Below are 67,170 nucleotides of genomic sequence, written 5' to 3'. Positions count from 1 at the left end.
AATTTTGAGCTATTGAATTAGATTATAACATGAAGGTTAAATGTGAACCACACATTAGTACTGAATTTGACCAAATTTTAAATGATCGATAAAATGAAAAGAGAAAGAACTTTTCTTTTCATCTCTCCTTCTCAAATTTGATAGCAACTATTGTGCAGGTTCTAAGTGAAACCCTACACAAAAATTCAAGTTTTTTTCATTATTTCTTCATAGAAAACATCTTTTTTTTCTCCTTGTTTTCACCACCATCATCTTCATTCAAGACTTAGGATTTTCATGATTAGAGAGAATCTTAAGTAAAGAGAGAGATTCAAATTAAGGTAAGAAAGTATATTTTTTTCTTCTTCACCATGTTTATTTAAGGTGATTAGTATGTGAAAGTTTTGAAGAGTGTATATTAATACTTCTGTTTATATTTGTGTGATGATAAATATTGTTTGGATGAAGAAAAGATTAGGATTAGTTTTTTTTTTAACAATCTCATTATAGGTTCTAATTATATCAATTCTTTTTAACACAATGTTTAGAATTATCCATAGCCCCTCCCCAACCCATAAATAAAAAGGTAATGCAGTTTAGCGTACTCGAACATATGTCCTCCTGCATTAGCAACAATACCCATACTAATTAAATTAAACAAAACTAAAAGTAATTGAATGAATGAATTCAACTATTGAAAACAAATAGAAACTTGTATTTAATTTTTGTCATCCAAAAAAGTGCAAGTATCCTTAGATTTTTCACACTTTTTCTTAAATAAAAATGTGGATTAATAAATAGTTAAAGTGAAGAATGTATGTGTAAATATTGATACACATACTAAAAGTGCTAAATAGTTGGAAAACATTCATAGAGATAATATTAATAAATTTTGCTTTTTTTAAATAATGAGTTATAACTTAATTTAAGTGAAAATATATTAAAAGAGTAATATGAAAATCATGGTAAAATGTGAAAGTATAATTTGATATTGATCATGAAGTATAATATTTAAATTAGTAAAAAGTGAATAAAGTGATAACAAAGGGCTTCTAAAAGCAATATTAAGAAACTTTTTTTTTAATAATTTCATTATAAGTTTTGATCATATCTGCTCTTTTTGATACAATGCTAGAACTACTCATAGTTCATCCCCAACCCATAAATAAGAGGATAATACGCTTCAGCTTACTCGAACCCATGTCCTCCTGCATTGCCAATAATACCCATGTCAATTAAGCTTAGACTTAATTTACAATATTAAAAAAGTTTGTTAAATGAAGGAATTATAAGAATAACATGTGTTTTAAATATATGTGCGTGAAAAATGAATTAGAGATTAAATTCACTTGCAAGGTGAAATTGTGAAATGGCAATGAATTATTCATTTAACATTTAAATGTGGTTTTAATTATATATGTGAAACTTGATACTTATATAAAGTGTCTAATTAATCAATTATGAAATTGAAAGTGTTAATAAAGTGAAATGCTTCCATATACTTAGTAAAATAGTTAGGATAGGTTGAGGCAATGTGTGCAACAAGGACCTGAGTGACACTCAACCCTGCTGATTATATATGGGGTAAACTACACAGATAGTCACTCAACCTTCAAAAGTTTTCATTTTAGGCACCAAAAATAAAAAAAATTGCAATTTAAGCACCACTGTTATATAGTTTAGTCATTTTGGCCACTCCCATTAAAATCACAAACGACAACTAATATTTTTTTGTTCTAAATATTGGAATGAATATTCTGGGTTGGGTCGTTCATTGGAGCTGCTATTGCTGCCATTTATCATCAGTATTGTTGAGTAATTTTCGTTGTGTCTCATTAAAGGGGACAATCAAATATTTATATACATGGTTACTGTACATGAAATTGACGTTCTTAGTAGACTCTATGCATACAGGACATGTGTGTTGTTATGGGTTGCCTGCTCTTCAGAGCTACTCGTTAATTTCTCTTTGGAGCTACCCATTGCTCTTTGTGAGCTTCCTGTTATATTGCCCGGATAAGCTTCCCGTCATAGTGCTTGAGAGAGAGCTTTCTGTTTAAGTGCTCATAAAAGCACACCCGGATATGAATTGACGGATTTATAGTATTGTACACTTCAGGTGTACTACCCAAGTATCCATCGAGATTTCAAATGATTCAACGGGTGAAATTCTGACAAGAGAACATGTGAAATCAAAATAAAACTATTATCTGTATATGCATGAAATACTTGGAAACTCGATATCTGATGAGCTTATCCTTATTCATGTTATTCATATGAAATACATGACTAACATGTTTGTTGAGGTTATATGTGTTAGGCTAATTGCCAAATTGCTTTGGATGTATTATGCATGTTTATTATATAAGTAAATGAATGGTAAGCTAATTTCCCGTTATACGAACTTACTAAGGATTAAGTGCTAACTCTATTTTATTTCCTCTGTTTTATAATACTCGGAGGCTTGTAAAGGTTGGAAGCTGGTCGGAGCTACATCACACTATCCCTCAGATTTTTCGGTATATATATAAATAGTAAACTAATTTTGGTAATAATGACATGTATAGGTTAAATGTTACCATTGATGGCAATGTAATGTTGGTTGAAATTAACCATTAGAATGGTTATTAAATGATATGTTTTAATATGTAAATAGTCTTAATATGCTTGATGAGTATGTTTATAGGGTTGAATGAGGAAAAATATATAAGTATATTGGATATTAGTTTATGATGGTGTATTTGGTAAAACATGTTTGTATGTCTTGAATTGGCTCTTGAATGTGTTTAAGTGTTTATGTAGGTGGAAGGTGAAATTGGGTGAGGAATAAGGCTTGGAAATGACCTTATTTTGTCCACACGGGCAAAGACATGGGCGTGTGTCTCAATCGTATGTGATACACGGCCTAGCACATGGGCGTGTGTTCTGGCCGTGTGTCCCTTGCATCTTAAAATTTCAAAACAGAATACTCAGAATTGATCACACGACCTAGCACACGGGCGTGTGGCTTGGCCGTGTGACCCCTGCACTTAAATGTATTGCAAGTCAAAGAGTTATACGGGCTAGGGACAAGGCTGTGTGCCCTACTTCAAATACCACACGGCCTAAGACACGGGTGTGTCACTTGGCCGTGTGAGCCACACGGCCTGTCCACACGGGCGTGTGTCCCTTGCACATTGGAGAATTTTGAAATTTCGCAAAAAAATTGTCTGAGTTTCTGATTTAGTCCTTATAACAGCCCGGTTTAGACCCTAGTCGGATAGTGGTTTTGGGACCACAAATCTAAGTCAAAAAAACATTTTAATATTATTTTCTGTGCTTATAATATGTGAATTGATATGTGTGAAATTTTCGTGATTTAATTTATCCGTTTGTGTGCTTAATTTGTGAAAAGGGCTAAATCGCATAAAAAGTAAAAGTGGCATTCTCATTGTTAATATGCTAATTTGTTATGATTTGATTTATGGGAAGTCCTTAAAAGGTTATTATGCCATTATAAGGTTAGTGGACATTTATGTCCATGATTCAAATGACATAAATTATGATTTTAATTAAGGATAAAATAGTAAAAAGTAAAATAACATATAATTAAATTAAATAAAACAAAAAAGGGCCATGCATTTGTGCATCCTTGGTCGAAACTTCAAAATAAAAAAGAAAGAAAAGAAAAGCTAGGTTCGGCACTTTGGAAGCTTAAATTAGGTATGTGTTTTGCTCGGTTTTGATAATTTTTACATTTTTAAGATCGTTGCTTTGTATATTACCTAGCCCATGTTTTAATTTTTGGAGTTGATGATGAATTTGAGAATTTCCAATGTTGATAATGTGATGAAATTGTTGTTTGATGATGGAAAATAAATCTTTGATGTTTGATTTTCATGTTTAATTATGTGATTTTTGATAAAAATTCAAATTAGGGATTTATTTGTAAAATTAGAAAATTTAGGGACTTAAATGTGAAATAAATGAAATACATGGGTTGCTAGGGATCATAGAAAGATTTGGATAAGGCATGGTTTTGATGAATTTTGTGATTTTATGAAGTAGAGACTAAATTGTAAAAAATGTAAAATTTAGGGGATAAAGTGCAAATTGCCCAAATTATGTGTTTGTGGTTTAAATTGAATGAAATGTGTTATTAAATAGCTAAATTTGAATTTATTTAGATCAAGAACAAAAGAAAACAGAATTAGAACGGGGGAAGTCGAAAGTAGTCGAGTAATCGATTCCACCAACTTGTCTTAGTCCGAGGTAAGTTCCTAAGTGAATAATTGATGCTAAATTGAATGTATTTATTTTATACGTAACCAAATTGAAATTTTTGTATGTATATCTTCGATGTCGAATTAAATTTAGCTTAATATGATTAATTACGAGCTTAATTCAATTGATTTACGACATTTGAAAACAGTACGAATTACGTGAATTCTAATATGTGATATTGTGTAAGACCACGTCTGGGACGTTGGCATCGAATTGAGATTTATGTGTAAGACCATGTCTGGGACATAGGCATCGTATATGATTTCGTGTAAAACCTTGTCCGGGACAGTGGCATCGTTATTTGAATACATGTAAGACCACGTCTGGGACGTTGGCATTATACGAGCTATTTAAAGCAGTCTGAATACCCTTTTTGATTCCGAATGGTATAACGGGAAATTATATGGCAAAATCGAAGGCGAGTTTGAATTAAACAATTCAGGAATGTTTAAGTTATACGAAGTTTGGAAGTAAAGGTAAGTACTTTGTATAACATGAAAACATGAATTAATCACTTAAATATGAGTATGTATCTATATATATGTGTTCAAGATTAATAGAATTCGGCCTACTTGTATAACTTATATGTATTCTTTGAAAACTATTTGCTTACGACTTATAAGCTATTTAAGCTTATTGTGTGTTTGTTCATTCATTGTTTTATAGATTTTGGAAGTTAGTAACGAGCTCGAGGATTGTCAAGGAAGTCCGTCACACTATCGATCTCTATTTCGGTACTTTGAAAACTTAAAATTTTAAACATATGGCATGTATAGGCTATTATTTGTCTTGTTTAGTCATGAAGTGTATATATATATATTTAGCCATGCGAAAATGGCTTAATCTTGATATAAATACTTATGTGTTTGGTTATGGTAATAGTTTTTTAGGAAAATATATTTCATGGTGTATATATGTGTGGCATTTGATTACATAGTTTGGTTTTAATGTTAAAGTTATGCATATATGGCTAGAACTTGATACTATTATGAAAGTAGGTTATTGATATATATATGATTGGGATGTTGGTTATAAATCGGTAATGAGAAATGATAGGTAGGTTAAATAGTTGGTTTGATAGTTAGCTAATTTTGGAAATACGAGATGTGGAACAATTTTTGAATGGTGGATAGTTGTATAATTTAGCTTAGTAATGAAGTAATGATATATATATATATATTTGTTGAAATTTTGACTATATAAGTTCGGTTGCCAAATGCAAGAATGGACATGTTCTATGATTGTTCGATTGATGGTTTTGTTTTGGATCTATTTGATAAAAGAGGGTAACTATTTATATATGTAATGATTAAGCATGCATATATTTTATAGGTTTGAATGAAAGAGTTTTAAGTTTAGTTCATGATGAAAATGACATGATTTGTTTTTTGGGGTTGAATGTGATGACCGAATATGTGGTTAAGGGATTGGCTATGTCTATGAAATTTTTCATCATGTGATTTAGGTGTACTTTAAGTATTATTTATGTTCGAAATGGTTCAGATTAATATGGTCTCATACGCACAAATTTAGAATGAGAAATAGGTATGTTTTGGTGTTATAGTTTGAGGTACTTTTATATTGGAAATAATTTGAGGGTTAGTATATGATGTGCATGTAAATTCAGATATTTATTAGTGAAAGTAAATGTATATACTAGTAATGAAATCACTTAAGGTTGAATTATTATGATTAGGTTCGTGATGGTATGATATGTTTCAATATGGATGAATGAAATTTACTCAAAATAAAGTGGTCATATGCGCATAATTTCATGATGAATGAAGTGGTATATTTGGTCTTTTTGTAATGACGGTTTTTGTGTAAAAAAATATGTTATTAGGTCGTGTGAATGGTTAAATTTAGATTGATATGCTAGCTGAATAGTTCATGAGGTGAATAAATAGATAAATATGGTTTGGCTTGATCATGAAATTTGTAATTTGAGTGCATGACTATGAAGTTTAAAATTTCATACATGACCATTTGTTGTGGTTGTTTAGGTCGAATATGTTGGAGTCTATATTCTGTGTGATACTGCATAGTAAATATAATATACATGATATACGTTATATAATAATATAAGCTTAGATAATATTTTTAAAATGCAAACATGATGAATATGGGTGATTTAAGCTCTGAAATTTGAATGGGCTAAATGTATAGATAGGGTTAATTTACAAAGCATGAATTGTAATGAATGCCTATTTTGAGCTATGATCTATTCGATAATGCCTCGTAATCCTAATCCAGTGACGGATACGGGTTAGGGGTATTACAGTCCCGATTTGTTTCTAAAGTGAAATTTGAGCCTCGAGGGCTCTCATAAGGGACTTTATGAATAATATCCGACATGAATGTTAAATAATAATATGAAATGTCTGTATTTAATCTGTTTACTCTAGTAATACTCTATGACCCTGTTCTGGCAACGAATACGAGTTAGGGGTGTTACAAACCCTAAAAAATTCTTAGATAACACACAACCGTATTGTCAGGCCGTGTGCCTCACACGGCCGTGTGACAGCCCATGTCCTAGTCTGTGTGAACCTAAATTTTACCTAAAATCAAGCCATTTCACAATCAATTCACACCTAACTAATATAACCATTTAAGCATATATCCAAAGGACTTAAACATCATTCACAATCACATAAACATGTCATTTTGGACACCCTAAAACAACTAACCAGTGTGCCATTCAAAGACACCACAATTATGTCAACATATCAACTATCAAAACATGTCAATCTTGTTTCATTTTATGCATGATAACCTAGTTCAAATATATACCATAGCATACCACAAATAATCATCTTCTAACCACTCAATTAACCAAAAAGAACCTTATTTATAAGTATATTAAAATAACCAAGTGACATAATTTGGTAAAGTATCAATATGTACCAAACTAACACATTTATCTATATATACATGTCATTACCCTAAGAGATACAAAAACTACCAACTTAGATGGATAGTGTGAGGCGGTTGAATGATCCTTCCAAACTGTTAGCAACATTTATCTACAAAACAATCCATAAGAACCGCTAAGGTTACAAAGCTTAGTAAGGACATAGTATAATATTTAATCTAAATTGAAATAAATACAGTTCATAACTATTTGATTCAGAGTTACCAGAGAATAAACAGGGGCACGTATGTGCACTCAGGGGTACTGAAGTACAAACAGGGGCACATGTGTGCAATCAGGGGTACTGAAGTACAAACAGGGGCACGTATGTGCAATTAGGGGTACCGAAGTATAAACAAGGGCATGTATGTGCATTCGGGGTATCGAAGTACAAACAGGGGCACGTATGTGCATTCAGGGATACTGAAGTACAAACAGGGGCACGTATGTGCAATCAAACAATAATTTTCTTTAAACATATTAAATAAAAATCATAATATAAGAACACAAATAGAAATTCATTTATGTATTGAAATACCATAAACTTACCTACTATTCGATTCCAACCAACACGCAGGGACAAATCCATTATTTTCTATTTTCCTCGGTTATTGTTTTTTTATCCAAGTTTTGATCTATATAATAAATAAATAAAATATATTAATCTCATACATATTTCAAATTCCATTCATTGTATATGACCCTTAAATTTTCATTAATTACACATTTTCCTTAAACTTTTACAACTTTTGCAAGTTAGTCCTCTAACCCGATATTCATCAAATTGACCAATTTCTAAGAACGAAATTACAAATGAATATTCTAGGCTCTTTAACAGTCCTTATTATACCTCAAATTCTCTATCAAACCTTGAAATTTTGACATTTTAACAATTTGATCCTTAAACCAAAATCTAACAAAAATTACTTCACAAAACAACCAAATACCACAATCAAAGCTTCAAACACATAGTTATCATAAAAAAAAATTCAAGATTCATCAATGGAAACTTCTAAAAATTTTAACAGATTCAAAAACAGAGGTACGAGCTAGCTAGACCTAGTTGCAACGATCACAAAAACATAAAAATTAGAAGAAATTACCGAGAGTTAGGATAACTCACCCAAATGAGAATTTCCCCTATTGGGTTTAAGGAATGCTATAAGCATGGATAGACTTCTAACCGACATATTTCTTTCAAGTTTGAAAAAAATTATCGAGAGTTAGGATGACTCACCCAAATGAGAATTTCCCCTTAAATCTTTCGTCCGAACAATTTGGAGCCTTGGGTTCTAGCAGTTAACCCAATGAAGCAGACTTGTTTGTCGGCTAGTTTGTCGATCGATCGGAGAACTTCGACAATGCAGCTTATTAGGGAGTTTCTGGTCCATTGGACTTGAACATATCCTTTAGGCATAGGCTACCACTTCCTTCAAATCAAGAAGCATCGCCATAAAAATTTCTTGCTCTCTAGGAGAAGATGAAGTTTATGAGTGAACAATGGTTGTGCAGGAGGCACGGTTCGAGTAGCAGCAGACTCTTCAGCAAGAGTTACTAAATCAAAATGAAGAGTTAAGAAGGAAAGTACACTCTGACAATTCTGATTTTCATGATAATGTAAATACACAGGACAAAGGTCTGGGTATACATGCAAGAGAATGGCAGAATGAGATGGACGAGTTACGACGATACGTGAGAGCGTTGCACCCTGAGTCCTAGGATATAGATTGACTTTTTTGTTCTAACAATCCATTGGCTCTTGAAATAGTAGTAATGAACTTACCACGTAATTTTAAAGTCCCAAAAGACATGTTTGAAGGTAGAAGAGACCCGCAAGCCCACTTGATGCAGTACAAGGATTATATGAACGTGTTAGGAGCATCAAATTTAATAAAATGCAAAGCTTTTTTCCACGACACTTAAAGAAAGTGTGAAGGATTAGTACTTGTCCCTTCCTAAGGGCTCAATTCGAAGTTTGTCCCAGCTGGGTCAAATGTTCTTGGGAAGATTCAGGGCCTACAAAACGATCATGAGTACATCTATGGGATTGATGTCTGTGAAATAGAGAGAATGTGAGTCTCTCCAAGATTATGTGAAGCGGTTTCATGTACCGACTTTGAACATGAATAATTTAGAGTATTAGTGGGCTATAGATGCTTTCATAATTGGGGTGCAAAATGACCATGTACAGTACTCCTTTACTAATAATAGGCCGCAGAGTTTGATAGATATGCATGCGCGAGCCCACAAGTCCGTAGAGGCAAATGAGATTAAAAGGGCATTGCGTGGCACTTTTTAAAGGAAAAACATGCATTTTAGGAACCGAGAGGGAGCACGCAGCAGACAGGGCCCTCCTTCTAGTGCTAAGATTGTTATGTGCTTATGATTACCAACCCGAGAACCAGATAAGGTCTGGGTCACCCACCCGCGACCCGAAAGTTCGCAATGAAGCTCGTAATCTCGGTTCGCACATGCCTCAGGGTGCTCCCAAGGGGAGGTCGCATATACCTAAGGAGTTCGCATATGAGGGCCACGAAGTCCAACTTGCAACCCAGAACAACACATGTGTCTTGTATGCTTGGAGTCTACTAAGAACGTCAATTCCATGAATAGTAACCATGTATATATATTCGATTATTCCCTTCAATGAGACACAACATAAAATTACTCAACAAGTATATAACAACCTAATTTTAGTGGTGTCGGAAATAATGGTTTCGGGCCCACAATTCCAGTGAGAGAATGCATATTTTATTATTTATTTAGAGTCTATGAGATTATATTAGGGTTGTATTAAAGTTCCATTAAGAAATTTTGAGGTTTATATAGTTAATTAATTAAAAAAGACTACATCGTAAAAGTTGAAAAAGTGGATTTCTATTAATCAAAAAGGTTAAATGGCTATGGAAAGGTAAATTAATGGATCTAGTAGGTAATTATGCCATTCATATTTATGGTGAACAATGATGGACATGATTGAGTTGTTTTATAAGTTATATCATAAGGGTAAATAAGTAATTTAATAAATAAATGCTTAAACATGAGAGAATTAGCTATCATCTTTCTCATTTCACATTGCTTGTAACACCCCCAACCCGTATCCCTCACTGAAACCGGGTTACGGAGCATTATCAGAGTTTACAGATCAAACAGACAGAAATTTCAAACATTTCATATCATCAAAATAAGTCACCAAAGCATCATTTTAATCCAAATTATAAACATATCAAATCCAAATCAATTTTGCCTAGTTCATGAGCACTTAAACATATAATTAAATTCACATGCACCTATCTAGATTTAGTTCAATTTATCATGCCATAATATGGCTTAAAAAACAAACACATATTTATATGTATAAAACCAACCAAAATTAAACTTATAACCTCATTTACAATCAAACCACAAAATAACTATTATTTAAACACCCTAGGTACATGCCGACACAAAGGATAAACATCATCACATTTGAGTTCTGGATTGTTGTTGGATGTTGAATCGACGATCAAAAGTTAAGTACCTAACCTGCGCACGGGAAACAAAACCGTACGCTGAGTAAAACTCAGTGGTATTTCTATAATCTGAATATTTAAAGATAATAAATTACAAATATACAATTGAAATATAAACACATATTAATATTTAATTATTACAACAATCATATCATATTTCATTTGTTTCATAAATATCTCAATTCTCATACCTGCTATATAAATAAATTTTCACAATTTATTTCATATTTCATTATACAATTGCAATATTCATTCCATAGTCATTTCATGAGTATATTCCATATATTTGCTACATATTTCACATTCTATTTTCAATTCACTATTTTACTTCCATTTCTCATACCATACCATTTCAATATCAATTATAAAACTTTATTATTCATTTACCCCTATTAACATGACTCGGACTAGGACGGATACACGAATCCAACCAAAACACACCAGTTTGGCACCCAGTGCCTATCAGATAATTCGAAGTAATAATTTGACACCCAGTGTCTCATCGGTTAAACCGAAGTAAATTGGCACCAGTGCCTCATCGAATTAATCCGAAGTAGTAAATTGACACCCAATGTCTCATAAACTCGAATTCGAAGAAATCCCTGAACTCTTCCAGTCCTATGGCATGTCATCTATATTTGACTCAGCCCAATACAATTAATAGGGTTTCAATTCGCTTTTCAAATACAACCAATATTCATTTCAATTCAAATAATCAGTATATTCAATATATATACCAATTCAATCAATATAAATTCAATAAATTCATCACATACTAAATCAATCCATTTCAATTGCAAAACACAATAATTCTCACCCCAACACTTACCATATACATTAAATTGAATTATAACAATTAACAACTAAATTCAGATTATAGAAATACAAACCAGAAATTTTGAGCTATTCTTCGTCGACTTTATCTTTCCCCTTTTTAGTCGAAGATTCCGGTACGATGTTAGCTGCGGAATTAAAACAATTAAAATTCATCAATGCAATAAAATTCAATTTCATATTGCATATTTCAATTTTTACTCAACATTTGTCTAAATTCCAATTTAGTCCTTAAACCGAGACTAATTTTATTTCTTCACAATCAATTATATATTTTTATTCAATTTCCACTTTAAACTAGATTTAACTCTCTAATTTCACTTAAATCCATAAATTTCAAAATTTTCACAATTTAGTCCCTATTGCTCAAAATTTACAATTTGTTCTACAATTTAATCCTTTTTCATTTATAGCTTAAAATCTATCAATTTAATCCCTAATACTAAAATTATTCAACATTAACAACATTTAAAAACTCAATAATTTCTAAAATTTTGACATGGGTCGGGTAGTATTTAATACCGAGATTCCAAGAACATAAAAATTACAAGAAAAAGAGATTAAATTGACTAACCAATTGAATTTGAAACTTTTAAAACCCTAAGGCCCTTCGTCTGTTTCTTTATCCTTTTTCTTTGTTTTTTTCGTTTTGCTTCTCTGTTTCGTTTCTACCTTTCTATTTATTTTTCTTTCTTTCTTTCTTTTGTTTGTTTTATTATTACTATAATATATAATATATATACTTATATATTAAGTAAACTTCCTTTAATATAATATATATTAAATTCACATATATTTAACTTATGCGGCCTCACCTAAAGAACAATGTCATAATTGTTTATTTAGTCCCTTTAATTTTTCTTTAATCTATAATTTAATTTTCACCCTATATGCAATTTAGTCCTTATACCTAATAACTTTTAATTTATGCAAATTCACCTAACCAAAACCTAATAAAAATATTTACGAGTCTAATTTATGGGAACGGAGTCCCGAAAATGCACTTCTTTTTAATTTGATCCTTTTAATTAATTAACCATCAAAACATTAAAATTTCTTAACTAAACTTTAATATCACCTTAATGACACTCCGTAATTATTTATAAAAATATTTACGGCTCAGTTTATAAAAATAAGGTCCCAATACTTCATTTTCTAAAACCACTTGAACTTAATAAATCACTTATATAACATAAATTATCAAATCAAAAATCTTTTCTTAAAAATCATATTTGACTCGTAAATATTAAATAATAATATTTACGAACTTACTCGTTGGATTTGGTGACCTCAAAATTATTGTTTTTGACACCACTAAAAAATGGACTGTTACATTGCTACTGCCGAAACTCCATTGTTAAGTTAAAGAAATATTCGGCCAAGCTCCCTAAATTAAAAAAAGAGAGAGCCTAAAAGCCCAATTAAAAAAAATCAACATATAAGTCTAATTTAGCCTAAAAAACATGAAATTTTTTGTTATTCTCCTTTTGCACTTACTTCAAAACTCAAGTACTAAATAATTAATTTTACTTATAACATATCATCAACGAAACTCAAGGTTTTCGAAAGTAGGCGAATTGGTTAGATCACTGGGTTCTAATTCATCTGATTTGACCAATTCAACCAGTTCGATTGAATAAATTATTAGAAATAAAAAAATATTTTAAAATAGATAAATCGATTCAATCGGTTCGATCGTCGATTTGGCCGGTTTGATCGGTTCAACCAATTCACGGATCAACCAATCTGACCCTTATTTCAGACTGGTACCCGATTGATTCCCAATCCAATCGGTTTGACTGACCAATTTGGTTCTATAAACAATGATAAAGTTTCATGCATTTAATTTAATACAATATAAATATTCAAAATTTTCATTTATATTGTAATTCAATGTTTTTAATTTATAAACCATCGACTTTTAATTTATAATTTCCATATTTAGGCAATCGACTTGCTAGTCCAACCGGTTTGATCAATTCGATCAATTTGATTGGTATGATTGGTTCGACCAATTCTATTAAATGAATCATTAGAAATTCATAAAAAAAAAATTGTTTTAATTGTCCAATCAATTGGTCCGTACCAGTTCCCGAGTCAACCGATCTAATGCCTTTCTCTAGACCGGTATCCTAGTCAATTATCGATTCGACCAACTGGTCCAATCTGATTCAAACAATAATGTTCAAAATCCTCCTAAATAATTAAATTAAAAAAGTTTTGAATGAATTGAAATCCAAATATAAATTTAAATTATCTAAACAATGAATTTAAAATTAAATCAAAATCTTAAATTTTAAATATTTTAATTCCCAAAAAAATTTAAAAACAAAAATTCATAAATTTGAAAGTTAATTTTAAAATCTAAATTCCAATTCTAGTTGTAAAATTTCCATATTAGAACAATTATCATCTCTTATTTCATTCGGTATTTGCATGGTAATCTGGAACAAAGACCCACTAGCTAGCTAACAAACCATTACTACTTCTTATAGTTTTTTTTTCCCTTTTTTCTCTTGGTATAATGTAATTATCGAACAAATTTTACAAATTCTTATACATCATTCAAGAAATCCACCTTTCTCTACCAATGTTTTTCTTCAAAGGGGACTGAATCAAATAATAATGAATTTGGAAACCACAATTTCCATCCATTCAACAACGTCTAACATCCTCAAAATACAATAACCAAAACAGAAAATTACTAAAGTAAGCAGCTTTAACTAACAATGGTTGAGCAGTGGAAAAGATTTTGCTTCGTCTACCAGCTGGATGGCAGAGGAGCGGTGGCGTACAGGTTGCGAAAGGGCAGACAGACTACTTCAGCTTCTTGGGTGTCTTCCTTGTTAGGTTAGAACTTGAAGTTTTGAACCAAAGCATTCACGCTTGGGTAATAGCTGGTCAAAGCTCAATTTTGATCATATACAATTAAGTTTTTAAATCGTTTTTAAGTAAATTTTGAATAGGCAATACGTTTATCTACAATTAATATAAAAATGACGATTATGATAATATTATATAAAAAAAAATTAAACGCACCACATCTAAATCTCATTTTAATATGGTTCGGTACATCTACATTTTGCCAGAACATGCAAAAAGCACCGGTACAAACCGAAATCGTTAGAATAGGGCGATATTTGGAGCGGAACAGAATTCTCCCATGTGTTTCCATTGAGCATTGTAACGGAGTGTTTCGGTCGGTGCAAAGGTATTAGCAAGGAACCGACTCTTGTTAAAAAAAGTAGAGAATGGATAATTTTTTTAACTTTTTTTGTTTTTTAAAAAAATTGGATATGGAATATTTTAATACTCTCTCACTTAATTTATTTTAAATTTGTTATTTATTTTATTTTAATAATATATTTTATAATTTTTAAAATCTTTAAAATAATTCTAGGTTTTTGTATTTTTATATATAATAAAAATTAAAATCAAAATTAAAAGTTTTTATATATATAAAACTAAAAAACTAAAATTAATATTATAATTTAATATTCTGACGTGGCACGGATAAGGTAGCTGGGAGACGTAAAATTTAGGGTTGAAAAGGTAAGAGAAACGAAATATCCCTAGCAAAGACCAAAGAGAGAAAATATCAGCTAAAGGATCTGACACTGGAAGAAAGTATATTTAGCTATAACGGGGAAAAGCGAAAAGGCTGCTTTCTAACCTTCTATTTTGAAAAGAGAGAGGGAGGATGGAAGGAGACGATGTAGTCATGGCAGCGCCGGAATCCACTGAAGCTGTATTTTTTCTATTTTATTTTTATATATTTTTTCTCACTTTTATTATTGTTAGGGCTTTTCCTATTTTTAGTAAACCCTAATTTTGGAGAAATTTGCAGGACCTCGATGACATGAAAAGAAGGTTGAAAGAGATGGAGGATGAAGCCGCTGCTCTTCGTGACATGCAAGCTAAGGTCGAGAAGGAGATGGGTTCCGTACAAGGTTATCTGTTTTTCTTTCTATTTTCCTGGTTCAATGTGCCTCTTTTTTTTCTTTGTTTTAAGATTTTGGGTTTTATTTTTATTTTTTTTGAAAAAATAATTTTTGTAGTTAATAGGTTCAATTAAAAGCGTTTGATTGGCGCTCTTTGTTTTTCTCCCCTTGTTTTCTCTTGTTGGTTTTTAGAAATGGGCTTCTGGTATTTAATATGTGATATCTTGCTAAATGATTGCGAAACTATCTGATAAATGCTTTCATTTGGCTTATTTTTGTTTTTCTTGTTATTGACAAAGCTTTCAAATCCAAAGCAAATCCCGTATAGGTTTTCAAAATTTTTAGGCTAAACTTCCGATGGTATCTGTTATGGAACACTTTGCTGGAATGTTGAATCCTGTGGATATGTGTGCATCATATAAGATGATTACCTTCTATCTTCTGTACTTTAAATTTTAGTTGCATTCTCATCTTTGTTGTTGGATTTGCTTCTTTGCAATAGATCCTGCTGCTGCTGCTACATCTCAGGCTAATCGAGAGGAAGTAGATTCCCGATCAATCTTTGTTGGCAATGTGAGGCTACTTTCCCTAGCTTATTTTTCTGCTTGCCTTCGCACATGTCTATAATGCTATTCCACGCGTATATTCACCTCCATTATCAAATATATAGAAATATCTATGAAGTTTGAGTCATAATGAGTAGGTAAATGACATGCTATCTTCTGAATCTACAACCGCAACAACGAAGTAAGCCTTTGCCAACTGCATGAGAATAGTTAATTTTTGCATCAGGTTGAACTTATCCTATCAGCTCTAGAAATATCTGTACATTCTTGCAAGTTCTTATTCCAAGTAATTGAGGCTGGACACAGTAATACCAGTATTCGGATCAATCATACCTGAACTTAAAATGTAATTGTAATTCAAATTGTTTCAACTAGTTGTCCAGCTTTACCAGTAGATATGCTGGATTAAGAGCCACTACCCAGCAGCATCTTATTGGACAGCTTTGGGCTCTTCTTTGTGTGAGACTAGTGCCAGAGGTTCTCTACATGCATGAAGAAACCAAGCATGGAAGGCTGCATCTTCCTGAATCCTGACATGTTTGTGTGGACGTGAAGAAGGATGAAATTATAATTATAACTTGAAAGCCGTTTAGAAAGTTACAATAACTATTGAATAATGAGTTTGTTAGTTGTTTAAAAAGTGACTGAAATGAAACATATCGTGATCAACTCTGAATCTGGTTTTTAGTTCTGATTATGGTGTTTCTATTGTGAAAGAAATTAAGTAAAGGTTGATGCAGTATTATTACACATTGATGAAAGCAAATATTGTGTTTCTTTTTCCACAACATATAACTCAAGTTGTCAAAATATTTTCTCATGAAACATTTGCATATGTGCTCTTGTTTTCTTCTCTGTATTTTTGAAGAATGTAATGGATTTTTCTTCTTTACCTGTGCTTGTTAAAATGAACTTTACCCTAGTTTGGTCATGTAAGGATGATGTGGCTGTAATATGGCACTGGCCTGGTTCGTGACTTAGCGAACTCGGAAATATCCTTTTATGTGCTGTCCTCCGTACATTTATCAAGTTTATATAATCTGTCTATATTTACTTGGGTTATTTAGATCATTGACCAATGTGTTGGCCCTATCTATCAACAGTATCTTTCCTATGTGAATGCTAATTGCTTGAGAAGATTTTTAACCATTTGCTTATTTAGTTTGACTCCTTTGTTAGAAACACCCGGGACATGTTTAATCTTGTAAACTAAGACCTGTTCTTTATTCAGGCCGCCTGGCCTTTCTTAACAAGGTGATTAGTAAGTAGATACTTGCTGCACAAGTGACCTTGTTTGCTGCTTTCTTATAACAAATTAATATTTGCAGCCCCTTGTTCTATATTGTTAATATTTTAGAATATCCTGTTCTGCACAATTTACTGGCTACATATAAAACATTCTGTGAATACAGGTGGATTATTCATGTACACCCGAGGAAGTTCAACAGCATTTTCAGTCTTGTGGGACTGTAAATAGGGTTACTATCCGTACTGATAAATATGGCCAGCCAAAGGGTTATGCTTACGTGGAGTTCCTTGAAGCTGAGGCTGTTCAAGAGGCTCTTCTTTTAAATGAATCTGAACTGCATGGCAGGCAGTTGAAGGTAAAATTTAGGTTTTTCCCCCTTTAAAACTTTCATCTGTTGAACTGTTCAAACATCATGTGCTTTCTTTCTCTATGTCTTTGCAGGTTACTGCTAAGCGGACCAATATACCTGGGATGAAACAATATCGGCCACGCCGGTCCAACCCTTTTATGCAACCCAGGGACCCATTTATGGCTCCATATTTCTTTTCTCCTTATGGATATGGGTATGTTTGCAGCGTTTGTTATCCATCTTAATTTGGATTACCTTCATATATGTACACACACATGTATACTATTGTGCTTTCGTTTTCAGTTTTAGCAACCTGAATGTAGTTAAACTTTATCCTCTATGCGTTGCAGGAAGGTTCCAAGGTTGAGAATGGCAACACGATATAGCCCCTATTATTAGACATCAAGGGCCATACTATTAGCTCCAAATACTTTTGATCGATGGGGAAAGTTTGTGAGGGAATTTTTTTATTGTAATCAATTTGGTTGATGTGCCAGAACTATGCAAGAATTTTGGTCTAGTTTTATTGGTGGTGAATTATGCAACTATCTTTCTTGCACTGCCCATGTTGCCTCTCCTAACATTAATGCATTTCCATTTATGTTGAGCTGGCCAGTGCCTGTATTGTTTTCTAAGTTCCTTAGGTCATTTGAAGTTTTTAATCGGTACCTGTTAAGAATTAAGTGTTAGTTATGAACCCTAAGCTTAGCTCAGTTGATTCTTGTAATCATTTTTTTTAAAGAAAAGGAACGATATTTAAAGTGTGTTTGGTTGGTTGTAGTAACCACTCGGTTCTAGATCCATTCTGAGTGCTACAGTATTCTGTTAATTTGGTTGGCCGAATGTTATTAAGCAGAATAGTTTATTACAGGATTATTCCTCATAGTTCTTGAATAGCAACTCAGAATAGATTCTTCTCTTTTATTTCCATTTTAACCCGACCAAAAATAATAAAGGAAAAGAAAAAATGGTAAGAACAAAAAATAATTTAAATAATTTAATATAAAATATTGTTTCTAAATTTCAAAAAATATAAAAATAAAATATTATTCTTTTGATAGAAAATATTGTTCTTTAATATTAAATTGATGTGTGTCGAAACTATTTTTTTGAGAACAAAAATAAGTTATCGACTTTAAAAACAAAAATTGGAGTCGCCACAGATCCTTGATTGAGGTGTGATCGGCTCACCTTAAAAACTATTTTGGTCTGCGAAATTTGAGAAACCAAGTTCGGGAGTCAGTTACGCACGAGGAAGGGTTAGCACCCTCGTAATGCCCAAAAATCGGTACCAAATTTGATTATTTTATGTCTTGATGTCGAAAATTTGAAAAGAGTTAAAATAAAAAATTTTAAACTCGTGAATGAATTAAAATGATAAACATTCTTATTTCAAAGAAATAAAACATCAAACCCAGTGAGTTAGGGCACAATATTTTTAAATCTTCAAAATTAAGTTCGTCTTTTGATTTTTAAAACTCATGTATTTAAAACTTAAGAGGATATTCGGTTATTTGGGTTAAAGGAGAAAAATCGAAACCCAGTAAGTTAGGGCACAATCACTCGAATTTCCCAAATGCGGAACATTGCCTTTTGTTTTAGAAATTCTTATTTCGAGATCACGAAATGTCACGACCAGTAAGTTAGGACCCGACATTTTTGGATTCCCGAGAATAAGTTTTTATTCGAAATCTTTGTGAATTTATTACAAAATAAATACTTAGTTTTCCAAATTCATCGAAAAATAATAACAATCCAGTAAGTTAGGACACGATCTTTCTTGAGAATCAAGAATGCCAAATACTTAAAATTTAAAAACGATTTTAATGATTTGACGAAACCAAAAGATATTTTCTTTAAAATATGCTAAAATGTTAATGCATAACATGAAACCATTACCTTAATTTAAATTATATGTACACGTATTCACAAAATAAAATATGATATATAAGTAAATTTTAAAGATATGTATATGCATGTATGAAAACATGTATGAAAGTTATGAAAATAAATTATAAAATATGGATAGGTATATAAACATATAAGTAAAATATATTAATAAATTATGAAAACGTGTGTATATATATATATAAGAAAATGCAAAAAATATATTTATAACAACTTTGAATAGTGTGTACTTACATATTATAAAAATGTATATATATTTGCATTATAAAATACGAAAAAACTATATGAATATTATAAAGTATAAATATAGATACGTAATAAAACTAAGAAGAATAAAGTAATAATAAAATATATAAGTTATGCATATGTATTTAAAACCATTTAAAATATATTCATATATATATATTTATATAATAAGATACATATATGCATATATATTGGTATGGAAATAATCGTGATAATAATAAATGCTAACAATAATACAGTAATAATAATACAATTTAACAGTATTTAAAAAATATATATATATAAAATGATAAATTAAGGATTAATTTGAAAATAAACAGAGTTTAAAGGTTAAATTCAAAAATAGAAAACGAGAAAGGGAGCAATTCAAAACACGCACAATAGGAAGAGGACCGAAAGGGAAATTTACCCAAACTGCCCAAAACGCTGCACATCATTTGGATCAATTTGAAACAGAAATAAAACATATTACGAAATTTAAAAGAAATAAAAAATGATTTAAAAAAACTGTAAAAAAGGGGACCAATTGCGTAAATGGCCCATTTTGAACCCTATAAAATCCCATTTTTGTAATGACCCAAAATTCACAAGCACCGAAAAAGTACATTATCGGGCCTCCGTCTTAGTAAATTGAGTTCGAAAATAATTATTAGAAATATTTATTAGATTAGTTGTGTGTTTAATTAGGTATTAATTGGGTGAATTTAGTTTAATTAAGAGAAATTAAGAAAAAAGGACTAAATTGATCTAGGGGTAAAAGTTGAATTATAGATTAATAAAAAATAAAAAGGATTAAAATGGAAATTAAGCCATTAATAAGAAATGGGACAGTAAAAGTGATAAAAATCATAGATTTTATGTTTTATATATATTATTTTATTATATAATATAATATAATATATTATATTATATTGTATTATATTATATAAGTAAAAAAAAAAGATGACAAATGTATGGTAAATATTGAAGACATGTGTAATAGTAATAATTACATGGGTACACTTGTAATAAAAATAAATATGTGCTTAATTAATAAGTAAAAGATTTTTTTAATATATTATTATTAATATTATTAGTTAAAACAAAAGATATAAAGTAAAAGAAAGAAAGAAACAAAGAAGAAAAGAAATAGAATAGCTAGAAAAGAAGCAGGGAAAGAGACGAAAACAGGGGAAGATAAGGGGAAAGAAAAATAAAAGGGCAAACTGAGGATTTAAAGCTTCAAGTTAATTGGTAAGCTAAATTTAGCCGTTTCCTCTTCATTTTGATATTTTAAAAGCTTTAAAACAAAATTTTGTTGAAGTTAAGTGGAGGTTATGGAAGTTCATAGGTTTTTGAACATGATTCATTTTGAACAAGTTGTTAAATTGAGGGTTTATTTGATAGAGTTTCTAGTTAGAGTTGATAAAAGGATTAAATTGTGAACTAGACTATAAGTTTTGAATTTTAGGGATTAAATTGAGGAAAATTCGAAATTAGTGAAAAATGCTGAAAAATTAGTAGATAAATTTGAGTTTAGAAGAAATTTGAATAGAAATAGAGTGTGAATTAAGTTAGAAAAATAAGTAAGCTTAGTTAGAATTAAATTGGGAATAAGTAGGAATTGAATAAGAATTTTTTTATTATTATTATTGTTAATATAATAATAATAATTATTATTTTTAATGATTGTAATTAATAGTGAAAATAATTATTACTTTCGTAGCTTACAAGGAAAACGAGGCATCGGCATCTAAAGGAAAAGAAAAGATCGTTGAGGAGTAAACGCGTATTCCGGGTTTGTATTACTATAACTTAATCTATTTAATAAATGCTATATTGAAATTGTATTCATGAGACATTTAAAGGAAGGTAAGTATTAACATTTGAAATTAAGTAAGAATATGTGTGAATATTGAATTATATGTGAATTGAAATAATAGATGTTTTGTATTGATTGAATATTTGAAATTGTTGTGGAAATGAATTCGAAATTGGAAAAGTAAAATAATACCCTATTAACTTATCGGACTAGATTGGATACAAATGGCATGCCGTAGGATTTGTGATGTGATGAGGAGATTTGTAGTTCGGCCGAGAAGATGACTATGTTATTATATGCTTCGGTTTATCCGAAGAGGCATTAAATGCCTTATTGGTGTGTTTGGGAGGATATGATATATTGGTGTGTTATGGAGGATTTAAATTATTCCGGGTGTGTTTAGGTTGGATATTTTGGTGTGTTTGGGTGGAATCCGCGTATCTGTCAGAGTCCGAGCCTTGTTAATAGGGTAAATAATTGAGATGGAAATTTGAAAATGAGATTAGTTGATTTGACATTATTGAAAAATATGAGAAAGAATGTATGATATAAATTATGAATTGATTTAGTATGTAAATATTTAAATATATAAATTTAAGATTTATGGAATGATATATGAATATTTATATTTAGTTTAAAGTGATTTTTAAAGACTATGGTCAATATTTGAAATATTATTATTATTAAATAGTTTAATTTATAGTAATACCATCGAGTATAAAATACTCAAATGCGGTTGTTTCGTCTTGCAGTTGAAAAGGGTTAGAGTCTCGGTTCAAGATCCGTGACAATCCCGACTCGACATAAAGATTTTGGTGATGTTTTCTTCCTTTAAGAGAAAGTGGCATGTACATAGGATTTATAATAGTTATTTTGACATGTTATATAGTTTTGTTATAAAGTAAGATATTATGTGTTTTGATGATTATATTAGAAAATGGTATAAGTTATTTTTATAGCATTGGTATCAAGTTGAAATGGCTTAGTTAGTTTTATGTGTTAATTAGAAATGATAATAGGATTTTATTTACTTAAGTTGTTATGTCTATATGTCAAGTAGGATTAAGTATATAAATGCATTGGTTGAAATACTGAAATTGGGTTGGTTATGTTTGAAATTTTGCAGGGGGTTTAATGTAAAAATAAGTCGAAATGCTGCCGAAATTTTTATAAAAAAAAAATGAATGAAATCAATTAGTACAAATTTATAACAATTTATGAATTATTTTAATATGTTGGTTATTTATTTCGATTTATTTGTAAATTGTTTGATATGTCCGGTAATGCCTCGTAATCCTATTCCGGCGACGATTTGGGGTTAGGGGGTGTTACAATTTTAAAACCCGAAAATCATTTCCCTTTTCTGCAACAGCAGCCACCACAAGGACTGCTCCACCTTCTCCTCTGTTTTCAAGCCAAACTCCCCCCTTCCAACTTCGATTTGGACGAAGAGAAGCAAAGATGTCGACAGCGCGCCTCTTTTGGTAAGGATTTCTCCTCCTCCTTTTATTTTTGTTTGGTGTGCAAAGGAAAAGAAAAAAAAACAAACAAAGAAATCAGTGAGTAAGAAAAAAAATAGACCCAGAAAATCACCTTCAAAATCCTTGCTTTTCTGTTTTTTTCTGTTTTATTTTCTTTAATTTCAATACAAAATTTGCTAACCCCTATTACAAAAATTCATTGGCTTTTTATAGCCAAATCCTTTTTTACAATTTGTTCCCTTCTCAGTTACACCTACTGTCTGTGGTTTATTGCAGGTGAAGGAGAACGTGAAGGAGGTGTGTCGTGCAAGCACAACGTGGGCAGTAGAACGGTTGCTACACAGAGAGGTTGCTTCTTGGCGTAATCTGCTGTTAGCCACTGCTTAGGGTTAGGCTGGGATTTGGGTTAGTGACTTGGGCTTGTAATGGGTTTGGGCTTTAGGCTTAGTAAAATTGGGTATTACAATGTGAAAAATACATTTACATGTATTGTTTTATTAATTATGTATTTAAAATATTATTTTTATTATAATTATAGATATTATTTCTTATTATATTCATAGATATTAAAGTTTTAATATTTTATTCTGAATTTTAATACATATAATTGATTTATTTTTGTAATGTATATAAAAATAAAATATTATTAACTTCACTTGAGAGTAAATATTTTATATTACATAATTTAATTTATTAAAAGCATTTTGTCATTTGAGTTTTATTATTATTATTATATATCTATTCTTCTTCGTCAAATCGTGAATACTATTATAATATTCATTTTATTTCATCCAACCAAATTATTTTTATGCCTATTCAATTTTATTACGGTTCTATTCTATTATCATAGAATGATTATTTTATTACAATTCTATTCTTATTCTATTTTAGCGAACCAAATGTGTGGTTGGTGTTTTGAATGGATTGAAGTGAGTATTACTATTTCTTACATTTATTGTAGTTAGATTAGTGTTTTGAATTATTTTTAAAGAAAAAACACCCGTAGTAGATGTAGAAATTTTGGATGCTATATATGCATGTATGCATTAGCAGCACGCGAATAGCCATTAGGGACACTATTATTTAAAAAGGGATACAGACTTTTTAGTGGGTGCTTAAAAGCAGATGTGAGTTCGGTTGGAACTATTTATGATAATTAGGTTGGGTTTTCATACTACTTTTGGTTTGTTAAGGGCTGTTTCACAAGGTGGAAAATCTACTTTTGTGTAAGTAATCCTATAGGCATTTCCAAAGAGTCTTATGTAATGAACTTGGTCACAAGTCAGAACCCTTCTTTTATAAGAAGCATATATGGTTTGAAAGGGATGGTAGAAAGACAAGTGGGCAATGGTAGATCCATTGATATTTCAATGACAGATGGGTGCCTGGAGGAAACCTAGTTGGTGCTAATTCAAATGGGAGACGCAATACAAAAGTTGAATAAACACAGTTGACGACCTCATAGACCAAGGAACCAAAACATGGAGCTACTACAGAGTAATTTTAGTACATAAGAAGAAATCATGGTGATCACAATAATACCAATTAGCACATGTTATGCAACAGACATGCTGGTGTACAGGACGGTCTATAGTTAAAAGTGACTATCACGAGGCATTGGAGTTAAATAACAACGAAAATTTTCATCTGTGCGGACCAATACATAGTGAAGTGAACCTCACCAAAAGGAAGGGCGGCTAAAAAGATTGCTCACCAATTGGCTGCTTTTACTGGGAAAGGATAAAACATTAATGTAACGTCACCGTCTTTTGCCTCCATTATCTATTAACGAAGGGATTAATAATAAACAAACTAGTGATGCGGCGTGGCGTGGTGTAGGCAGCATCTTTGGGTAAAAAATAAAGAGTAGATGAAAGGGTCCTGTGTCCTTCAGACGTCGCTGCTTACGTTTCTCACTTGCACTGCTTGACTCCAAACACCAAATCTCCTATTTATATAATGAAAAAGGCCCAACCCATAGCGCTATCCGCTGTTTGGTTCCTTAGAAAACTAAAATTAATGTGGGAAACCAACAAAATTACTGGTTGACCAGTCTGGTATCAAAAAACAATTTCGACACTCCTGATTGACCAGTCTGCAGTGCACTCAAGCTCTGGCCTATTTAAAGTATTCATATGAACTTAAAACAAATCAAAAACGGTTGAAGAGATATGGGGTGGAAAGGAATTCTGGGTTTTGAGTATGGAATTGTTCAAGGACCTTTGGGACCGGATATTGCTGGTCCGGAGCTAGTTGCTGCTGTTGCAAACGCTGGTGGACTTGGCCTTCTTAGAACTCCTGATTGGGTATTTAATTCTAGTATTTCCTTTTCTATATGTTCATAGTTTGATCTTCCTTTGGTAAATACTAGCGCTTTAGAGCTCCTGATTGGATATTGAATTCTAGTATTTCCTCTTTTATATGTAGATAGTTTGATCTTCCTCTTCTGTTGTTTAAGTTTCACTAGAATGTTTGCTTTGAATCTCATTTGACCACCTCTGATTAGTTACAATTATACTCAAATACCATGTTTGGTTTCTGAGACTTTCTGATTTGTATAGCATGAGAAACCTTATTAAATGTAGGCAGCCGATGAATATATAAAGAAGGTTTTTACTGTTTTCTTGGTTAAGCCAATATAGTCTTCAAGTTACAGGTTCAAGATTGGGAATTCCTAACCAATGAGTTGTATATGACTATTTACTAATAATGTACTTACTCTTCTCAATCTTGAACAGCTTTCAAGGTACTGGTAAGTTATCCAAATTATGCAACTTAACACAAGTAGATAAAATAAGGTCTGGTTTGAGTTTATTTTAGATTCCCAAGTAGATTTAAGGTATTACAATTGCGGATTTTATTTTGAAATTCAGAAATGGGTTACTTGTTACTAGCCTTAGTTCTAGCTCTGCTTAAACTATCAATCAACTGTTGGTTTCCCCGTACTTTGTTGTACCAGGAATCACCAGATTATGTGAAGGAGTTGATAAGGAAGACTCGGAAGTTAACCGACAAACCCTTTGGGGTTGGTGTTGTTCTGGCATTTCCTCACAAAGAAAATGTAAAGGCTATACTAGAAGAGAAGGTAGCAGTGTTGCAACTGTATTGGGGAGAATGCTCAAAGGAGCTTGTCATAGAAGCTCATAATGCTGGGGTCAAGGTTGTTCCCCAAGTGAGTATCCTTTTTTCCCTCTCATTTCATAGTTAAACATGCCTTATGTCTTTTTCTGGATCGTGGAATCCTAATTCAACCAAAAACAAGCAAAAAGATACAACTTTGTATCGCCTATATGATATGATCGTTTTGTTAAGTGTATTAATCTCAAAATGATATATACATTTAATATTGAGAAGTTTGTGGGAAGGCGCTGGGGGCAGAGAAAACCCCTACTCGTTCCCAGTACTCTATGCCATACCATGATAGTTCGACATTACCATGTAATGGAGTGACTTTGCCTACTTAATGTGATTTTTTGAACGCTTTCAGAAACTTCATTTTCATATTGCATTTTTAGTTCATCAATAACGTTTTCTTATGATATATATAGTTCTGCACATATGATGAAGTAATTCCATTAGTTTTTGCCTTTTTGGATCCAAGCGAGATGTGCAAGGTAGGGATAAGGTTTTACTTTGTGCCAGTAGTTAACTAGTACTTATCATGTAATGGCATGCAAGAATAACATGAGGAAATTCTGTATGGGGACAATAATATGCATTCATTTGTGGGGGAAGAAGTTAAGAACACTCATTTTGAAGGCTCATGTTGTCATCAAATTCTTTGCCAATTTTTGAAATGGAGGTGAAGGGTGGTATGATGGTATATTTCATCTGTATTGTGCTTTCTCTTAGACTATATCATGAGCTAAATGTAACTCCACTGAAGGTTGGGAGTTTGGAGGAAGCAAAAAAAGCAATTAATGTGGGCGTAGATGCAATCATTGTCCAAGGCCGTGAAGCAGGAGGGCATGTAATCGGACAGGTATGAGCATTTCTTGAGTTTATTTATTATATTTCAACTATAGTAGTAATAATTATCTTGGAGCTACTGCTTGCCAAAATTAACAATTGCGTCCCATGCATTCAATGTCATTATACTTTGAGGATTAGTAAGATGTGTTTCTCAATCATATAAAACTTGTAAAAATGTCATGTTTTATTATTTCCAGGAAGGTCTAATTTCCTTGTTGCCACGAGTAGTCGATCTTGTTGGTGATCACGGTATTCCTGTTATTGCTGCTGGAGGCATTGTAGATGCTCGTGGTTATGTTGCTGCTTTGGCTCTTGGTGCTAAAGGCATTTGCATGGGCACAAGGTTAGGACCATGTCAGTGTAAAATAAAAAGTATCCACTTACAATAATCTGGACATTTGGTTTCATCCAAGACTGGTGGTGCTTAAATATGTTCAACTCGAGCATGATGCATGTGAAATATTCTCATCTTTGTTTCGTTGAATTTTTATGGTGTTTTGCCTCTTTTGTGTGTGTCAAAATCATTTTAGCTCCAGCTAGTCTTGTGCAATAACTGAAAGGTAAGAAGTTAAGTTATGGAATCATGCTTAAGCCAAAATCATTGAGGTTTTTGTTGAACCATGCAGAAATTCTGGAGCATTTATAGTCTCTTAAGTTTGTCCTAAAGTATTGAGTTTCTGCAGGTTTCTGGCAACTCATGAAAGCTATGCGCACCCTACGTACAAGCGGAAACTGATTGAATACGATAAAACCGAGTATACAGATGTCTTTGGCAGAGCAAGGTGGCCTGGTGCACCACACCGTGTCCTTCAAACACCCTTCTTCTGTGATTGGAAATGCCTTAATGCTCAAGAAAATGAAACTAATCAGCCTATCATTGGTCGAACAATAATACACGGCGTGGTGAGAATGTTAGACAACGCATTATTAAAATAATGTTGCATAATGACATTTTCAACAATAGAACTATTTCCTAATCGGTTCATTCCACAAGAGTGGGGCTAGAGAGATATCACTGAAATGATATTATGGTGAATGAAGTATCTAACCTTGTGTTAACTCGATGATTGTTTGATAGGAAAGAGAAATTCGGCGTTTTGCCGGTACAGTTCCGAACCCAACAACAACAGGTGACATTGAAAGCATGGTGATGTACGCAGGCCAAAGTGTAGGCCTCATCAAGGAAATTCTACCTGCCGGACAAGTTGTAAAGAAGCTGGTTGAAGCGGCTCAATTTCTTATCCGCCAAACATTTAATCCGGACTCGATCTAAAATTGATTATGTGAATTTTATACCTTATTTGCTGAAGTTACACAGTTTTAAAAGCTATTTCATTAGTATTCTAGTTTTACACATATGTAATGTGAACTTTTATCCGATTTAATAACACAAAAAAGCAAATCTCCATAGCAGAAACTTGGAAGTTGATACAGTTCAAGCATTTGGCATCCCTTGTTTCAACTGTATAACCATCTTATTAAAATTAATGTAAGAAGAGCCATCAGGGCTTGTAGCTATTTCAGCTCTCTTCTTCCAATCTATGGCGTTTTGCCTTAAACCTTGCCCCTTCATCCCTTCCATCAACTCCCTCACAAGACTTTCAACTTTCTCCCTTTTGATATCACTGTCAATCTCCATCCCAATGCCCCACTTGGTGCACGAGTAGAAACAATTCATCTGTTGCTCTGCAAAAAATGGCCAACAAATCAATGGCACCCCTTCACTAACACTTTCCATGGTGGAATTCCACCCGCAATGCGTTAAAAACACTCCCACTGAAGGGTGGCTCAATACCCTCTCTTGTGGGCACCACCCCACAAGCAGACCCCTGCCGCTTATCGCCGCCGTGAATTCCTTGGATAATATTCTTTCTCCACCGCCATCGACAATGTCCGGCCTAATAACCCACAAGAACCGGTAGTTGGTGTCCGCAAGTCCCCATGCAAACTCACGCAAATGTTGAGGCGTCACTGTTATCAAGCTCCCATAATTTACATACACAACTGACTTGGGTTTCCATCTGTCCAACCAACCCAAGCATTGGGTGTCTTCTTTCCACAAATTCGATCCAATGGAGTCCAAATTTGTGGGACAAAGCCGGCGTTGAAGCATTGATAAAGGACCAACAGTGTAGAGCTTGGGTAACTTGGTTTTAATGGCGTCCAAAACATGATGTTCAAAATCATCAAAGGTGTTGAGGATCACAGCAGCAGCTTTCCTGGCATTGTTGACGGATTGCAAGTTGTAATTGAACATGATATCATCAGGGTTGGTGGTTCGAATGAAAGTGGGGATATCTTTTAACCTAACCCCTTTCATTGCTGGTACCCAATCAATCTCCGTCTCAAGATATCCATTATTCAACTCACTCTCATCTGCAAATAATATTATTTAAACGAAGGGTCATCATATAAATCAGAACAAACTTATGTATGTAAATTGTAAGTACCTTTCAATGGGAAGTACCCACGTTCCTTAAGGTCTTCAAAGTGAAGGTAACCCAACATGCCACAAGCACTAGGAGTGAAAAGAACCATCTCAGGGATGCCAAATGCCTCAGCAACTTCCAAGGTGAAGCTCATCACCCCATCCGATATTATTCTAGTAACCGGAGGGACATCTGACCTAGCATTAAGTTTCATTATGAGCTCTCGAAACGAACGTAACCCATGAACCGTCAACGCCAAGCACAAGTCGGGTAAATCTTGTATCCCCCGCATGTTGGTCGATGGCAAACCATCGGTTATCGTTTCGAACCGGAAATGGGGTGAGCCCCTGAGCGAGTCGAGTCCTCTCGACTGAATCAAGCGATGGTAGTTGAACTCGGTATGGATGAAAGTGATATGGAAGCCATGGAAGTGGAGGAGTTTGGCAAGTAATAACATAGGGTTAATGTGGCCTTGAGCTGGTAGAGGAATACAGACAGCATGGGGCTTCCCAGCTTCCATTTGGCCCTTTGAAAACGTGTAGCACTCACACTCTCCAATGGAACAAGAAAGGCATGTTTAAATTAATAAAGAGGTTGACATCAAAACAACCATAAGAGGATAAGAAGAGAGTCCCCCACTTTGTTTAGTCCAAATCTTATCCCACATTAAGGTTGATCGCAACGTGTCATGTCACTGTAGTTAAAGACTGTTTTGTTGGCCCACCTACGAGATCATTGGAGCATTTGTATGTAAATAGAGGACGGTATCTTAAAATACATCAAATGAATAGCCGATGGGAAGACTGTCATTGCACCAGGGCGAACTGAGATTTTTTTTTTTTCAGAAGCTCGGACCCTGCTAATCCTCTAGATCCGCCGCTACCCACGGTAACAAAGAAGAGACAAAAAGGGTATATAGACTTTTTGTAAAGTCGTAAACGGATCATTAACCACACAATAAATTTTGATTTGTTCCAACCCTATAGATTTTTATTTTAGTTACTATTTTTTTTAATTTATAATTTTTTTTACCATATCCTTTTTTTAAGGTAAATTACCGTAGTTGGTCACCCAATTTTTAGGTTATTTTTATTTTGATCATTGCAATTTCATCACTCAATTTTAGAACACTTTCATTTTAGTCCCTTAACTGTTAAATCTCTAATGATGGTTAACAGTATATGCCTCATCATGTTCACACTTTTGTTTTGATCACCCAACTTCTAGGTTGCTTTCAATTTGGTCACCCCAAAAGTACCAAATTTTAAAGTATTGATTGAGATTAAAAAAACTAAGGATTAAAGTGAAAAATGGTAGAAACTAAAACAATGCATTAAAAAATTGTCAAATTGTACTTGTTTATCACATTGCCGAAATTCTAGAATTTTTTTAAAATATTGAGTTTTTAAATTTCAAAACATAAAAATCAATTAAATAATTTGTTGAAAATTTTGTGGCTATTTTACCAAAATAATCAAAAAAAAAAATATATTTACAAAAATAACTCAGGTTTTAAAACATTCACCAAAATAACCCGAAATGAACAGTAAAATGGAGTTGTGGCCTGTCAATGGCCGGCACCACCTGGTATTTTGGACTCATGATTGCCTGATAATTGTGTCAGACTTAAAACAAAATGAATTTTTTGGTTCTGGCCTATCAATGGCCGGAACCCGTGTATTTTTTAAATCGTATATTACTGGTATACTGAAAATCGAAAAAAAAGGAAAAAAAAGAAATTTTGGGTGCTGGCCTGTCAATGGCCGGAACCCCTTTATATGAAAAAAAAAATTCGGGTGTTAGTCTATCAATGGCCGGCACCAGAATACGAAAAAAGTAAAAAAAAAAATTTTTGGGTGGCCTGGCAATGGCCGGCACCCCCTTTCTACAATAAATTTTTTTTTTACTTTTAGTGTGTCAATGGCCGGCACCAGAATACGAAAAAAGTAAAAAAAAAAATTTGGGGGTGGCTTGGCAATGGCTGGCACCCCTTTTCTACAATAATTTTTTTTTACTTTTGGGTGTGTCAATGACCGACAACCCGGCACCAATATACGAAAAAAGTAAAAAAAAAAATTTGGGTGGCCTGGCAATGGCCGGCATCCCCTTTGTACAATTAATTTTTTTTTGTATACTTCCTTTGTACAATTATTTTTTTTTTACTTTTTTCGTATACTGGTGCCAACCATTGACAGACTAAAAGTAAAAAAAAAAAAAATTGTACAAAGGGGGTGCCGGCCATTGGCAGGCCACCCAAAATTTTTTTTTACTTTTTTCGTATACTGGTGCCGGCCATTGACACACCAAAAGTAAAAAAAAAAATTGTAGAAAGGGGGTGCCGGCCATTGCCAGGCCACCCAATTTTTTTTTACTTTTTTCTTATACTGGTGCCGGCCATTGACACACCAAAAGTAAAAAAAAAAAATATTGTAGAAAAAGGGTGCCGACCATTGTCAGGCCACCCCAATATTTTTTTTTGCTTTTTTCGTATTCTGGTGCCGGCCATTGACAGACCAACACCCAAATTTTTTTTTTGTATAAAGGGGTGCTAGCCATTGACAGGCCAGCACCCAAAATTTTTTTCCCTTTTTTTTCGGTTTTCTGTATACCAGTAATATACGATTTAAAAAAAATACACGGGTTCCGGCCATTGACAGGCCAGAACCAAAAAATTCATTTTTTTAAAGTCTGACACAATTATTAGGCAATCATGGGTCCAAAATACCAGGTGGTGCTGGCTATTAACAGGCCACAACCCCATTTTACTATTATTTTCGGGTTATTTTGGTGAATACTTGAGTTATTTTTGTAAATATAAAATTTTTTTGGATTATTTTGGTAAAATAGCCAAATTTTGTTATCCCTTGATAATGTTAACTAATTGTTACTGTAATATTAAAATTAATTAAATTAATCTCCTTCTAAATTTTCAAATTTTATTTTATGTTTTTATATTATTTTTAATGAAATCATCTCGATAACTCATATATAATAATTGTTTATGAAACTTAAATTTCTTTTGATTATATAATCTTGAATCTTCTATACTAAACTAAAAGTAAAAAAAAATCATTGCAATTAATTAAATTAATTGTTTGTTCTTCATTTGAGTAAAGAAGTGATAATTTTTTGGATTTTGTTTGGCATGGAATATAAAATTAGTTAATTAAAAATTAATTATAATGATTTTTCTTTGCTTTTAGCTTTGTATGAAAGCTTGATATAATATAATCAATAGAAATTTGGGTTTCACGTACACTTATTAAAGATTATTTATTTAAGTTGATTTTAATTTAGAAACATAAAATAAAATTTTAAGATTTAAATGAGACTAAATTAATTAATTTAATTAATTTCAATATTATAGTAACAAATCGGTTGACACTATCAAATGATAAAAAATTGAATAACTTATTTAATTAATTTTTGATGTTTTAAAATTTAAAATTTTAATATTGAAAAAATAGAACTTTTGGCAATGAGATAAATAAGTACAATTTGAGAATTTTAAAGCATTATTTTAGTTTCTACCACTTTTTACTTTAATCCTTAATATTTTTACCCAATCAATATTATAAAAATATTTTTTTGGTGACCAAAATAAAAGTGTGAACATGATATGACTATTACGTGTACAAGTTAACCGCCATTTGAGATTTAACGGTTGGTGATTAAAATGAAAACACTCTAAAAATTGAGTGACGAAATTGTAAAGATTTCATATTAGGTGACCAAAATGAAAGTACCTTAAAAGTTAGGTTATCAAAATAAAAATATGAACATGATGTGGCGTGTACAAGTTAACTACCATTTGAGATTTAACAATTGGGTGACTAAAATAAAAGTGCTTTAAAAATTGGGTAACGAAATTGTAAAGATTTTGTTTTCGGTGACCAAAATGAAAATGCCCTAAAAGTTAGGTGACCAACTAGGTAATCTATCCTTTTTTTTTTTTTTTAATACAATGCTTACAACTAGGCAAAATTCATTCTCACACTTAAATAGAAGGATAAACACGCCTCAACGTGCTTAAATCCAAATTCTCCTCCTCCGACAACAATATCAATATCAAATTAAGACTCAGTCAACCATCTTTTTTGTAATTAAGGATTAAGATAAATATTTTAGAATTTAAATGTACATCATTTTAAAATACAAATCTGTAACCATGACTAAAGTATTACAAAATAATTTTAAAAATTGATTTTGATAATAAAAAACCATCTCCCTATTCTTAGTATTAAGTATATGATTGTATTAATAATTTTAAAATTTTAGAGTATGTTTGGGTTAAGATTTGGATAAAATTTTTATTTTATCAAGGTTTTGAAAATTTTAAAAATTTCAATTTTTTAATAACTTAAATTCACAATTCCAACTCCACCTAAAGATTTTTTTAAAATTCTTTTCATTTAGGCTCCGTTTTGTTTCAACGTAAATTTTTTTATATAAAATATTTTCAGCCTTTTTCGATATTTGTTTCAAGTAAAATAGGATGGTTAATGTAAAAGGTTTTCCAACTAACATAAAATTATCCCATTATTCTCGTAAATGTCTTACCACATTTTTTTCCGCAAGACATTTTCTAAACTGATTATGCTCTGTTCACTGTAATATCCCCGTACCCGACCCAAACATCGGGTCAAAGCACCAGGATATTACATTCTCTACTACATTTTTTACTTATCAAATATTTTCTTATAAACTTTCATAATTTTTCAATTTAGTCCCTTTTTGTCATAAAAGTTTAATATTTACTAGTTAATCATATTAAATCAATTTTCTTTCTTGTTACATTTTAATCACATAATTTATCTCAATATCTTGTTTCACATATCAAATTTCTATGTATTTCACTTTGTATATTATTTAGTCCACATATTTCTCAAGTTTAACAATTTAGTCCTTGTTATCATAAAATTTCATATTTTTCACAATTTCACTTTTACAACACATTATTCATATTTCATCATCTCATAACACATTCATTAAACTTTTACCATAATTCTCTTATTCACATATTAAATTGTTTCACACTTAAACTTTTGTACATTTTTCAATTTAGTCTCTATTGCCATGTAATTTAATTTTCACCATATAAGCATTTTAATCAAATAATTTATTATAATATCTTATGTCATATGACAAATTTTCAAGCATATCACTTCTCTTGTTTCAATTATAGATTTCACATTTTACAATTTAATCCTTAACCTCAAGAAGATTTATTATTTATTATAATTTCACCCTAACATCACTTTGTAATCAATTCACTACTTATCATAATCTCAAATGTATGTTTGTTTCATTGAAAACAACTTTTATAAAATATTTTCAAAAATTTGTCAAACAACAAAATATTTTACAAAGATTCATCAAAACACACGAAAATATTAGCTTTTCCGGAAAAGTAAGTCATTTTCCGAAACTATTTTCGATGAAACAAAAGGATATGATCCCACAATAAAATAAAATAAAAATTAACTTTAAAATGTGACTTTTGTCCATATTATTAAAATTGTTATACATTTTACAGATCAAACTATACTCATATTTTGTATTATTTATTTTAATATCATTATTTTTATAATTATTTTAAATTTTCATTTAATGCTAATATTTTAAAATGCATCACTTCAAACTCAAACTACTAGTATTTGTGATTATCTTACTTAGATAAATAATAATTTAAAAAAATTAAGCTATTGAAATCATTAATTAACAAATAATTATAAAAGTTAATAATGATACTAAAAATAACTAAATAAAAAAATGCAATATAAATATCATTAAATTTTTAAAAATTAAAAATGTTTTTAAAAACATAAAATTAAAATTAAATAAAGATAATATTCCAAAGTTTTATAGTGAAAATGTAAAAAATTAAGAGTCGGAAGAATGGCACTTGGCCTGTCAGGTACGCCATTTAATCTCTTCCAAGCTTCTTTTTATAGCTCACCATCTGAATAGATCTTTCTAATCGTAAATTTGTCAGAAACTTGTAATATAAGAAATACATGAATTCCAGGAAAAATGCTTATGCTAATATACCCTATTATCTCCTGCTACCATTCAAAGTCTTGGTTTTCTTCAGGTTGGCTAGTTCTTCAACAAGCCTCCTTTCTTCATCACTTAGCTGCCTTGGGATTTCCACCTGCACTCTCACTAATTGGTCCCCCCTCATTTTGCCTTTGTTCAGCAACGGCACTCCTTTCTTTGACATCACCAAGGTTGTTCCAGGCTGGACACCGGCAGGGATTTTAAGATCGGCCGATCCATCAACTGTTGGTACCGTCACTGTTGTCCCCAAGATTGCATCAATGTATGAAATCTTGCATGTATAGAGAATGTTCGTGTCATCCCGTTTCAGTACAGGGTCTGGGATCACTTCAATGACGACAAAAAGATCACCAGGAGCACCCCCTCTCTTTCCAGCATTGCCCTCTGATCTGACCCTCAACCGACTACCGGAATCAACCCCAGCAGGCACCTTCAGGCTAATCTTCTTTGATTTCCTTTCTCTTCCATCGCCGCCACATTTGTTACAAGGAGTGAATGTTTCCCCAGTCCCACTACAGGCAGAACATGTCATTACCTGCTGGAAGACACCCAGTGGAGTCCTTGATGATGAGACAACTTGCCCTTGCCCACCACATGTGGTGCAAGTATATGCCTTGGTCCCTGGCTTTGCACCTGAACCATCACAGGTTGTACAGTTGTCAAGCCTGGACACATCGATCTCTTTTTCTACCCCAAAGACAGCTTCCTTGAAAGTCAATACTAGATTGCAAATTAGATCTTCGCCATCTGCGGCCATATTTCTAGCACCTCTATTTCTGATGTCCATGTCGAATAATGAGCTAAATAGATCAAATGGATTGCTAAAGTCCTACAAGAATAAACGGAAAAGATTTGACTTATTAGGAAGAGAGATGTGCCAAAAATAGAGATATTGGTAAAGTTTCACAGATTCATTCTTTTGATCGAAGTAACTTACCCCCATGTCCATAGTAGAACCTTTAAAACCATCTTTACCATATCTGTCGTATATAGAACGCTTCTCATCATCTGACAAGACCTGCACCGCATATTTTTCATCTTTATTATACAAATATCCTGAACAAAAGAAGTTGCACATCAAATCCCAAGTTCAATCCGGCACCCATGACCAATCACTGATGTTTGAAATCAGATTTGTACCTCATAAGCTTCACTAATCTCCTTAAATTTCTGTTCAGCTCCTGCTTCCCTGAAGGCACGATATATATTAGCATAGAATTAAAATTGCAAACCGATAAAGAAGCGTAGTCATTTAAGGTATGTTATGTTTAGCATACAAAGAGACCTGCATCTATTTTGGCAAGAATGTGTGCTAACAGAATTAGGAACAGACATACAGAGGATAAAATAGTGAAAAATGAGGATTTACAACTACATGTTTTGCTAATGGAAGGACTGGAAAGACAACATGATAAGAAAAATATGGGTTCAGTCTTGTGGGACAATAAGAATTTCCACAACATCCCCTCAAATTGATCTTCATAATTGCTACAAAAGCTCAATTTTCAATGGGCACTTCTTGTTATCTAATCAAGGTAGGACTAGTAACCACTAAAGCACACGTCAATTTAATAATTAAGCCTTCAAGTTAGCAAGTGAGACATGTTAAATAAACTATTTTGGAAGCTTACTGTGTTTCAAGGTGGCAACACAGCAGTGGAGTCAAGGTGACAAATCAATAGAAGAATCCAAAATGTCTAGGTTTGAAGGTTATGCTTACCGGTTTTGATCACATTGTAGCAATAAATTAAAGAAAAAAAAATGATAAAATGGATTTTTTCCCCAGCAGAGGGGGGACTGATACATGATAGATTTAACATTCCAGCTGATACCTAAATAATATAAATAATTGCAAAAATTAAAAAGGTTCTTTAACTTACTTGTTCACATCAGGATGATAATTCCTGGCGAGTTTTCGATAAGCTGAAAGTTAAAAAAGGGTGTAGTCAGTACAAATGAATCAAAATCAATATTTTTATAGCTCCTAAATTACATGACTATACCAAATCAAGAAATAATACAAAGGGGAATACTCCTACTGTCCTACATACTTCAGTAAATAAGGCTGACTATGCACAGTAACAGAATAAGATTTGGATTCTAAATCAAAGAAACTCTTGGCAGACACTTAAAATGTCACAATAAAAGCATTGATTTTAAAACTTCCAATGAGGATGATAGCCGTAAAGCATGAATGTGTAAATGAAGTCATAGGGGAAGCCTTCGATAAATGTAGACCTCAAGACCATATGCAAAACACAAGCCATCATATGCAAACCATGTCAAGTTGAAAAAGAAAAAAGCAGATGGGGTAAACACATAGAAGTCAAGAATAAACAGGGTAGTTCATTCACCGCTTTTTATGTCTGATTTGCTGGCATTTTTAGATACTCCAAGGATGGAATAGTAGTCCTGCAAAATGTATGCAGTTAAGAAAGAAAATACCAGAAAGAAAGGAAAAATAACCAAAGAAGAAAAGTTTAGAACCATAGTTGCTAGATAAATACTCTACCCGAGCAGCTTTGACAATCAGACGCCTTGCCAAGTGGTGACAGGGGATTTTAGGTGACCATGAATTGAATAACAAATGCGTCAAATTTGGAGGAAAAATGCTTGAACTTGAAAATGATAACGCTCCTATCTCAGTTGAAACACTGCATAACACAACATAAACACTTAAAATTGTTGCTCTAAAGCAAAAACCATTATTGATAATCTGCAGACAACATATTTTCCAGAACCTAAAAGCTGCAGTGCACCAGCTAAATGATTTAAAAATTTAACCTTCTATATTAAGACGTTTATTAAAAGAACTTAAACCTCCATGACATATAATATATATATATATATATATACACAACTCTTAAACCTCCAAGGAGAAAATCTCACCGCGCTTGAGATATCCGCCATTTGTTGGTATTCAAGCTTGACAAAAGCCGCGGTCGAAGCCCAGTCACCACTGTGTTTCCACAAGGTATAGCCGTCGCCATACTCTGAAACAAAGAATCAGAAGTTAATCTAGGAAACAAGCAGTAAAAGAGAAACGATCCTAGCAAACCTTGTTAGCCAAAGCAATTACGAGAACCGCAGCATATTTCTTTAACTTACTAGATATATCAGAGAACATATAGATTAGAAGTTGGGTTACTTGAGTTCTGATAAACTAGTTACCTGAAACTACCAAATATGGCTCTTCTTCTCAAGCTTTTAGGCTATGGGTTCCACTGTTGGTAGCTGAATAATGAACTGCAAGAGGCGCCTTTCCTGCCTTGGGCAGAGATGAGTGGGGGAAGGAAACGTTTGAAAGCAGAGCAATGCTTTGCTTTTGAATAAACACTCGAGAGTTCCCATCGCTATGAAGTGGAAGAAATGACGTAAAGACTCCAACAGGACACTAACCTGCGGAAGCTATTAGAGTTTTCTGGAAATTTAATTTTTATAAAGTAATATTTTATTTATTAAGCGGTAGAAATTAGTTTTTGTCCTAAATTCTAATATTAGTAAATTAATTTTATTTCATATATTAATATTTAATTTCATGTGCGTAATGGAAATCTTTTTATTTATTTTTAAGTAATTTAAAATTGGATCATAATCTTATTAGTTCATAAATTTCTTTAGTTAGATCAAGTTCGTGCCATATGCATGGTATTAATACCATATATATTATAAATGATTAATATATATTGACGGGAGGCTAATTTATTTCAAAAAAGTTTACAAAATATTGACCAACTAAAGCTGTCGAACCCCTTAACGAGTCAATATTTTCCCTTAATTAAACTAGGATTTTGTCTCCTGATTTTGATAAGAGCTAAAATGCTTTAGGCTGAGTTTATAGAGTAAGAGCACCTGTAAACATGAGCATCCACGAATAGTAGGTTTGAATCTTTTCCCTTTAAATGGCAAGCGTATATGTCTAATTAGAGTTGAGAGATAAACCTTTAGCTTGAGCTAGAGACAATACAAACCCTATTTATTTTGTCTAAACCCTTTCAACATCTTCAACAGAGAGCTGAAGCCTAACCCTTTGACATTTATTCCAAATAAACTCTTATCATTTTATCTAAATAAACCCTTATTTTAAATGAAAAAAGAAGTAATTATATTAAGGGTTTATTTGGATATAAATGAAAAGCTAAGGTTTAATTTAAAAAGTGAAGGATTATTTAAATGTAATAAAAATGTATAAATAAAAGGATGGATGAGATTGAAGTTATTGAGAAGAAAAAAGAGAGAGGTAATACTAATATTGAAATGTAAAGTTAAAACTAGGACCATAAAGAATCGAAAAGGGGTAAAAGGGAAGGGGGACGATGAGGTGTTAGAGAATCAAAAAGGAAAGATTTTAAGTGCTTCATGAAATCCTTTGACTTTTCTATGTTTACAGCATGCCCTGCATTCTTAATCACTACAATCTTAGCCTCTTCCCCCACATGCCTACACCACACAACACAACACATTCAAATACAGATTAATCAGTACCAGCTCATACGTCAAAGGAAAAGAAAACACATTATTATGGTTACTAACCTTTTTAATCTGTAGCCAAGTTCCAATGGGAATATCTTATCTTCTTCTCCCCATATTATCAATAGGCTCTTTAAGAATAAGAAAAAAGAAGAAGAGTTAAATTAAATTAATATAAGAATAAAAGTAATGGGTTTCATTTTGTTTTCAAAACTTTTTGTACAAATAAACAAATACAAATGTTAACTATGAGAACACTATTTTAAAAGAATAGAAAGTTAATTTTTTTTACAAGAGTAATTTGATCCTTTCTATTAAAATTTTCATTCATTTCTATCGTTAAAAGCGATGTGGCTAATAGAATAACTAGAAAGTTACACTTGGTGTGTCACGTGTACCTTATTATGACATACATAGATCAATTTTTAATAGTAGAAATATATGTAATTTTTAACAGAAGGACTAATTTGCATATTTTTTTAAAAGAGGGGGCAAAATGTAATTTAACTCTTAGTACAAGGGCCTCCATGATATTTTTACCCATCAAACAAATCCATTTGACACTAAAACCTAATGAGGGGTAAGAGTTTGCAAGATATCGGTGAAATTGAGAAAATCAAACCGAATAAATCGAAATAATTTGGTTTTCGATTTTTTATTTATTCAATTGGTTATCGAGTACCTGAATTTAATATTTTATACAATGTGGTACCATGTTTGTGATATATGAAAAATTTATACATTTTGACATCTAAAAATAATTATGTTAACTTTTTAATATTTAATTTGTAATTTAAGGCGGTTATCTAATAATATTAGCAAATAAGACTTTATTTGGCACTAAGTAAACCCCGGGGTTGAAATGTTGAAGTTATATAGGGTGTAAGAAAACAAAATTGAAAGAAGGGAACAAGAGAAGAGCTTAAACCTGTGTGATCTTAGGAATGTTGCTGAGCTTTCTATCTTCTAGTATTGCCACTAGCAGCTCTCTTTTCTCTTTAAGATGGTCTGTACACATTACCTACAGCAAACATATATGCAATGATGAAATACTGAAAATACAAGTTCAGGGTTTAGTTTTACTTGGTTGCATTGAAATCGCTACATTCTTCGTTAGCACTTTTCAAGTCAATAAAATTGAATTACTAAAAAGTTTGCAATAATTAGAAGAATATAATGATAGGATTAGAATGGGAAGGGAAAGTGAAGCAAGCTTACATCAATGAAATCTGAGAGAAAAAAGCTTGGCACCCACTTGCCTATTGGCTTGACGAAGGAAAATTTAATCAGGTCCCTCAGTCTCTCAGGCGTCTGTGGCAACAAAATACTCAAAGCCTCATTCAAATCCGATACATTAAATAAACCCTCTTCCAAATCCTTCTCCTCTAAGCAAACCCCAGCGCAGCACAACACCAACTTCTCCATTTTCTCTGGAAACTGTGCCGCCATACTGTACCCCACGAACCCGCCGTAGCTTATGCCTACCAAGCTCATTCTTGGCACTCCGTGCGCCTCCATCAGTTTCATCAACGATTGAGCCTGGAACGACTCCGTCCGCTCGCTTCTCGTCGTGTAGGATTCACCGAAGAAGATAAGGTCCGGCACATAGACGTTGAATCGAGATGTGAAGTGGCGGAGATGCTCACCGTATTGCCACATGGCATTGGCACCGAATCCGTGAACAAGGAGGAGATTGGGCCTGGAAGCGTTGTGGCATTTTGGTACCCAACAGTGCATGACGGTGCCTTCGCCGAGATCAGTCCTGATCGAACGAAGGCCTGCATTGCCGAACGAATAACGGTAGAACCAATCGCGAGACGCCGTGAAGCTGAAGTACCTTGACAACTTGGAATGGCGCATTGTGTTCTTCTAATTGCAAAAAAAAAAAAAAAAAAAAATCAAACGAAATTTCAAATTTCCTGGTGTTGAGTTCGATGATGTTGTTCCATATTGAATCCAGATGACAAATTCAGCTTTCAAAATTTGTTGTAGCATATATTTTGGGGGTAAATAAATTTGACAAAAATGAAGCGTGAAAATCGCCAAGTTACATTAGCGTCCCGAAACAAAGATCAGTTACGTAGGGGGAAAGACAAGAATGGCTAGAAAATCTTTGCCACAAATTAAGAGGAGCATATTGGTTTGCTGAGAGGATAGGAGAGTCCAACAAGATTCCATACATGCGCGATTTTCGCTTTTCGCTCTGTTGCCAGAGGTGGCTCGCTTGATTCTGCGTAAACAAACAAACAAACAAAAACCATATCTTCTAAGTTGTCTATTAAAGTTAAAAAGTTACACCAAATGTTGTATCTGATTCATTTCCATGTCAATTTATGGATAACATAGATTGTCAACAGATATTCTCCTAGTTGTAAACTGTGTGCGACTAATTACATTATGTTTTTCCCATTTTGACAATGGCATGTTATTCAGCATATTTAATACTATAGTAACCTGTTTTTCAATGTTCACGTAATTTTTAGGAATGCTACAACATTCATTTAATGTACATGGTATATAACCATACATTGAAAAATATTGAAGGTTGGGAATGCTATTGCTACAACATTTTGTACATATCGTATTAGACTTGTTCATGGGTCGAGTCAGATTCAGATTGAGTCCTAACAAAACTCTAGGTCTAGCCCGTATTAATTTTTTTATTTTTTATATAAAAAATAAAAAATATAATAAATTAAAAACACTAAAAACATTAAAATAAAAGTTTCTCAACAAATTGAAAATAAATTTTAAAAAGTCTTTATACTCAAATAACACTAAGATAGGTGCAACTTAACAAGCAAATGCCTCTAAAATAGTAGCAAAATTAACACTAAAACAAGAGTTATACAATATCTAAATAATAACAACAAAATAGTAGCAACATAATTATGAAAACAACAGCAAAACAATAATTTTTTTTGCAAATTCGGGTCGTGAGAATTGTTCAACTAGAGAATTTAATTAAAGAATTTTCTTGAAAATTTAATTTGGAAAATCTAAGTGATTTTTGGGAAAATTAATTTTGATCAAGTAAAATTAAATTAATCAAATTAATTAAAATTAATATGATATTTTTGGAAATTATTTTTCAAGTCAAACAATTGGTCCAATGGGTAATTAAACTTGAACATTAGACCTGAAATCGTAAATTGAGTCTGGAAGCCCAAAACTGAGACTAAGACCCAAATATTGGTCGAACGGGGCACGGTATGTGAAACCGGGCTGACGGTCTAGCCGGTGGCTAGATCGGACCGATCAGATTGTCACTGACACGGGCCAAACCGACAGCAACTGAACCGGCTATGGGTGCAATAAAGATGTCGCACCTGCATCACCGAACACTGTGGTACAAACGGCTACGATGGCGGCGTTCAAGTGACCGGCGGTGATTGGTCTTCGGTGGTTGAGCGGTAGAAGAGTTACACTCCTACTGGGACTCTACCAGAGAATTTGATTTCAGATTAACTATTCAAAAAATAATATTATTTTAGTAGTTTAATATTAAATTTAATTTAATATTTATATTATAGATAAATATTCTATTATTATAACAAGATTTAATATTAAATTTAATCTAATATTTATATTTATAAATATTATGCTAATTTTAAAAGGATTAAGTTTAATCATAGTTTAACTCTATAAACTCTTCCTATGTAAAGGAGCCTTGGGTCATTAATACTTGAATTCAAGAGAAAGTTGTAGAGAAAAAATTCTCTGAATAGATTATTTTATAAAATTTCTAGAGATATTTTTCTGATTTACAGCTTAACCCAAAAGTTTAGAGAAATTGTGAAATTACTCCACTAGTAATTTATGTGAAAAATTTTCTGATTTGAAACGAGCACACACTTGGTAGACTTGAACTTGAGGATAGCAGAGAGTACTACTCGGTTGAAGCGCTCATCCTAGACGAATGGAAAAAGTACAATTTTGATGAAGTATTTATTACTTTAGATGTCACAACCAAGATCTTGTTTTGGAAAAAAAATTAAAATTATGTTTTCCCTAAATTTATTTTCCGCTGCGTTTTTCAAATTCGTTTTTTCCAACATGAACACCCCTAGGTATAAATGAGATGTTTGGCATGATGTTTGTTGGTTATGTTGGTTGAGTGTTGAGCAAATGATGCGTCATCCTATGGCTGAATGATGCGTAATTGATGAATTACTTTGTAGTTGAATATTGATGTATCGTGAGATCTGTTGTGTTGTTATGAAAATGCATGAAATGTTGGCGTGATGTGTGTCATGCTTGAACAGTGGTGTTGATAGAATGCCTATGTATGAAATGCATGTGTTTGATATGCGGAGAGCGGAAGGATGTTTTGGCGGATGAAAGATGAAGAATTGTCATATTGTGCACTCTATGCCACGTGTTAACTGCCTTTGCGGAGGTTTGGGTGGATAGTACAGAGAATGTATATGCATGGTTTTCGAGTTTGCAGAGGTTTGGTTGGATTGTACAGAGATATATGTGCAAATGAATATGATAATCCAACGTGAGTTTTATGAATGTACGAGGCTTTGTGGAGTCTAAGACTTTAAGCCTCATAAGTGAAAGTAAGTTCATAGCCATGACATATGAAAGTTATGAAAAATTATGAAAGTTCACCTGATTTAGTTGATAAGTCTGTCAGGACTATCTTACATGTGGAAGTTCGTCAAGACTATTTTATATGTGGAGTCCGTCAGGACTATCTTATATGTGGAAGTCCATCAGGACTATCTTATAAGTGAAAATCTATCAAGACTATTTTACAAATAAGATTTCGCAAAGAAGGGATCCCTTCTTAATAAATCCGCTAAGAAAGAGTTATTTGTATATGCCAGTCCATATGAGCAAGATATAACAATCTGTCAGGGCTATTTTACATGTATGGTATCGCGATAAGGAATTTGCTTTTAAGAATTTGCCTACATGTTATCTATTTCTAAAGGTGGACCACTATGAATGGTTTATCTATTATTGCGAGACAAAGGCGGGATTCGCCAATCCACCAGAATCGTCGGCTTGATTGAGATAAATTGGTCTTCTTATTAACTTGTAATGGGAGTTTTACTTATGAGTTTGTTGGTATATTTTCGCAAGGTATGAATCCATAGACTTGGGCCTGAAATAGGAACCTATAAGGATCGCATTACGGATCTGAATCCGTTAGGACAAACCACTAATGGCAGTTCGCAACAGGAACTATCCGCCAAGATCTGTATTATATGGATAACGATATATTATTGTGGAAAAATGGTGAGATGGGTTTACTTTCATAAGTCCACTAGTAAAAATCCACGAAGATTTCCTCTCAAGGAAGAAGCTGCATATGGGTTTGCAAGGGCAACTAATGAAGATAGAATTCATGGGGATAATTAGCCAAGTGGTCAAACGTTTATCTGCATTCTAATATTACATATGTGAAGTCTCATTAGTGAGAGCTTTTTATGTGCAAGGCTCATTAGCCGATTACGAAATTTTCTGTTTTCAAATCATCCGTAATAGATCAAAGGCAGTCAAGAAAGATGATTTGTTCTCCAGGTTGTGCAAGTGATTAAGCGACAGTGTCTTTGAAGATGATGTACCAAGTACAAGTGAGCTAAATCTTGTAACGTAAATACCACACCAATGAGATTGGTGAACTGTCCTAGTATAGACAGTTAGACTTTAGTTCAAAATTTGTAAGCTTAATAGCATTCTGCTAATATGAGGTATGGATAACTCATTAAGTTCATTTGAATTTATGTTTGTGTAATTATGTATTACCTGTAATAAGGGAATTTGATAATTCATGGATGGGCCGAACCAGAATCTGTTGTGATTAGGCAGTTGTGCTTCCTTGTCGTAATATGTATAAAGTGGGATGACCCAGAGGTGGAGTCTCAGGGTCAGAGTTTTATTTGTAATTGATTTTGATAAGAATATTATTTCCAAACTAAGCAAATATTCGAGATGTTTAAACTAAATTGTAAAATATTTTGTATATTATATTAAGGTTACATAATCGAATTAAATTCATGTGGCATGATCAATTAGATAACTGTAATTTAATAATAGTTGCATTAAGTCAGAATGGCGGAATATTCATTAAAGAATGCGTTAGTTCATTTTGAGCTATGAAGTGTAGCACCCTGTAGTCCGCATTCGATGATCGGGTTAGGCATGAGGTGTTACAATGACTCTATCCTCGTACCACAAATTGTGTCGAGTGTGAGATCGAGCAACACAAACCAAAGAACAAAATAGAAACAATTTACTTACTTTCAGTTGGAAAGTAAGTTCTCTTTATAAAAATTGGTAAAAATCTCCGAAAAGTAAAATTTATTCTCTAGGAAATATATTATCACTACTTTCTGGCAACATAACGATAACTCAATAATCTATGAAGTGTGCTTTTAGGTCAACCGATGCTCTTATTTATAAGGAGATATATAAGAATCATGATTGAACAAACCCTTAATAAATAATATTATTTAAATAGAAAATGCACTTCCAATTTAACTAGAGAGAGGGGCGACACACCCTAATTAGTGCCCCACACATGTTGTATGAGAGAAATTTGGGCCTCTCATATATTGAGTTCAATTATATGTGCTCACCACTAAGACTTTTGACCCAACATTTTATAATTTAATCTAACCTAATACTTAGTTTCTATTTCCCAAATTAAATATTATTTATTCAATTAATTTAAATTAACTAAATTAATTTATCAAATAAATAATATTTTCAAACCAATTCTATTTTCATTGAAGTCATAACAATTTTCTTGTAATAGAATCTATGAGGAAATATATTTAATTTTCTTATTTAACATATTCATAATGACTAATTAATTTAACCTCATTTTTGAATTCCAATTATTTAATTATAATTAATTAAACCATAATTCAAAAACTTTAAATTAATTTTCAAGTCATTTCTATATTTAGCGAGAAAAACACATTTACTATGAATGCGATCCATTTCTCTTATTTCATCATTTCTATTCATTTAGTTCTACATGCAATTTATTTTTTTGTTTCAACGAGCTAACAGAAAGACCAATCAGATATATACAATTAGGGCTCAAATAATTTATAATTAAGTTTTGGCTTTTCGCCTATTAATTATACATTTATTTAGTCACGAAATCATTCAACTAAAGTATCGTGACTGAGTTCTCCCTTATTGTATATCATCACGAAAGCAACTTAATAAATGTTCACCTAATGACTTTATCATTAGTGTGTTATTCTTATAGAATATCATTAATCTCTATGAGATAAAGTTATTTTCTCAATATAATCTTATTTTATCTCACAGTAATCATTAATCTTCTTTCAATAAAGTCAATTACTGTCAAATAGTAATCAAGTCATTTATCACAAAGACAAATGACCCGTGATCAAGGTAGTCAGTACCACACTCGTGGGTGCACTGTTTTTCTACTAGAATTGGTACATAATAGTACCAGTCTATTTCGGTGTACCGTTTCGAATTTATTGATTTTAAAAAAATATTAAATACATCAAATGGATTAGATTAAATAATTTCAAATATAAAAATATTAATCGATTATATAAAATATTTATCCATAACTTCGCAAATAAAATTTCATCATTTAACAAATTTAAAGTAAACAAAGAAAAAACATCTCATTAAATAACAAAATTATCCGCAATATATTTTTTTAAAATTATAATAAGATCATCCCACATTAAATATATAAAATGAAAGTTTAACAAAAGAACATACATAAAATGTTGTGTTCGTGAAGCATTTAGACTTTTTTTTCTTTAGTTTGTTTGTTATATAAATTATTTACTTTTTATTATTCATTAATTATTTACTTAAAATTTTAAAGTTCTCCTTTATTTTTGTTAAAATTTAAAATTGATTAATAAAAAATGGTAATTTTATCTATTTTTAACATTATTCATGCACCGGTCAGTGTAACCGACATTAGCCGTAACAAGCCGGTGCAACCGGTACAGACCAGAATTTACACCGGTGCGAAAAGAGTAGTCATTCCGATTTATAACCGGAAAGGTGTGCACTGACAGGTGCAATTTGAACAGGTGTGGAACCGACTACATTACCCGCAACCACGTTTATTTTTCACCTATTATATACTGCCAATAAAAGGATATATTTTACCCTTTAGTTGGGTTACATATTCTCCCATTGTGGAATGATGCTCAAAACAAATATCTACCCAATTGAACTTATAGACGACATATTAGTCTTACAATTGGACAAAACATCTACTCATTTCCGATTAGACTAATGACGTGTTTAGATTATCTACTAATATAAGTTATCTTTCTGTATTATGATTCGACCACATAATAATGCTTCCATTTTACTTTGCATGCAAAAACCATTAAGAATAATATTCAAATATTATTAACGTAATTAATTGATATTTTATTAAATCAATTTATTCAAAAAATACAAATATACATATTGATTAAAATATTTTACTAAGAGCACTGAATCCAACAATTTGAAGTTAAGGCAACTTGGTTTTCAACATCTCAACTTTACAATTTTAACTATAATTTCTTTTTTTAATAAATATATTTTTCACATAAACTTTTTTACTCAGTGGGTTAATAAATATATTTATTGTATAATTTTTCACTTGCATCATGGGAGTACTGTGATCTAGTTGTATCTATTGTTTGACTATATTTAATGTCGTAAAATTAATCAAACATCAACTCTATCAATAAAATTAAAAAAGGGTAAAGCAAAATGTGTATAAATATAAAGATATTTATATTCTTATTAGGTGTTTTTTAAAACTTAAATTAAAATTAGAAAAGGAAGATTCTTATATCATTTAACCCATTCATGTCTTTGTCTTGGAATTCAAGAATAAAAATCAGAAAATGGAAAGGAAAAAATATAAAATTTTTCTTGAATCCTACTTAAGATATTAAAAGAATAGAAGAGAATAAAATAGGATCTACTTATAATAGTAGTTCTCGATTCCTTTGAATCACTCACAAACCAAAGTAAGCAAATCTTGAATCACCTCTAATCTAGAACTCTCAATGAAGTAACAACAATGGCCGTATATTCTAGTAAGAATTTGACTAGCCTAGAAGAGGCAAAATTTTCTTTCTTTTCTCTATAAAAGGAGCATTTATACTCCCAATAAAGAGTAGTTGAAGGTCAAATTATTGCACTAATCAAAACTTAAAAATGGGCTTATGTGCATGGCCTTATGAAGAAGATAAGGTCTGTTTATTCCTCTTTAAATTGTGTTCCATTAGGAAATGATAGAAAGGAAAATCAAATTTATACAAGACATCCATATGTCATCTGTGTTCAACCTTTACACCTAATTTTCTAAAGTAAAATAAAATGAAAGGAAAAAAAATTGACCTCGGTTTGACCAGTTACCCCATAACCAACTCTTGGCGTTCTATTGGGATTTGGGAGGGCTCAGCGCTGAAGATAGGCGTCTGAATCCATCAGTTGGAGATGACCCGCAGATATGCTTAAAACCCAAGGTTTTCATATAGTGAAGATTTCCCCTTAGCTAAGACATGATTGGCATGTTTAAGAAATAAGTTAGCAAATTTCTTTCTTATGTGTCATTCTTGCAATCCCATTCTTTTCAATATCTGGTCGCTTCTCCTCCTTGTTTGACTAGCAATTTGGATATGAAATAGTTTCTTTTCCTGTAGCTCAGTTCTGCAATTTTATAGCGCAGATCAAGTTAATGGCATCTTTTCAAGATCTACATGTCATTCACATCACAGCAATAATTGAACTCCGTATAACCCAAAAGGAACTCGTCCTTCCTACTTTTTACTTGTCAAGTAATATGCCATTTAGTAAAACAATATACTATTACGAGATAAAGAATACAAATAGGCAAAACTAAAACTTCATTTTGGATTTGTGGGAATCACTGACACCCGTCAACTAATAAAATCAGGGATGTCATTCACATAGACATATAGATTTTGTTAGAAAAATCAATTAAGATATTGCAAGGCAGACCTTTTCCTTCACCATTGAGAAGCATCCATATTACCATTGACATCAGACAATAGCGCGGACTTGAATGCATTGCTGACTTGGTCTTGCAGAGATGCATACATATCCAAAACTGCATCAAGAAGAAATTTGTCTGCTCCATGGCACGAGACAAACGAAACAGAAACAGGACAACCAGCATCATTTCCTAATGGAACACAAGCCTAGGAAGAGATTCTACGGTCAAATGAATTATTGATATCCAAGCTACAACAAATAAGAATGACAACTTAACCCTAGTAACATTGTAAGTCACCTGACAGCCCCCTGACATGCTAGCAATGCTCAATACTGCACAGGCTCTATCATGAAACTCAGTGGAATAATCTTTCATTGAATTAAGCTTTGGTGGAGGGTCCACAATTGTGGGAATCACTAATATTCCATCATCCTGAAACAAAAAAGATGACCTGGTTATCTGAGTTCATCCAGTTCAAAGCCATTCTAACATCGTAGACTATAGCAATTCAAGACAACACCAGAAATCTGAGAACCTTTGGATCCATAAAAATAACCCTAAATTCAGCAGAGGTAGGCACCTTCGTAGATACTGATGATAAGCCCCCGACATTCTTAGCATTTTTTCTCAATTAGATTAATCATAGATAATATCCCATCTGCCCAATGTCTCCTTTCCAGGCACCTCTAACAAGATTGTTATTATTAAACGTGTCTCAGTTATACAGTGTAAACATAAAAAAAAGTTTACTATGAAAAGAACAGTTTATCTTGCATGCCCTTTGAAATATGATCGGTGTTCTGGAACCAAAAACCAATAATCATGTCTCAGATAAAAAAAAAGCTAAAGTTTGCTAATAAGACACTACAGTTTGCTTCTCTCTTTGATTAAAAATGAAGCACAGAACTGCCTGGAGACAACTTCATTGGTATATTGTAACAAATGTATTATAGCAATGACCAGGGAGACTTCATAATCCTTGGTATATAGTGAACACTCTTATAGAAAAGAATAACAGTAACAAATGGTACAAAAACTTATCACATTAGTTGAAACAAATGGAAGCAGAAAGAAAAGAGGAAGGAGAAGAAGCAACCACACCTTAAGAAGACTTTGCAGAGCAGCGCGCATTTCTGTCCCGACTTTGTACAAAACTTTCACGTTCTCATATTTAGTGTTGATTGCTGCAAGAACACGATGAGAAATCTCAGGTCCTAGTCTTGGTTTAACATTTTTAACCCATTCCTCATGGTTTGTTTTGAACTCATAGCTGAAAAGTAATACTGCTAGATATTAGAACTGGTAAGTGGACAAAGCCAAGAATTGATATTAATAATGACTATATCTTGATTTAGGGATTGCAACAATAAAAGCAGGTCGAAGAGGTATATGTACTCCTGCGTGTAACACATTATTCTCAAGTACCTTTGCAATGACACCATCACTGATGAAAGAGCTTTCAAAGCAGAAATTCCATATTGCAGGTTTGAGGAATTTTGACCAAAAGCTTTTAGACTGGGCACATTTGAAGCAACATACTGAGAAAAATTAATATGCTGGGGAGGCTGGTCTGTGCAATCAACAAGAGGTAGACAAATCATTAAGTAAAACTTACAGCATCATAACAGAAGTGGTAGCACCGAGTTAGGATCATGATTTTGAGACCCAAAAAACATGCAACTGATATAAATAAAAATTGAAGGCCATACAACTTACAACCAGAAAGCTTTTCTATTGCTTTGCTAACAACATAAACTGTCTTCTGCTTGGTAACCTTTGAAAGCTGGAATAGATCATCAGCAAACACAAGGCGCCTTTCCCTTTTAGGTTCCACTGCTTTTACTTTAAGTAGAACATGTCCAACACGGCGTAGAACAGATGGATCACGAGCAAACCATCCTTTAAAATCAACATTTGACGAAATCAAGAGAAGCAAAGGAAATCTAGAGGAAGGCAAAGCAAACTCTCCAAAAGTTTAATGCTAAGCAATAAATTAGACTCAAACAAATAAATACCCATTGATTATTTGAACAGCCCATTCTTATGATAGAACAGCAATGACATGTGCCACAAACCTAGAGGGGCAAAGTTGTCTGCTCCTTTTCCGGAGGCAGCATCCATTCACTAATAGATCAGACATTCAGTTGCACCACATTTTAGTTAAGAAATAATATATTTAGGTGAATACAAAATGAATTCACATAATTATATAATTCAGACTAGCTAAAACTATCAACAGCTATTATCTACGAGTAGATTCAACAAACATCTCAAGGATCAAAATACCATGGCCACACTGCACAATTAGAACATCTTAACAATCTGAACAAGAAGGCCACATTACAATACCAATAGTATCCAAACTTTGGGAATTTGGAATAAGCCCAATAGTAGATACAGCTTGATGAGATGGACGGAAGCCAAGAATACCACAGAAGGATGCCGGAAGTCTAATGCAGCCAATTGTATCAGTACCTGCAATGTGATGAAAAAGCCTTCTATGCTAAGATAACAGTAAGAAGAAGACAAACTGTATATCAACAAGATTCAGTAAAAAAGGGTCTGCGAAGGCTTTTAGGAAGGGAATGGAAAAGATAAGCTATGCCATTCAAGGCTAGAAACTAATTAATCATGCACAAAACAAAAGAAAAGCATAACAAACAGGGAAAGAGCTGTGGGGATTTGACTGACTATTGAGTACTGGCAATGTAAGGGAGTGAAGAAATTACCTAGAGCAAAGTCCACAAATTCAGCTGCAACCGCCACAGCAGAACCACTTGAAGAACCTCCTGGAATATTTGACTGCACTTTGGGATTTATAGGTGTTCCATAATGCTTATTTTCCCCCGTTATTCTAATAATTGGAAAACAAAAGCAAGAATTGTCACATTTGGGAAATCAATCTATGTTGCTCCAGCTCTTCTTCATAACAACTTTCTTCCTAGTAATCCAAATAAAAGGTTACCCAAAAGCCAGTTCGTCCATGACTGTCTTGCCCACACATTTAGCACCGTTTTGCAACAAAGCAGTAAGCACCAGCGCCATCTTATCAGACGGCTCATGTGTTCTACGCCAATCGGGATTCCCAAACCCCGTTACGTAACCTTTTACATCAAATCTGTTGCAATCATTAAAAGAAAGAAAGAAAAAGATTGAAAGGGAAAACCAAAATTATAACAAAAGTATAGCAAGGGAGAAAGAGAAAGGATGTGGAATGACGAACATGTCCTTGATGGCAAATGTAAGACCTTGTAATGGAAGTTTGGCGGGAGGAGTTGGCGGCTGGGGGAAAGGGATTAAGTCGAAGCGTTCCAAGAAAGCGCCAAAATCTTGTCTTTGGATGATGATAGCTTTCCTCCTCCTCCTTCTAGTGGTGTCAGCCAGAAGTAGGATTCCGGCCACTGTAATTCCCGCCACAATCCAAACCTTAGGGTTAGAAGCGTTGGCTTTTATTAGATTAATGGTTTTTGACATTATCGGATTCCAAGAGAAGCTCTCCAATCCAGAGAAGCGGGGAAGACGTCAAAGGTGGGTTTGACTTGGGACAATTTAATCTGATCTTTAAAGGGATTGTGATTTGGAACAGATATTGGAATGTTCTGCCGTGTGTCGGGGTTAAATGCCTAATTAAAGACGAGCCGAAGTCTTCCTTTTTCTTCTTGGACAAAGCCCAAGTCTTCCCATATTTTTATTTCATTTTTAAAAACGACCCAAGGACTTTCCTTTTTCTTTTTTTTTTTTTACATATACCAATCTATTAGGATCCGTTCGATGAAATTGAGTTGAATCGAATGAAAAATTTTGAGTTAATCAAGTTGATAGTTTTATTTTATTATCTTAATTTAATTTGAAATCATATATAGTTAAAAATTCAAAAAATAAAAACAAGTTAATATGATAAAATTAAATTATTAATTAACTTATTTAGGTCCCAAAATTATTATTTTAGAAAATTTTAAAATTTTAACTTTCTTTGTATATTTTTAGAAATTTTAAAAATTTTAATATAAATTTTGAATTTTAAAATTATTTTAAAATTTTGGAAATTATTTTGAACATTTTTGTAATTTTTGTTGAGATGCACAATTTGTTCATTTTAAAAATGACTCGATTCGATTAACTCAAAATTCAAATTTATTTGATTTTTATAATCGAATCGAGTTTTCTCAACCTACAACTAATCAAAAGCTGTTTTTCAAGTACAAATAAACGAAGACTAAATCAACATAGTTTTAATTAAATTTATACATGATTTGACTTCTAATTTTATGAAAAAAGTTGTTTTAATTTTTATTTAATTTTTTGTCTCTTTTAGTCTTTAATATTTTATACTTTTTAATAATTAAAATGTTTTAATTTTTGAATTTTTAAAATTAAAAATTCATTAATTAATTCTTGATGTTACATCCACATGTATGACACACCAACAAAGTTAACAAATATTAATTTTTCATCCATTTTGGGGTAACTTAACAAATAAATTTAAAAGCTAAAAGAGACGAAAAACTAAATAAAATGTTAAAATGACCTCTCTCTTTTTATTTGAAGGGTCAAATAAATCATTATTCCATTTATATTATTTGCATTTGTTTATACTATTATAAACCATTTCTTGAGTTGAATATCAACTCGTTCACTCAAAAAGAAAATAACATTTTAAAGAAAGTTATTATTGATGTTTTACCTTTTATATTTTTTAAGCTTAATACATCATTTAGTACTTTTATTTAATTTGGTACTTATTTTTTCTCTAATGTGATACTCATATTTGACAAAATCATAAATTTTTGTACATGGAGGCCACCATGTTAACTTTTTAATTTTAATTCTAGTTTTAGTATATGTTTGTGTCATGAGCCGCAAATTAAAGTATATAACAAATGCGCACAGAATATCTAATGGGCGTCGAATCCATAAAATATAAAGGGTCGAATTCACAAAGATTGGCTATCTAATTTCGCCTTTTTCCGTAACCAGAATCGTTGTCACGGTCACAGTCATAAGCTTAGCCTTAGCTTCGATGTACTCCAATCAACAACCTCAACCGCGTGGGTTGTTTAAATCCGATATCTATGTCCCTTGACAGAACCCAACTGGCTTTTCCCACCTAGACACACCAATTTGTTCGCAGGAATTCGAACATAGCACGGCCGATTCGTCTTCCCAACTGTACACCAAATAACTTCAACCCAACGTGCATTTTTTGAATTGAAACTAAATCAACTTTTAAGGGATGAATTTATATTATCCCATATACCAGAGAGATAGAAAATATTGCGTTGAGAGGTTTGTTGAGCAGGTTCACATCTCACGATTGTTTAGTTGGAACAATTTTTGAGTTAAAGCTGAAAAGGGTTTAGTTAATCATGAAAAGAATTATGCTTAAAAATAAATGGTTCAAATGAAATTGTAAAAAGTGGAAAGGGAAAGAGCAACGCAAGGAGGGAGAAAAGAAATAGAGAATTTATTAAATGCCAAAAGCAAAGTGTGTGTTCAATTGGATGTAGTCATTAGGTATTTATACACACTCTTACAACTTGTTTGGTTTGGTGTATTGGCTAAGCCAATACACCCCTAATCGGTGGGCCCCATTTAATCCCACTTCAATCCTCTGTTTGGTTCAGGGTATTGGCTAATACCCGTCTATTACATTACACCCCTAATCCCCAAAATCCACCGATTTCTATTACGTTCCTCTTTCTCGATTAGGTCTTGCTTGAGTTTTAGACCTGTTTTACCCTCCCGCTTCCCTTTCCGTCTTCGCTTTTCTTCCTTCATCTTTCTTTTGCTGAAGATTACAATAGAATCGACGCTTGGCCTTCTCAACCTTTTATTTTCGGAGTTTACTGCAACTGGAAAGGTAAATTCATATTTCTAACTCTCTTTTGCTCTCAAATTTATATGGATTCCTGTATTTTAATTAGCTTAAGTTCCGAGTAGATTTCTATTTCTTAAAGGTTTTTGTTGCTGGTGGAAATTGGAACTCGATTGCAATGTAAATTGTCTCGTTTTCTCTGTTTTAATTAGCAATGTAAATTGCTTCAAAACCCAAGACTGAAAAACCAGCTACTCCTCGAACTACCACTCGACCCTCTGGGATTTTTAAACTTACCCCTGTTTCTCCTACTTTGGCTCGATTCCTTGGAGCCCAGAGGCTTCCGTCCGATCTTTGTTAAGCATATCTGGAGCTATATCAAATCCCATAACCTTCAGGTTCTCTCCATCTCTATTGCGTCCTATATAAAGTTATATTGTTTGGTCTAAATAAATGTGAGCTTCAGTAAATATCTGGGAAAATGTTGTTCAATTTTGGTAGTTAATTTGTACCATTTATTAATGGTTCTTGTTGCGAGTTGTTTGCTTGATGGCTTTATGAGGTTTCTTTACCCTTTCCATGGGCATTTGTTCCCTCTATAATATTTTTTTTGTGCTTGTTAATGCTGGGGTTTGGACCTGTTTGGTGTTTATTATTCAAGAGTAGTTAAGCTAGCAATTTGTAGTAGGATTAGTTCATTAGGTAAATAGTTCTCGTGATTGGATTCAATAATTCAATTATATCATCAATCGATTCCGAGTGAAATGTTTGCGGATTCATTTGTTCTAAATTCATTCCACATTATGTATGTTTGATCTAAATTGTTAACCACTATGGTCAATAATTGATAAATGTGTTTTTGTGAAGAATTTGAACGAGTTGTGTATGCTTTTCATTGCGTTTCCTTTGTGGTATTTGAGACTAGATTGTTTTCACATGAGCTATTGGCAATTTCGACTACACATCCGATCTTATCGCCTCACTCGTTAGTTTATTTACTTGAATATAGTTATGAAAGCGCAATGGTTGTTTCTTTGTTAGGGAGATTGATGATGTCTTTGGATATGTGATTTCAGTTTGGTATGATCATTGACTCTTTTGCTTTTTTGAAATTGACACCTGGCTCCTCTATTAGTAATCAGATTGTATTTTGTTTCTTTTACTAAAATAGGTAAATTAATATTTGTACATTACATCAAAGAGCAAGCTGGTCATTCTTAGTCTTCATACCTTAGTATGAGGTAGATGCCACGTGTCACATTATTCTATTAGTTATGCTAGTTTTAAGAGTACAAATGAATGAAATTTTAATAGAAAGGATTAATTTGTTCTTTGATCTAATGGACAATGAATAATTTAAAATACAATTTGATTCCTATTTGGGGCCTCCTTATACTTTTACCGCCATTTGGATGTGCTTCATTTGGTGGTGATCTATTCCCTCTACCCCATATTTGTCTTTGCTTTCATCATCATTGGGACATTTGCTATTTTCTTCATTCATTCTTCATCTCAAGTTGTGTTGCTCCTAAACTCTTCAGTACTCGATTCAACAATCTCAAAATCAATATATACCCCAAGACTTGTTCTACTTGTATGAACCTACAAGTTCCACAGAAAGATCATTCTCGCCAAAATCATGAAAAATCAACAATGCTAAATACCATGTTTGCTATTCATTTCTTTAGTCAATTCATTCGCACAAATGACATCTTAAAGAATCCATCTTGGAAAATATCTGGGAAAATGTTGTTCAATTTTGGTAGTTAATTTGTACCATTTATTAATGGTTCTTGTTGCGAGTTGTTTGCTTGATGGCTTTATGAGGTTTCTTTACCCTTTCCATGGGCATTTGTTCCTCTATAATATATTTTTTGTGCTTGTTAATCTTTGGGGTTTGGACTGTTTGGTGTTTATTGTTCAAGAGTAGTTAAGCTAGCAAGCGTAGTAGGATTAAATTTTATGAATATTCATTTGCTCTGATTAGTTTCATTGATGGAGATTGGATTGTTATGGTTCATAAATATAAGTTTAGCCTTTTCACAGTTTTATATATAGCTTACATGCTAGCTCGCTGTTTCATTTTCCTACTAGCAGGTTTTTGTGGTGTTTTAGTTCTCTTCTTTCTAGATTTCTACCTCCTAAGCAACATTTTCACCCTCTACTTCCTTTCTATCCTTTAATGCTTGCTCAATTATGGTTGTTTTGAAATATAAAACTAGTCACTTTTATCTCAGGAAGACAAACAAACAACAAAATTAGTCAAAAATAACCTGCCTAATCACATGAACCCTCTGAAGTCTGAACAAAAAATAAAACCACTACTGAACTGCACATGATATCTCACTTTAAAATTTTCGTTTTCTACAACTTTATAAGCATCAAGATTGGGAGAAAGAAACCAAAACATAAAACAACTTTGTTTCACTAAATGAACAAGGATTCCTAACATTTTAACATAGCCATGAAATCAAACACTAGCCCATCACTAGCTGTTCTTACTCTTCTTCTGTTACTTTCTTTATTTCTATCTCCTGGGGTTAATACAACTTTTTAGTTCCATTATTTGCTCACCTATTCCTTGTCTCGTTGAAGCAGTCCCCTAAAACTGGGGTTTGATTGAAAATTAGCATATGTGATCTCATATACTTTACCAGGAAATATAGGTGCCTATCTAATTCATGTGTGATTGATTTTAATACTAGTCGAATTCTTAGAAGTGTAAATTATTTTGTATATTAGCACAGTTGTTAAATTTCTTGCGCCTAGTGTATCTGACCACTGTTGTTCCAGTAAATTGATGTTCTATGTGAAATTTTGTAGGTATTGGACTGTTAGCTACCGATTTGCTCCAGACAAAAATCGTTGGCAAGCTGAAGCTGTAGTTGCAATTGAAGAGGTTTGTTAACTTATCCAATCTTCTAAAATTGTAAGACTTCAAAATCAAATACAGAGAAACACAGTAAAACACATACATGCTGATTTTTTTCATGGACTTTTAATTTTTTTTGGAAATTATTTTCTTTTTCGGTCTTTTAGGTATTTATTTTTATCGTATTATGAGTTTAGTAGTAGATTCTAGAAAGATTTGATATTGAATTGCATAAGCAAATGAACTTAATTGCTCTTGGATTTGTTTAAACAAATATTTTTGTCTCACCATTTATGCCTACAAGTATATACAACAAGTCTATTTAACAAGTCCTTCCGAACACATTTTTAATTGGTATTAAAGCCTAATAACATAAGCTTTTGGTGTGAATTTCTATTAGATGGGGCATTAGATATAATCAAACTAATTAAAATTGTAAGGTGCTTAAAATTGAAGTAATAAATTAGAAACATTTTATTAAAAAACTAATTAAATGTGTATATTCATATACAACACATTATTTAAAAATATTTTAAATAAAACAAATTAAAAATATTATTCATATATCATTACATATATATCGACTTTTGAATATGTATCAATTTAACCCAATCCAATCATGAGTAAATTCATATAAAATTGGATCATTAGGTATAATCAAGTAAAGAACTTGATTAAAAACAAATATTCAATATATTAAAATTGGATCATTAGATATAATCAAGTAAACAACTTGATTAAAAATAAATATTCTTTGTTATTATGATTGATTAAAAACAACTTGATTAAAAACCAAGTATTTGGTAACATTGTTGATTAGAAAACAAATATTCAATATATTAAAATTGGATCATTAGATATAATCAATTAAACAACTTGATTAAAAACAAATATTCATTGTTATTATGATTGATTAAAAATAACTTGATTAAAAACAAGTATTTGGTAACATTGTTGATTAGAAAACAAATATTCATTGTTAATGTTAATGTTAAAGTTCTATTTTTGCTTCGTTAAGATTCTAAATTTGTGCTGATCATTTTCTTTGATAGTGTGATATTGCTTCCTATTGAAGCAAATAAATTATTTAATTTCATTTTACTGTTATTGAAATTATGATTAGAGAAATGTGACTTTTTTTTACTGCGATTTGACAATATGGAACACATTAATATATTGCAGTAATGGCTCGTCTGCCTTTAATTGTACAAAGTGTGAGGCGTAAAATAATCGGTGCTGCATTGACAATTTGGTTGGAAATCTGTAGAATCGCGATTTGGTTCTTATTTAGAATGGGTGCCAGCCTTAGCCTACATACTTATAGACCAAGGATTAGGTCCTATACCGTAGATTTTTATGCACAACGGGATTATGTGAAGAGGCTTGTATATGCTAGTGACGAGACTTGTATTGAACAAGTCAGATGAATAGAGTGCCTTTTTTAAACTATGTGAGATGTTAGAATCGATAGGGGATTGAAGTCGTCAAGGTTCATGCTTGTTGATGAGCAAGTAGCAATGTTTTACATATCATCTCCCATCACCTAAAAATCGAGTTATCAAGCATCACTTTAGGAGGTCCGGGAAGCGTAAGCGAGCATTTCATAATGTTTTAAATCTTGTCATACGCTTACAAGATGTCTTATTTAAAAGCGGACCCGATTCTGGTGATTCTTCCGACACAAGGTGGAAATGGTTTAAGGTATTAGGCGAGTTTTATATATAGCTTGTACAATATTTAGTTGACTAATATGATTAATCATAGTGTTCTAACTCAATGTTCTATATCATGTGATATAGAATTGCTTAGGTGCTCTTGATGGAACCAACATCAAGATTAGGGTGCCAACAGTTGATAAACCTAGATATCGCTTTTGAAAAGGTGACATAGCAACAAATATGCTAGGTGTTTGTACACCGAGATGCAATTTGTTTATGTTCTTCCTGGTTGGGAAGGTTCGATTCGATGGACGGGTGCTTGAGATGCAATTAGTAGAAGACATGGACTAAAAGTTCCTCATGGTACAAAGTGTATAGTTAGAGGAATTTGAATTATTCATTAAGATCAAACTTTGTTTGCTTGAATTAATCATTTTTAGCCAATTTATTTTATAGGTTGTTATTATCTAGTTGATGCTGGATACACAAATTGTGAGGGTTTTTTTTGCACCATTTAGAGGACAGCGATATCATCTGAACGAGTGGCGTCAGGGTTATCAGCCAAGTTCTCCGCAAGAGTTTTTAATATGAAACATGCCTCAAGACGTAATGTCATTGAAAGATGCTTTGGCTTATTAAAACTTAGATGGGGAATACTTAGGAGTCCATCGTTTTATCCTGTAAGGGTGCACAATAGAATTATTATTGCATGTTGTTTGCTCCATAATTTTATTCGAACCCATATGAGTATTGATCCCATTGAAGCGGAGGTGGGAGAAGGATTACCTACTAATGTGGTGGATGACGATGAACTGAATATAACAAATATTCATCCATCGGATGTTTGGGCTACTTGGAGGATGGAACTAGCCAACCAAATGTTCGATGAATGGCAAGCATCTAGAAATTAGTTAGGTTTAGGGACAATTTGAGTTTGAATTGATTTGTTGATGTTATTTTATGTATCTAGTTTATTAAACTTTGGTAATCTTTGATTACAATTCTGTATTGTACTAAACTTTGTTGAATTATAATTTAATTATCTTTTCATTCAGCATGTGTTATAAATTTAAATTTAGTATTGAACTACCGATATAATATATATAAACTGTTCACCTTTTGATTCATGATATTCAAAATAGTAAATAATGTGTATTTGTTTTTTTTTCTTAAGAACAATATGTCAGGTGTTCCACCAACGGGTGCTTCTTCTCAAGCTTCTCGAGGAAGCAAAAGAAAATGGGTTCGAAGAGGATGCGACCTTGGTTTCTTGCATGGTAGATTTGCACAATGTAGGAACATTTAATCGTCTAGGGTTCAAAGCCGGTTATTTGAACGAGCTAGAGAAAATGCTAGAAAAGGCTTTACCAAGAGCAATGTTGAAGGCGAGACCAAATATTGAATCTCGGATTAGGTGCCTAAAAAGGAATGGTCGATCGTCACGACATGCTTAATGGTCGAACAATGCGGTTTTGGTTGGGACGAGCATAAGCACTCGTTGTTCTTGAAGATCTTGTTTGGGAATCCTATGTTAAGGTAAAATGTATTTCAAGTATTAATTTGTTTTTTTACAAAACACATGGACTAATATGATTTCCTCGTTTTTTTTAGAGTCACAAAGAAGCCTCTCAGTTCAGACATCGTTCTTTCCCTTACTACAACCAGCTTACTGCCATATACGCAAGAGATCGGGCGACTGGGAAAGACGCTCAAACAGCTGCTGATGTTCTTGAAGAAATACATGCTGAGGATGAACGTACTACAGATATGAATGAAGAGAGAAACACATTCTATGACTGCGAAGCTGACGTCTCTTTAGACGACATGGATGTTTCTGGTATGGATCCGCGAGGAGATAGAGACCAAGGGGGTTCCTCATCTTCAAACAAGAGAAAGAAGAAATCTGATGCTCGTGATGATGTGTATTCTTCATTTGAGGAGGCTGCCACCTTGTTGGGGGAAAAAATCCAGGCCGTTGGTGATAAAATCAATAGGAGTATTGCCTCCGAGGTGGTAGTTCAGCACAAGTCAGAAGAGAATATGGAAGAAAAAGCTTCAAATTTATATTCAGCCTTATGGTCAATTGAAGGTTTAACCGACGATCAGCGGTATGATGCTTTGAGTAAAATTCCCGATCATCCAAATCAAATGATCGTTTTCTTTAGTTTACCTTCTGTTGCCCGATTGGAATGGGTCAGAAGATTTCTTTCTCACCATTAAATATCAATGTTCAAACTTTTTGATGTTGTAAAACTATATAACATATGGATTATGATGTACAATTTCATTTTCATCTAACTTTTTCTTAGTATAAGTTAATTATGTTTATGCAGAAAATAATTCTCAAGTTATATTTTTATCTTAGTAAATTCATAAGAACATTTTATGAAATTATGTTTAATAATAATTATTTTAAATTGTATTAAATCATATATTTTAATTAAATATATTTAATATTAATTATTTCAAATCTTCATTATATTATGATTTGAGTAAATTCATATAAGAATATGAATTATTAAGAATTTTATTAAATTATATACCAAAATTATAATGTATTTAATAATAATTATGTTTAAATATGATTAAATTATTTATTATTGATATTAATAATCTTATTAAAATTTAAATAACAATAACAAATTTCGCTAATTATAAGAATTTTATTAAATTATATATTTTAATTAAAATATATTTAATAATAATTATGTTTAAATATGATTAAGATATTTATTACGATAATAATAATCTTATTAAAATTTAAATAACATTAACAATAATCATTTACCAAAACAAATTTCGCTAATTATAAGAATTTTATTAAATTATATATTTTAATTAAAATATATTTAATTATAATTATGTTTAAATATGATTAAAATATTTATTACTGATAATAATAATCTTATTAAAATTTAAATAACAATAACAATAATCATTTACCAAAACAATTTTATGCTAAGGGTATTCTAGTCATTTTAGTTTTTTCCATTATGTTATTACACCTCTATTCCATTCAACCAAACACAAGATTACTATTACGCCTCTATTCCATTACATTCAACCAAACAGTGGATTAGCTATTACACCTCTAATCCAATACACCTCTAATCCCAATACACCTCTAATCCAATACACCTCTAATCCAATACAGCGAACCAAACGCACTCTTAAGTGCTAAAATTTAGTTAGATTTTTTCCTAAATGTTATCACTAAATAATTCAAAATTTAAAAATCAAATTTAAACTAATTAGAGAGTTGTAACAATATAAAAAAATCTGTCGATCTTTATCCAGTCACTTTTTCTTTACCGAGATATCCTTGAATCTTCAATCTTTCAATCAAGCCCTCCTCTTTGTTTTTTGTTTCAATTTAGCCCCTTTTTGTAAGAGTTTGAATTCAGCACACCAACTTCATTCCTGATAAGAAAAATCAAAATTTAATAGCATTTTGTTTGATAATTAGTCAAAAATAAATATATTAAAAATACAAATTTATCTTGCTATCAACATCCCATAGAAATAAATTAATTAAATGGAACTATTCTTGATCCGTAACATTTGAAGCGAAGAGTTTGAAATTTTGAAAATTTTAAAATGCTAACATTTTAGAATTCAATTTACTTAAATAATTTAATTTTAGAAAAATTGGGTTATAGAAAATTTACAAATTTAAAAATATAATTATATCCAAAATAAATAACACAAAAACTATTCGATATAGATATAATTATATTTGTAAACTTTTGTAAAATAGTTTTGATAAAATATAATTTAAAATATTTATTAGAATTAAATAAAAATAAATTTTGAAATTTATGTTTTTATTTTATAATAGGACTATGTGTATTAAATCAGATAAGATTACGAGGAATTTTCACCATCATGTTTCCCTTTGATTCTTTTATATTATGCAGTCTGGGGTATGTTTTTGGATTATATTCCAGTTTTGATTTTACCCCTTGAAACGAAATACATTACAGGAGATATTGTCCTCAGTCCTTACTCAGTTCAGTGCCTTGTTCGCTAACTATTATGCCACTCTCTATGGATCCTTCATCCTTGGTCTTTTTCGCAATATCAACTGCTTCTTGATCGGACATGGCTTGCATTAGAATGGATTCGGCATGAGCAAAAAGAAAATAAACATGTCCATGGACCGTAACTTGCAAGGATGAGAAGTTGGGTATCTGAGTCGATATCAGCATTGGAGGTGTGATTTAATGTTCTTGTCATCAAATTGGTCATTCACTCTTGCTACGTCTCATGTTAAGTCATATAAGATGTATAAACTACATTTGAAAGCATATAAGATGTAGCTGGTCATATGCATATTTCACATGCTCGAACTTTACCACGGGTGTAGACCGTGACGCATACACATTGACAGCCACAATACCGTCCTTGTTCACTTCCATTCAGTTATGCAGGAGAGTATGGTCTTTAAAGAGAAAATTAGACATAAGCAGAAAATAGTTGTCGATTAACATGACATGTTGGAGACAAAGCCACCTCTGTTCTCGATGCTTCCGCGCTCGGTGTTGGGCGCATGATCGATTCTCATTTCTATAGCTTGTCCTCCCGGGTCAGGAATGTGTAAGAGAATTTCCTGGCCTGTCTTCTCGTAAGCTTTAGAGATGGACCTGATGGTATTGGTCCAAAACTCCTCCTGCAATTTGTTATAATACACAGTAAGTATAGTCATAATCCTGGGAAAGTCGGGTGAACTGATATATAATTTATGCACATAAAAGTAACACTAAACACAAAATCTGATATCAAATCAAAGTTACCACTAAACTAGATCATGATCTTGCAAAAGTTAACTAAATCACTAATCAAAGACAGTATGGAAAAATTGGCAAAGAGAATTGAGATTGGGTAACTTGAGAATATATTGAAAATTATTAAACAATTAATTGAGTGTTATTGGAGCTATATTAGACAATTTTCATATTTGAGATGTTGACAATTTATTAAACAGTATTTTACGGATGCATATTGGTTGTAAAAACTTGTCTATTGTGGTTTTATTTGTTGAATTTACAAGTGTAAATGTAAGGAAATTGCCACTGGTGTGCGATAAATTATAATAATTTGTTTTAAGTGTTGAAGATAATGAATATTTTTCACTAAACTAAGCTCCGCAGACATAGGAAAACAGAACTGCGTAAATAACTCTTGAGTCTTCTGCTTGTTTAATGTTTTTACTTCCAATGGTGAAAGAGTAATGCCCACTCTCTAGTCACTCCTTTATAATGTGTAACTTTTATCTTAGCAATCTTTTACAAACTTCAATTGGTATTAGATCTTGTCACTTTACATTTTCTTTCCATTCATTACTTGGTAGAGATAAAAAATTGAATGAAAGAAGAAAAAACATCTGAAAAATGCATAACACGCCTCTCTCATTTTCTCTTGTTTCATCATTCCAATTTGAAAAGGTCGGTTTTTATGCATTAGGATGAAAAGTGGTCATCCTCCTATTTTTCTTCTTCTCACTCTTCTTCCCAATCAAACATACTTAAAATTTATTTTGTTTTCACTTTTCTACTTCCTCCTCCCATACCTTCATTTTTCTATCCAACCAAGCACACCTTTAAAAGAAGCACTAAGTTGGGAAATCTCTTATCGATTTTTTGGAACATCTTGTTGAGTTTAATTGAGCCTACCAATCAAGTCTAATCCCCCCACCCCCCCCCCCAAAAAAAAACATGAAACTAAAAAATCACACCTAGACAACATGAACATGCTAATTAGTAAAACTTATATCACATTATTATTTATCAAAATTTATAGAACATGAAAATAACACAAAATTCAATATAAAAATATGGATTATAAGGTCTACACACAATGAATTAATGTATTCATATTCCACGAAATATCTAAGTTATAACCACAACAATTGGCCCCGCTATGAAAGTGAACTCATTTAACTCACTTATTTTTACTCTACAAATAATTTTATCCAACAAACTCAGCAAGCAATAAGTACTACTCTAACCCTTTAGTTAAGAATTTGGGATATTAGAAACTATTAAACCCGAAAAGAAACACTTTTTCTGCGTTACCTAGAAACAAGCACAATACCTTAGACCCTAAAATTGTTAGATATTATATTTACAGACAAAATGAAGTTACCGCATCCATAATGCTGCAAAGATGTTGCCGGACTTTTTTGGGGTAGGACATGCAGGGGAAAAGTTGGCAGGAGATCTTATTCAAATGCGATAGACATGAAAGCATCAGCATCCAAAAGAGAGTCGATGTCTCCATATGTAGCAAAAAAATGATGCTTGCATATACCACAAATGATAAGAGTAAGTTTATAGAGTCCTTGCTTGCCACAGAAAGCAGCCCAATGCATTGTTGTCCATCCATTAGCATCACAAAAATTTATACTAACTCCAGCAGTAACAGTCAGTTTTATTGCCTGATCATAAGCAAGTGCAACCGCTAAGTGTATTACACCTTGACCCTTCTATTTAGATATAACACATCGACTCTAGTGTCTTTTGGACTATATACTATAACAAGAAAGAATGAGACATAATTTACGGAATAAATGATGAAACATAAAATTTTCATGAGTGCTTTAAAGACTTTTCCATAAATCTTATAAAAGCAACTCCATTTCACACTCATATAGGTTAATTTATTAAGTACTATATTATGCAGATTAATGCACTACCTATGATAAGTGTTAAAAGTAATATGTTTCAACTTCATTCTTAATGCGTTTTTGGGTGATTATTCGATGTTAATTGTGATTTTAATGTTCATAATCCTTTAAATTCATGTTTTTATGCTTAATAGAGCATTTTGAAGCAAAAGGAGTAAAAATGGAAAATCAGAGCAAG

General features: G+C 32.3%; 8 protein-coding genes and 2 long non-coding RNA genes across 12 annotated transcripts; 5 read left to right on the top strand and 5 right to left on the bottom strand.

Moving 5' to 3' along the window:
• The first annotated feature begins 15,061 nt into the window (after positions 1 to 15,061).
• Positions 15,062 to 18,391, top strand: LOC105762733 (polyadenylate-binding protein 2). The gene is made up of 6 exons (XM_012580596.2): positions 15,062 to 15,250; positions 15,350 to 15,452; positions 15,946 to 16,016; positions 17,422 to 17,613; positions 17,700 to 17,821; positions 17,958 to 18,391. Exons 1-6 carry the CDS (start codon positions 15,203 to 15,205, stop codon positions 18,004 to 18,006), a joined length of 585 nt encoding a protein of 194 aa, XP_012436050.1. The 5' UTR covers positions 15,062 to 15,202; the 3' UTR covers positions 18,007 to 18,391.
• Positions 18,392 to 20,878: 2,487 nt separating this feature from the next.
• LOC105785562 (uncharacterized) lies at positions 20,879 to 23,384 on the top strand. Of its 2 annotated transcripts, none has more exons than XR_008191876.1 (4): positions 20,879 to 20,994; positions 21,467 to 21,538; positions 22,938 to 23,046; positions 23,320 to 23,384. It is a non-coding gene; the product is annotated as an uncharacterized LOC105785562 (long non-coding RNA). The 2 variants fall into 2 exon arrangements; XR_008191875.1 differs by having other exon boundaries at positions 22,935 to 23,046.
• A 1,647-nt stretch (positions 23,385 to 25,031) lies between these two features.
• Positions 25,032 to 28,432, top strand: LOC105762731 (uncharacterized). The gene is made up of 6 exons (XM_012580595.2): positions 25,032 to 25,349; positions 26,003 to 26,215; positions 26,930 to 27,025; positions 27,213 to 27,358; positions 27,699 to 27,918; positions 28,094 to 28,432. Exons 1-6 carry the CDS (start codon positions 25,215 to 25,217, stop codon positions 28,286 to 28,288), a joined length of 1,005 nt encoding a protein of 334 aa, XP_012436049.1. The 5' UTR covers positions 25,032 to 25,214; the 3' UTR covers positions 28,289 to 28,432.
• Positions 28,376 to 30,024, bottom strand: LOC105762729 (7-deoxyloganetin glucosyltransferase-like). The gene is made up of 2 exons (XM_012580592.2): positions 29,466 to 30,024; positions 28,376 to 29,391 (listed from the first exon to the last, which is right to left on the bottom strand). The coding sequence occupies exons 1-2, from the start codon at positions 29,962 to 29,964 to the stop codon at positions 28,451 to 28,453; spliced, it is 1,440 nt and encodes a 479-aa protein (XP_012436046.1). The 5' UTR covers positions 29,965 to 30,024; the 3' UTR covers positions 28,376 to 28,450.
• A 5,250-nt stretch (positions 30,025 to 35,274) lies between these two features.
• LOC105762730 (chaperone protein dnaJ A6, chloroplastic) lies at positions 35,275 to 38,956 on the bottom strand. The gene is made up of 8 exons (XM_012580593.2): positions 38,676 to 38,956; positions 38,394 to 38,497; positions 38,017 to 38,158; positions 37,859 to 37,916; positions 37,385 to 37,427; positions 36,645 to 36,693; positions 36,442 to 36,522; positions 35,275 to 36,333 (listed from the first exon to the last, which is right to left on the bottom strand). The coding sequence occupies exons 2-8, from the start codon at positions 38,492 to 38,494 to the stop codon at positions 35,500 to 35,502; spliced, it is 1,308 nt and encodes a 435-aa protein (XP_012436047.1). The 5' UTR covers positions 38,495 to 38,497; positions 38,676 to 38,956; the 3' UTR covers positions 35,275 to 35,499.
• A 237-nt stretch (positions 38,957 to 39,193) lies between these two features.
• Positions 39,194 to 42,069, bottom strand: LOC105762313 (uncharacterized). The gene is made up of 4 exons (XM_012580180.2): positions 41,193 to 42,069; positions 40,903 to 40,995; positions 40,038 to 40,105; positions 39,194 to 39,944 (listed from the first exon to the last, which is right to left on the bottom strand). Exons 1-4 carry the CDS (start codon positions 41,832 to 41,834, stop codon positions 39,776 to 39,778), a joined length of 972 nt encoding a protein of 323 aa, XP_012435634.1. The 5' UTR covers positions 41,835 to 42,069; the 3' UTR covers positions 39,194 to 39,775.
• A 7,111-nt stretch (positions 42,070 to 49,180) lies between these two features.
• On the bottom strand, positions 49,181 to 53,565 carry LOC105762724 (outer envelope protein 64, mitochondrial). 2 transcript variants are annotated; one of them, XM_012580583.2, is made up of 10 exons: positions 53,186 to 53,565; positions 52,928 to 53,080; positions 52,692 to 52,816; positions 52,312 to 52,437; positions 51,679 to 51,861; positions 51,388 to 51,532; positions 51,064 to 51,232; positions 50,260 to 50,394; positions 49,968 to 50,167; positions 49,181 to 49,655 (listed from the first exon to the last, which is right to left on the bottom strand). In XM_012580583.2, exons 1-9 carry the CDS (start codon positions 53,434 to 53,436, stop codon positions 49,976 to 49,978), a joined length of 1,479 nt encoding a protein of 492 aa, XP_012436037.1. In that variant the 5' UTR covers positions 53,437 to 53,565; the 3' UTR covers positions 49,181 to 49,655; positions 49,968 to 49,975. The 2 variants fall into 2 exon arrangements, with proteins under 2 accessions (XP_012436037.1, XP_012436038.1); XM_012580584.2 differs by having other exon boundaries at positions 53,211 to 53,360.
• Positions 53,566 to 55,739: 2,174 nt separating this feature from the next.
• LOC105770119 (uncharacterized) lies at positions 55,740 to 61,556 on the top strand. Its single transcript, XR_008192143.1, has 3 exons — positions 55,740 to 55,822; positions 58,601 to 58,676; positions 61,482 to 61,556. It is a non-coding gene; the product is annotated as an uncharacterized LOC105770119 (long non-coding RNA).
• A 25-nt stretch (positions 61,557 to 61,581) lies between these two features.
• Positions 61,582 to 62,647, top strand: LOC128035349 (uncharacterized). Its single transcript, XM_052624831.1, has 3 exons — positions 61,582 to 61,633; positions 61,818 to 61,843; positions 61,919 to 62,647. The coding sequence occupies exons 1-3, from the start codon at positions 61,582 to 61,584 to the stop codon at positions 62,525 to 62,527; spliced, it is 687 nt and encodes a 228-aa protein (XP_052480791.1). The 3' UTR covers positions 62,528 to 62,647.
• A 1,655-nt stretch (positions 62,648 to 64,302) lies between these two features.
• LOC128035347 (probable protein phosphatase 2C 10) lies at positions 64,303 to 65,882 on the bottom strand. Its single transcript, XM_052624827.1, has 4 exons — positions 65,877 to 65,882; positions 64,820 to 64,976; positions 64,663 to 64,718; positions 64,303 to 64,497 (listed from the first exon to the last, which is right to left on the bottom strand). Exons 1-4 carry the CDS (start codon positions 65,880 to 65,882, stop codon positions 64,303 to 64,305), a joined length of 414 nt encoding a protein of 137 aa, XP_052480787.1.
• Between the last annotated feature and the right edge of the window lie 1,288 nt (positions 65,883 to 67,170).

The sequence above is a fragment of the Gossypium raimondii genome, chromosome 12 (assembly GCF_025698545.1).
Source record: "Gossypium raimondii isolate GPD5lz chromosome 12, ASM2569854v1, whole genome shotgun sequence".
Lineage (NCBI taxonomy): Eukaryota > Viridiplantae > Streptophyta > Magnoliopsida > Malvales > Malvaceae > Gossypium > Gossypium raimondii.
Note: the sequence above shows the minus strand (reverse complement) of the source record. Positions and strands in the feature narration are given on the sequence as shown.

Excerpts from the sequence above, each read along its gene's own strand:
- LOC105762733 (XM_012580596.2), top strand. The coding sequence starts at position 15,203 with ATGGAAGGAGACGATGTAGTCATGGCAGCGCCGGAATCCACTGAAGCT. Across the intron at positions 16,017-17,421 it reads GATCAATCTTTGTTGGCAAT|GTGGATTATTCATGTACACC; the intron begins GTGAGGCTACTT and ends CTGTGAATACAG. Across the intron at positions 17,614-17,699 it reads TGCATGGCAGGCAGTTGAAG|GTTACTGCTAAGCGGACCAA; the intron begins GTAAAATTTAGG and ends ATGTCTTTGCAG.
- LOC105762731 (XM_012580595.2), top strand. The coding sequence starts at position 25,215 with ATGGGGTGGAAAGGAATTCTGGGTTTTGAGTATGGAATTGTTCAAGGA. Across the intron at positions 27,026-27,212 it reads GAGGGCATGTAATCGGACAG|GAAGGTCTAATTTCCTTGTT; the intron begins GTATGAGCATTT and ends TATTATTTCCAG. Across the intron at positions 27,359-27,698 it reads GGCATTTGCATGGGCACAAG|GTTTCTGGCAACTCATGAAA; the intron begins GTTAGGACCATG and ends GAGTTTCTGCAG.
- LOC105762729 (XM_012580592.2), bottom strand. The coding sequence starts at position 29,964 with ATGGAAGCTGGGAAGCCCCATGCTGTCTGTATTCCTCTACCAGCTCAA. Across the intron at positions 29,392-29,465 it reads TGGGTACTTCCCATTGAAAG|ATGAGAGTGAGTTGAATAAT; the intron begins GTACTTACAATT and ends TATTATTTGCAG.
- LOC105762730 (XM_012580593.2), bottom strand. The coding sequence starts at position 38,494 with ATGGCGACGGCTATACCTTGTGGAAACACAGTGGTGACTGGGCTTCGA. Across the intron at positions 37,917-38,016 it reads TGATTGTCAAAGCTGCTCGG|GACTACTATTCCATCCTTGG; the intron begins GTAGAGTATTTA and ends TACATTTTGCAG. Across the intron at positions 36,523-36,644 it reads AGATTAGTGAAGCTTATGAG|GTCTTGTCAGATGATGAGAA; the intron begins GTACAAATCTGA and ends TATGCGGTGCAG.
- LOC105762313 (XM_012580180.2), bottom strand. The coding sequence starts at position 41,834 with ATGCGCCATTCCAAGTTGTCAAGGTACTTCAGCTTCACGGCGTCTCGC. Across the intron at positions 40,106-40,902 it reads ACATTCCTAAGATCACACAG|AGCCTATTGATAATATGGGG; the intron begins GTTTAAGCTCTT and ends TTATTCTTAAAG. Across the intron at positions 39,945-40,037 it reads CTTGGCTACAGATTAAAAAG|GCATGTGGGGGAAGAGGCTA; the intron begins GTTAGTAACCAT and ends TGTGTGGTGTAG.
- LOC105762724 (XM_012580583.2), bottom strand. The coding sequence starts at position 53,436 with ATGTCAAAAACCATTAATCTAATAAAAGCCAACGCTTCTAACCCTAAG. Across the intron at positions 52,438-52,691 it reads ATTTGTGGACTTTGCTCTAG|GTACTGATACAATTGGCTGC; the intron begins GTAATTTCTTCA and ends ATCACATTGCAG. Across the intron at positions 51,862-52,311 it reads CCAAAGTTTGGATACTATTG|GATGGTTTGCTCGTGATCCA; the intron begins GTATTGTAATGT and ends TTGATTTTAAAG.
- LOC128035349 (XM_052624831.1), top strand. The coding sequence starts at position 61,582 with ATGGTAGATTTGCACAATGTAGGAACATTTAATCGTCTAGGGTTCAAA. Across the intron at positions 61,634-61,817 it reads TCGTCTAGGGTTCAAAGCCG|ATCTTGTTTGGGAATCCTAT; the intron begins GTTATTTGAACG and ends TTGTTCTTGAAG. Across the intron at positions 61,844-61,918 it reads TTTGGGAATCCTATGTTAAG|AGTCACAAAGAAGCCTCTCA; the intron begins GTAAAATGTATT and ends CGTTTTTTTTAG.
- LOC128035347 (XM_052624827.1), bottom strand. Across the intron at positions 64,719-64,819 it reads CGGAAGCATCGAGAACAGAG|TGAACAAGGACGGTATTGTG; the intron begins GTGGCTTTGTCT and ends ACTGAATGGAAG. Across the intron at positions 64,498-64,662 it reads CGTCACGGTCTACACCCGTG|ATACCCAACTTCTCATCCTT; the intron begins GTAAAGTTCGAG and ends ATATCGACTCAG.